General features: G+C 38.2%; 1 protein-coding gene across 1 annotated transcript; it reads left to right on the top strand.

The window, feature by feature from the left end:
• Positions 1–17,011: 17,011 nt before the first annotated feature.
• Positions 17,012–47,682, top strand: TBX18 (T-box transcription factor 18). The gene is made up of 8 exons (XM_081294406.1): positions 17,012–18,305; positions 19,411–19,615; positions 21,771–21,872; positions 25,098–25,269; positions 32,927–33,094; positions 36,026–36,090; positions 42,410–42,504; positions 44,723–47,682. The coding sequence occupies exons 1-8, from the start codon at positions 17,999–18,001 to the stop codon at positions 45,445–45,447; spliced, it is 1,839 nt and encodes a 612-aa protein (XP_081150532.1). The 5' UTR covers positions 17,012–17,998; the 3' UTR covers positions 45,448–47,682.
• Positions 47,683–72,089: the final 24,407 nt, after the last annotated feature.

The following is a 72,089-nucleotide window of genomic DNA, read 5'->3' as shown; positions in this document are numbered from 1 at the left end:
AGAGAGCAGTTTCCTAAATTTATAACAGAGACAAAGCCAGGTAGGTCATCAAACACACACACACACACACACACACACACACACACACACACACACACACCACTACATTCCCCCAGATTCCTTAGTAGAGGCATGGTGCTTTCGGGCTGACTTGTTGACAGAAACTAAACAGAAGTGTCACTTCTAGGCTGAGCTATCTTTCTCCATACACTGTCTTCACTTTACACAATAAACTGGAAACTAAGTTCCAAATGGCATAGCTACAAGAAGGAGTAGACCTCTGGCTCTCCAAGTCACCAATTGGAGGAGAGATGCCCAAAATAGTGCTTTGGCCCACTCACTAGCATTGGGTTATTCCATGGCTATTCAGGATTGTTTGACACTATCATTAGCAGTTATTTCAATAACTAATAAATAACTTTTGGAATGTGTATATTTTCTAAAATAAATGACTGGTACTTTTTATTTATAAGTGTATTATGGTACATTTGATAAGTATACCGTAAATAGATTGAGATGAATATGATCCAATTGAGTGCAAGGAAACCTAGCTGGTTTAAAAACCAGAGACCAGCCCCTCCATACATATGTGGGCACGTGGGGACTTTATACAGCTTTAAGGAGAAGTGCAAATGAGGTACCATTCTATATGTCTAGACCTACCAAATAGGGGACCTTTAGAAAGAATGGTCAGAGTACATTAGCTCACTGAAAAGGACGTTCACTGCTGTGTGGGGTAAGGCTTGGGAAAGGAGAAGCAGGAGTTCCATGGCAAGAGGAAAAAGCAAGTAAGCTAGAAACACATCAGCACTGTATACAAAGTGCAAGACCCAACCTGTTACCCAGGCCCTGCAGTAGGTAGTCAGGTTAAGCATGGAGAAATACCAGTAGCAGAAGCAACTTGGTGGCATTGAGCAGTAACTCCAGAATTACCAATTAAGCCCCTCTAATAAAAGGAGCTCCAGCTTAGGGTGGGCACTGAGTGAGGGGGCAGGACTGCAGTCCCAATGACCACACTGGTAGTGGAAGCCAGGAAGTGATGATTTGTGAGAACTTACTATATCCTATTCTCCAGGATTTTTCTAAAAAACAGTATACTGGTTCAACCCAAAGTCCTATCTGGAATCTTTTAAAGGAAAGGACTAAAGAGGCACACACTGTAACAGAGTATATCTGTATTCTTGCTCCTTCTTTTCACCATGGGAGACCTTTAAGGAATTGACTAACATAACTAAACAAATGGACCAAAAAAAATATGCCATAAGATAGGCGAGCCTCTCCAACAGCTTGGTAGATCCCAACTGTGGCTGCATCCCACACTGGAGTTAGGCAGACCCCCCCCCGCCCCCCCCCCCACACACATACACACTTACCCTTATGAGGTGGGAAAAATTCTTGCTCCATGTTCCTTTCTTCTGTTATCATAAAGCCTAGTCCTTTTCTGTCATATTCTGTGTATTAGCTAAGGAAAGGAGCTAGATCTTTGTTCTGGATGATTTGAACTGTAGTCACTTACAAACACACAGATGATAACGTGTCCTCCAGCTGACATAGAGACATGACTGAGAAGGAGCATATGCATACTTGTTCCTTTAAAGTTTAGCAGTCTCTGGAAGACAATGGCAGAACCTTAGCCTTCTCTCTTTTTATACAAAATTAGAGGATGTTATGAATAAAGGTCAAATTTTATTCATTCAAAAATATTTATTGGGAAGTTAATGTAGCTCAATTGTAGACCACTTTCTTAGCATGTATAAATCACTGGGTTCTACCCACAGCAACACCAAAAAAGGTACTGAGTACAATGGTACAAAACCCTGGGCTAGTTTTTTGGGGAACACTGATGTAGAGACCTTCCTTGAACTCATAGAGCTTATGTGTAACATAAGAGAACATAATACATTGCTTATAATAATTTTAATACAAGTTCCGAGTGTTATGTGCCTAAAAGAGGAAGAAATAAAATGCCACAAGAAGATATTAGATTTTAAATGTTCTTACCACAAGATACTATGTATGTGAGGTAATGTACATATTAAAGCTTGGTTTAGCCATTCTATAATGTACACATATATCAGAACATCATGTTGTACACCATAAATACAAGTTTTACTTGTCAATTTAAAAACATGACAGGAGGGTTAATTCAGAGAAAGACAAGGTTACTTTAGCTGGAAAATGGATTTAGGATCATAAAATGTTGCTGCAACATGTTGATGTTAATCAACATGGGTTAATCCATTTGATGAATTAATAATGTGAATGGACTACTGAATGGTAACTATAGGCAGGTAGGGTGTAGCTGGAGGAAGTAGGTTACCGTGTGTGTGTGCCCTTGGTGATTATATATTATCCCTGGTATCTATCTCTCTCTCTCTCTCTCTCTCTCTCTCTCTCTCTCTCTCTCTCTCTCTCTTTCTCTCTCTCTCCCAACCCCATCTCTCTTTCCTTCTCCTTCCTGGATGCCATGAGTTGAACACCTTTCCTCCATCAACCCTCCACCATGATATTATACCCATACCTTAGGTCCAGGGAAATGGAGTCAGCTAACCATGGACTGAATCTCTGAAATTGTGATCCCAAAATACTATTCCTTCTCAAAGCTGTTCTTGTCAGATGTTCTGACCACAGTGAAAAAGAGCTGACTAACACATATATTATGAGGTTCCTGACCAAAAGAAGCTTATCATCTAGTAGAATAGGTAACTATACATATATATACTTCTTTGTATTTGTCTTAAGACATGACTAAATAGGGACTTAGACACACTGGATTGTTATTTAACCCTATTAACCACAAGTTTTAGCAGGAGCATAAGGGTGAGAGTTTGGTATATGCTGAGCAGGTGTAAAGATAGAAGAAGGAAGAGGAACAAAAGGGAAAAAAAATTTCCAGAGTTAAAATTTCTGGGTAGTCTTTTTTTTTTTAAAGAGAGAGGGGGGGGGAGAGAGAGAGAGAGAGAGAGAGAGAGAGAGAGAGAGAGAGAGAATTTATTCATTTATTTTTTATTCTAGTTCTCGGCGGACACAACATCTTTGTATGTGGTGCTGAGGATCGAACCCGGGCCGCACGCACGCCAGGCGAGCGCGCTACTGCTTGAGCCACATCCCCAGCCCCTCTGGGTAGTCTTAGGTGGTGAGTCCAGGATAGAGAATTTGGTTCTAACATAGCTCTTAGGTCTTAGAAAGTACCCAATTTAAAAGCTCTACTCAGGAAGAGGGAGAGTGATGGAAGATAAGGGAAAGGAGTATGTTACTCTGTGTGTGTGTGTGTGTGTGTGTGTGAGTGTGTGTGTGTGTGTGTGTGTGTGTGTGTCTTTTCTCTAAATCAGCAATAATGAGGAAAATAATAACTTCCTGTAGTGTCTGTAGTGGCTTTCAAAGCCTTAGCGCTACTTTCTCCCTCCAAATATTCAGATAGTCTACACCCTTTTGGAACATATTCACGCAGCAACTTATCCCAAATATCAAGGCAATCCAGGCAGCTGCCCCCAACCCTGTGCCTAAGAGTGAGGCTACTACACAGAGCCATAGGTGGGTGTGCAGTCTCAAGGCCTAGCCCACTTCAACTTTTGCTTTTTCAAGTGGTAGAATCCATCTCATCAACATCCACTTATCTCTCCCAGAAACCAATCCCACTCTCTAACCACTATGGGCAAGTAGAGAAGGTAGAGGATCAGAAATCTTGCTCATCTTACTTTACTGACAGATTTTGGAATCCAAGTTGTGGCATTTTTAATTGTCTGGAGACACAAAAATAGAAGTGCCTTTGAATACTGTGCGACTGTGGAAAGAAGGATGGAAACTAACATTTGTGGTATAATGATGACAATAAAAGCAGCAATAATAGTCTAATGCTTATAAAAAGTGTCTTAGGTATCAGGCCCTGGAATATCCTTTCTTTAAACCAGTGGAATAGATTGATATATTATCTCTATTTTACAGAGAAAATTGGATCTCACAGAAAATCACAGTCAATGGAAGGAAGGAAGGAAAAAAAGGAAAGGGGATTCAAGAAAAATAGAAGAGAGATCAATGGAATAGAAAGAGGGACGGGAAAAGGAAAGAATGGTGGAATTAATCTAACCTAACATTACTACGTGCATATATGAATATACCACAGTGAATCTCACCTTCATGCATATCCACAGGGCTCTAATTGAAACAAAAGCTATAAATAAATAGCAGAAGAAACAATAGAGTAAAGAAACAGGGAAAGGAAAGGGGTAGAACTAGGGCATACTAGAGAGTGAATTACAGCAATTTATGTATTCCATGTTTGCATAATTTGCTCTAATTCAATCCCCAGTGTATTCCATGTTTGTATAGTTGTGTTAAAATGAACCCTAATAACATGTAGAACTAAAAGGAACTTTAAAAAAGAACAGAAAATAAAAACCCCAAAACCCAGCATGGTATGGGTATTAAAATAAACATGAAGGCCAATGGAACAGAATTTAAAAAAAAACACCACAGAGATAAATCCACATACCTATAGCCATATGATATTTGACAAAGGCGCCAAAAATATAGCTTGGAGAAAAGATAGCCTTTTTAACAAATGGTTCTGGGAAACATGGACAATTGTGTATAGAAAAATGAAATTAGACCCCTCTCTCTCATTCTGCACAAAACTCAAATCAAAATGGATCAAAGACTTAGGAATTAGAGAAGAAACTTTACAACTGCTAGAAGAAAACAGGGTCAATACTCCATCATATAGGTGGGGACACTGACTTCCTTAACAAGACCCCTAAAGTGCAAGAAATAAACCCAAGAATCAATAAGTGGGATGTCATCAAACTAAAAAGCTTCTGCACAGCAAAGTGAACAGGAGTGTAAAGAGATAATATACAGAATGGGAGAAAAATCTTTGCCACCTGCTCCTACAATAGGTGATTAATATCCAGGGTAATATACAAAGAACCCCAAAATTGTAACACCCCCCAAAAAAATCAGTGAATAAGCAAAAGAACTAAACAGAAATCTCTCAAAAGAAGAAACACAAATGGCTAAGAAATGCATGAAAAATGTTCAAAATCTCTAGAAAAAAAGGGAAATGCAAATCAAAACTACACTATGATTTATGTTACTTCAGCCAGAATGGCAATGATCAAGAATATGAACAAAAATAAATGCTGGAGAGGTCGTAGGGGAAATAAAGGTACACTTTACATGGTTGGTGGGGCTGCAGACTAGTACAACCACGTTGGAAAGTAGTATGGAGATTCCTCAAAAACTAGTAATGGAACCACAATACAACCCAGCTATCTCACTCTTTGGTATTTTCCCAAAAGATCTAAAACAGGCATACTACAGTCACATCAATGTTCTCAGCAGTACAATTCATAATAGCTATATTATGGATTCAGCCCAGATGCCCATCAATAAATGAACAGATCAAGAAATTGTGTATATATGTGTGTGTATACATATGTGTGTACACACATGCATGTGTGTATATATATATATAATTTATATGTATAAATTATAATTATATAAATGGAGTTCTACTTAGCCATGAAAAAGAATGAAATTATGGCATTTTCTGGTAAATGAATAGAAATGGAGAATATCCTGCCAAGCGAAACTAGACAAACTCATAAACTCAAAAATTAAATGATTTCTCTGATATGTAGAAGCTGGAGTGCAATAAAAGAAAGGGGAGAGAAGGATAGGATAACATAAAGAATCAAATATAATCAAATATAAATTAGTCAATATATATACAATCAAATATAAAACAATAGGCAAACAAAAGGAAGTCTAGTAGAGTAGAGGAGAATAGCATAAGGGAGCGAAGACAGGAGAGAAAGGGGGAGGGAAAAGCAGGGGATCATGAATGGAAATGGATTTTCATACACGTATGAGTATGTCGGGATGAACCCAACTACCAACTACTATGCACTACCATAAAGCTCTAATTAAAGAATAAAAAAAAGGAAGGAAGATAGAAAGGAAAGAAAGAATAGAAAATAAAAGAAAAGGGGGTCTCAGAGAGAAAAGGATGAAGTGCTTTGCCAAGGGATATAGCAGAAGCCTAAATGCAGAATCCAGCATTGAATACAGGTCTGTCTAACTTCAAAGTTCTTTCTAGAAAGGGGCCTGACTATATTTAGTCGCTTTACCCCATATACAACAAAGGAAAAAATAGACCACGAACAGTATCTATGTGTGTCCACTGAGACAGGGACAGCTGATCTCTCAGTTGGAGCAGCATGTAAAACATGCCACTGTTGATGCTGCTAATATCATCATCACCTTAGAGAATATATTGCTTATTTTAAGGAACTGATATGATGTCTCCTTGTGTTTGAGGAGGATCTTGTTTTACTTTTTACTCTTATTGCTAGGGAACTCAGAGGCAAATTTAAAGTTCCTCTTTAATAACTGTCTAGTGTCCTCCATGCATATCACAATTCTTATTTTTTCTCATCTTGACCCTGGATTGTGATTTCAGTTTTAACCAGTCCCAAGCTTTTACTCATCATTACTGTGTTTATTATATGTGGTCTCACAAGGGTTTTCAAAACCTTAGTGGGATAAAGTAAGGTATGCATGACATTAAAAAAATAATAATTTACCTGAGTAGGGCTTTCATCTGTTGCATCATACAGATTCTTTAGGACTTTGAATTGTACTGCTAAAAAAAAAAATCTGCAGAAAAATCAAGACACCATCTGGCTGCCTTTGGAAAGGCAGAGGTAATTCAGGTCTTTGATCTGCTCTGCACATGGATTGGGAGAGGGGGAGAGGACCAAATCTCCCTGACACAGACAATAGTTTGCTTTATTAAACAAGTGTCTTGTATTACACACAGAGAGTATGCATTATGTGGATGCACACGAAAAAATTATGATGAAAAGTCGATACTGAGCATACTGAGTACTTCGGGTTTTGAAACATTAACATCACAGCTGTTTCTAATAATTTTTCTCTAAATGCAAGCTTATTTCCACAACATGTACTAATATAACTGTAACTGCCCCAAAATGTTTCATTTTTTAAAAAAGAAATCTTAGAAATAACTGTGCAACCCAGAGTCCATAACTATTTTGGGTCACCCTCCTATATACCGGTTACTTTTCATTTTTTTTTAAGTCAGCTTTCATTCAAGATTGGGCAGTTTGAAAGAGTTGACCTAGTTGTTAACTTGTGAAATGTGCCTTTCAAAAAAAAAAAAAAAACTCACTAATCAGAGAAGTCAAAAAAGGTTATTAGATGAAATGTCCTGGGATTGTAAATGGAAATGACAATAAAATAGAAGTTCATTCCCCTTTTGCTATCTGGGGAGATAACTGTTACAGGTCGTGGGAACTTCACTAGGAAGTATCCCTTAGCTAGCCCAGGGTTTGGAGGTACTTAAGTCTTGATTGGTTAGTGAGTTCCATTAAAACTCTGGAGTTAACATTCACTCAATTGCAAAGAACACATATATTAACATTACTTTCGGGTTCCTTCTTCTAATTACCTTTTTATTTTCAAATGTCTTTTCTCCATCCATGTGGATGTTTCTTTTTCCAAATGGCATTATAATTTTGTAAAGTGTTGGGAGAATCTCTCTCTGTGGAAGTTTGACCGCAGCTAGTGACTTCTCTAGATTTGTTCTCCCAAGAAGGCAACGTACACCCCTTGTCTTTTAACCTAGGTTCGAGCATAGCTTATTCCCAGGTTCTGGGGTCTCCCAAAGCTGCCAGTGACAGCCAAAAGGAGAGGTCAGCTTGCAACCTGGAATTGGGAGCCTGGAAGAGACTGGGTGTGCTTGCAGTCTACACCAGGAAAGGCTGCTCCGCCCCAAGCCAGCTCCGGGCAGTGCTGCTAACGGTCCCCAGAGGGCGCCAAGTGTCCCGACCCGGTGCCCCGGTGGTGCCTACTCGCTCGCAGCAATGGGGCGGCGGAGCTCAACAAAATCTAACTACCCACGAGCCCCCTTCTGCGGAAGTGTAGCAAACCCTGAATTCCACCTCCACCCAAATCTGAGACGGCTGTGAAGAGCCACACCGAGGGAGAGTTGACCGTCCCTCTGCACCGCCTCTCTTTCCCCATTGGAATATATTATTCTGCCACCACCCAGCGAGGCCAGCCAGGCAAGGATTATTATCCGGGCTGTAACGCCGAGGTTAAGGCCGGGTCGTGGTTAGGGTCAGGAAACAAACGCATGCGGAATCGCGTCACGGGCTAAGCGCTGTCCACCTCCCCCGCTTTCGAATCCTCCAGAGCCTAGCGGGCGAAAGGCCAAGGCTCAGGCCGAGGCCGGAGGCCCGAGGCTCGAGGGTATTCGGGTTTCCGCCTGTGAGGAAAAGCGAAGGGCGACCCGGCTGGCTAGGTCCGCGAAGGCCCGGGAACGCCGAGCCGGGCGTGAGTGGGGTGCGCGCACCGCGGAGCGCCGACGCCACAAAGAAGGCCCAAGCTGCCCAGGACGCGGCCACCAACCAAAGCTCGGCAGCCAACGCGGTGAACACCCAATTCCCAGGAGCTGCAGGCAGGAAAGTAGGAGCTGTGCCGCCTGGGACTAGAGCTCTTTATGGAGGGGCTTAAGTTTTCACTAAACGTTGATCTGAAACTCTTTTTAAAAATGAATTTTTAATTTAAGTAGCTAGAAGACAGTAATAGCCCGGTCTCCCACATTCCATTGCCTCTTGGCGCTTTGCAGTAACAGATTCACAGCCTAAGGCGAATTAACGCGCGCACGCACACAAACGCGCCGCTCTCTGTACCCCGCATTTCGGTCGCCTCTCAGGCTGGGATGCCTGCGAGGCCCGAGACCCAGTTCGGGTGATGGTGAGGTCTGATAGGTTCGACTGTTGCTGAGGGTTTTGATGAACATAATTAGCTCCCGGAAAGGCAAGTGGCGCGCGGCAGCCCAGTCTGCGCGTACTGCTCAGCCCACTCCGGGAGAAGCAGGCGCCGCACAGGAGCCCGCACTAATCTCCAAACCCTCGGCGGGCTCTGAACCGCAGTGGGCTGATAGACCCTTTCAAGACAGACTCTCTGAGAGATGATGTATTTATTCTTCCCACTTACTGTGCACTTAGCACCAATAGGGGCTGTTCTTTGCATTTATCAACAGAAACCCGCGGCTCCGCGGCCCCCAACTCCTTGTGGCGTCCGAGCTCCGCGCCGCAGGCTCAGGCTCGGAATCTTGGGCCTGGGCTCTCAAACTGGTGGCGAGCGCCAGCGGACACTGGTCGCGACTAACCTCCTGCCGGGCCTGACGCACACACAGCCCCGCCCCGAGGGACCGCGTCTAGCCACTTCGATCCCAGAAAGGGAGCGCGGGTTCGTGTGAGCCAGATGCCAGAATCCCGCAGATGCGCTAGGAAGTAAATACGCCTGAGGGTTCCGGACTCCAAGCGGCTATGCCCGCGGAGGAGAACTTCCCAGGAAGCCTTCCCTGATTTTCCATAAGAAAAGTAATTATTAATGGCTGAGAGGAATTTCCCTTTCAAGTGACTTGTGCAATCAGAGGAACTCCTCTGGGATCCGGAGAGAGTCGTGGAGTCGGGGATTTTTACTCCTTAAACACTTTCCCCAAATTTACCTCCCAAGTCCTCTTTGATTTCTCTTTCTCTCTCTTTTCTCTCTCTCTCTCTCTCTCTCTCTCTCTCTCTCTCTCTCTCTCACACACACACACACACACACACACACACACACACACACACACCAATGGGGAATTCATGATGATAGATGAATTAGGGGATCACTTAGGCGTGTCCTTGCATTTCTCCCCCAACAAGTTCCTTTCCCAGATGATTCGATCCCTGCTGGAACCCCCGCAGCGAAGCCCTACTCGCTCCGCCTGGAAGAGTCCAGCGGCTGCATCCCGCGCCGCTCCCACGCCGCCGCGACTCTGATTTATGCTCCAACGGCTCGCGAGAACCCCAATGCTTTGGCTGGGTTAATTTTTGTCATTGTTCCTCATCACAGTGAGATAGTTGAAGTTTGAGGCCAGTTTTATTTATCACACTGAACATTTGAAATACAGTCAGACATAAAAATAACTGACTCCGGGTCTCTGGCGCAATATTGGAGCCGTCGGGGAATAATTTGGCTAACTGACTTGGACGTTTTACCTTCTAAACAGAAATGCAACTCTCAGTCAAACTGTAAATCATATTGTCTTCAGCAATAAAAAAAAAGTACCAACACCAGAAAGAAAGGAAACAAAAATGAAAGAAAACGCAGATATTGGACCAAAGCAATACAAACTTCGGAAAGCCAGACTAAATTTTAATTTCACGTGTGGAATCTCGTCAGAAATGTGAATTCTTGAATGTTTTACAGATGGGATCCACCTCTTGGATTCTAGGGTGCCCCTGGAAATGACTGGCTTAAAAAACCTTTCTGTGGTCGTTATTAAATCAAATCAAATGCTAGTTTAAAATATTAATAAAACTCAACTAAGCGTGCTCTCTACTGAAGGCAGTTTGGGGTCCCTCTCTAGAACTAATTATAAATGCAAATGAGACGCTGAATGGCCTGGGCAGGGCAAGGTGGGGATTCAGGAAGAGACTCCAAACTTTGTAAAGAAGGAAGTGGGGAAATTTCCCTGTCCAGTTTTCCATAGATGGATGGAAAGGAATCTGATAGTTTGCACTTCAGGGATTCCTCCCATCTCTCTGGGAGCCCATAATATTAAATACTCGATTTCTTACCGACTCACATAAGAAGTGATCAAAAGCCTGGCCAAGAGGACCCCTCAGCAAGGCAGAAACTGGAAAAGAACAGAAAACCTATACAGACAACCACTCTGCCACTGATCACAGAAGAGACCCCCAAAACCAATCAAACAAAACTTGTGCCTGGGAAGGGCGCATCTGCTATTATTTTGTATTATTTCTCCTCTCCAGCAAATTTCATTCCAGCGCAACAGAGCAGAGACCAGTCTGGACATTTCCCTTCCCTTCCAATACAGAAATCTAAGGATTTTTTTTTTTTTTTAATGGTAACCCAGAGCTACCTAACCTGTAGACAACTGCCCCACTTTTAGACTAAAGGAATATATATTTGTTTAAACTCATTTTTTGTCCAAGAACATTCACTATAACCACATTTCTCCAAATATACTGCAAGGAGAGCAGATATGACTCTTAAAATGCACATAATTAAATTTAAATTTAAAGACAACACAGGGGTTCAGGTAGAAAAACAGGGATTTTTTTAAAAGCAGCTTTGAAGGCATAAGGGAAGATATTTTGGCAGTAGGCAGTACTTAGTATCTACTAATAAACTGAATCTGTCATCTAAATTATTGCAATCAAAATGTGGCTTCAAAAACATTAAATGAAACAAGATTAAAACTAATATTATGATGGGAAAAATGGTTGACAAGAAGTCGGGTTTTTTTTCCTCAAGAACAATTTGAATCATTACAGTTTTGAAATTTGCATGGTCCAGTTTTTAATCTGGTGGTTTTAATGTAGGTCCCAAGTTGGCTTTGCTCAAGTTGATATCTCTGTTTCTTCACAGCTCAATAAATGCAGCTTGCTCTACTGAAGGGCGCCTCCTGTATTGTGAGTAATCCTTTGCCAATAGATGACCTGATGTCCTTTTCAGTATAACCAGCTGGGAAATAAAAGAAAAATATTTGCCCTTCTGCCTATTTCTTTGTATTTGTTGGAGTTTTTCTTTATTTCTAATATATGGATATGAGGTTTTTTTTAGAATCAAAGATTACAAATATCTCAAAAAAACATATATTTCAAAAAGTAAGTTTACAGATGTAATACATACTGTGAACCCTATTAAAATGCGTTTACAATGCTGACTTAAAGAAAGAAATTTATAACTTTCATATGTACCTTCCCTGTGCAATAGGCAACTGCCATATGTTTCCGACTTCCATAATTCAGTTTTCCTGGACATCTGTAGCAGGTAGTGAGTGCTTCTTAAAGTACATTTTATGTAATTTGAGAAGGAACCGCACCAAAGACTAAAGGTGAACGTGAGAACGTTAACGTTTTTCTAGAAATGCTAGTTATTCTAAATTTACTTTACCTACTATGCATGGCTTGAAGTAGTTTTTTTCTCCCCTTTCCTTTGTGTGACATAATTTGGAAGTACAGTTTTGTATATGCTGAGATTCTTTTCAAGCAATGTTTCCAGAACATATACAGTTTTTGATAGAGTTCATCTTGTTACTACCACTCTTTAGCCTTTTGCTCAAAGAGACTCATGGCTTTTTGCTGAAACCCCGCTTTGGAAATATTTTCTAATGTGATGCTTTATTTGAGACAAAATTTAAGGTTTTATATTGAAAAGGCAAAAACCCTATTCTCTTCCAATTTTTAGCTACCTGAATTGTTCATAATCCACTTCTTAAAGGAAAGAAGAGTATGCACAATTGAAAGTGAAAACAAAAACAAGTTATGTAGAAAAGTTATTGATGGCTTCTATTCAAATTTTTGCCATGGGTTAAAATCCAGAATCCATTGCCTATGCTGATACTAGTTCTCAATAGCTTACTTCTTTTTGCACAATTCTATTGCTAGCTTTAAATTACTTTGTTTAAAGTCCTGTCATTCAGCTGAAATCAAAATGCCTCATCTGTCAGAACAAAAATATGAATAAATTTCAGACACATTCTTCATTGTTTATAGTTTTAACAGATGATATGAATGTGCACAAAATTTTCATTGCTTAAGAACTGTAGTAACTACCAATGTAAAATCCAGAAACAGGGCCCAATTTACAACCAATTGAAGGTGGGCTAATTTTTATGAAAAGTTAAACACCAAAGCCCAACAGGGTGACATAAGCCTGTCATCCCAGGTAATTGGGAGGTTCAGGTGGAGGACTGAGGCAGGAGGAAAGCTTGACCTCAGGAGTTCAAGGGAAACATAGTGAGATGTAAATACCAAAGACAGTGACTCTTGAGCAGGGCCATTTTCAATTCATTTTGCTAAACTGGCAAACTCAAGGTAATCTTTGTTTATAGGGAAAATAGCATTACATATCTAATTCAAAGAATATGAAGCTGCATATTTTGAACATTACTTTAAACATGATTTTACATAGATTATTTAAATACTCATTAATTAGAGAATATTATTTAGTTTTTCCTTCATTGTCTCAGTTTATGTCCAAATCTATTTGTTGCAATATTGATATTAGCAACATCCAATCACCCATCTTCAGGTATTCATTCACACCTCTGTGTTAATTTCATTACTTCCTTCAAGCCATCTTACATTTGGATCAGGTTTGAGATAGATAAAAGTGTGGCCTTCTGGAACATTTCTGTTATTGACCCCTTAACCTGTGATGTTGTGGGAAGAGTGTGAGTCCACGAACATGGAAGAGAAGGCGGCCGATTCTTTCAGTATGTTCTGGAGGTAGAACAGATATTGTTGGAAATTGAACACGAGGGGAAGCTCACTCATCCAGCGCATGGAATTTTCTTCCGCACACATTGCAGGTTCATTACTTCCTCACTTCCCTTGATGCGATCAGTTAGAAGCCTCCTTCCTCCCTTTATCTTTCCTTTCTGCAAACTGGAGAACCTGGGGATGAGGCAAGAAGGAGTGAAGCCCAGCTTACCCTCCGAGGAGAAGTACACTTTCATTTGTTCTCCCGAAATGACTCACTTCCCCTGAGATCCAGCCAGAAATGATAAATGATTTGAAAAATCATTAGAAGAGAAACTCTATGCCCCCCCCCCCCCCGACCGAGTCTGAGTTTGAGGAGCCCTGATAGAGTTCTTTCACTGACTGCGCGGGTTCTTTGATTAGCGGGCCTCAGTCTCCGTCGATTGTTGGCAGAGAAGGTGACTGTGGACGATCTGTGAATACTTCTGCGTGCGAGTCCGCGACCTCACAGAGCAGAGAGGAATTGCGGCTCTGGATCTCTTTCTCCTCCAATCCTGGATTTACAGCTGCAGCTCCAGACCAGGCAAGGAGGAGGTTCGCGAGGGTGCAGTCATCAAATCCCGGCCTCCTGAATTTACTCCCGTAGCCCTTGTAAACTTATACTGGTTATAACTTATTATTTTCATTAACTCGGATTAGAGGGAGGAGCAAGAAGAGTAGGTACAAGGAAGGAAGAAAGGTAGGGGTAGCGAGGGCGGAGAGAGGGAGCCCTAATTTAGGTAAGCGGCGTTGTGATCAGAGCGATATCTGTTATTTAGGTCCCCAATTAAGATATGTCTCCTTCCCAAATTACAAAGTAACACAGCCAAGTACCCTCGTTGGTGGTTGGATTCAGCCATTACTCACCGACTCCCCCTCCTATTTCTGTATTTCTCTCGTTCAGTTCAGTTAGTCTTTTAGCTAATAATAAAAGTCTTTTTATGTGTGGGAAGGAAATCTGGATTCAGTTTGGAAACTCTGGGACCACCAGTTGCACCCCGAGTTCAGAGGCCAAGAACACACTGTCCTAATGACAGGACTGGTCGTCTCCCTGTATGAGGTCTCGGTTCCGGGGAAATCAAACGTAAGAGTAAAACCTCTTACAGTGATTGTCAAATATAAGAGAAAAAAAAAAAGAAGAAGAAAAAAATCTAGAGAATGAAGTTCTGCTGTGTGGGGCTTTTACCTATGGAACTTAAAAATAAACACTTGTTTATAAATACAACTATCTTATAAATCAGGTAAGATGAAGTAGCAAACTACACACGCATACATCAAGTATACAAAGTTGTGTATAGTGTGTACTGAGGGATCTGATTTTTTTTAAGAATCTTTCTTAACTGTCCATTTTTAAACTGCACCAAGAAAAATAGAACGGATGTATTGTATATGGACACACAAGGATCTTTGCCCCTCCCTTTCTCTCCAGGTCCCTGAGATGGACCCATTCCTGAGGTGACTTTTTTTTTTTTTTTTTTAACAGAATCCAGCTGGTCTTTCCTGCAAGAGGCCTGTTTCAGTTTTAAAACTTTCTTTAATGTAGCTCCCACTTGAAAAAGACATTTTCCCCCTAAAGTGTCAGGCGGACACCTTCCCGCATACATAGATCCTCTCCCACGTTTATATACGTGCAGGTGCACGTGCGCACGTACACATGCATACACGGACACGTGCACACCGGCGCACTCACACGCACACTGGCACATTCACATTCAAAAGCGAACGTTTCCTCCCACCAGTACGCGTCTTGCTCCCACTTTGATTACTCAAAAGCGCCAGGGTCTAATTCTGTCCCAGCTGGAGCACGCCCTAAGTTTGGGAAAAGGCCTTGTTAGCACGACGGCTTCGCCATCGTTTTGAAATCCGTAACTCCCCCCAGCCAATTTGGGGTGCTTTCTTCCTGTGCCCAGGAGAGGTTCTTTGCCCCTTCTTTAGGAACCGAGGTAAAGGTGAGCTGCAGTCTGCCACTCACGGCTCCACCCGGTCAGGGGCAGCTGGTCCAGCTCAGTTTGGGAATTTGAGCCTGGATTCACTTAAGTCCGGGGAAGCAAGCGGTGGTGAGGCCCTATTGCTAAGGTTCCCCAAGCCATGCGTGGGTGGGATTAAGGGAGCTAGAATTTTTGTCCTTCCAGGGCGACCCTCGCACCTTAGGAGTATTTCTTAGTGCTTGGACGCAGTTTCGGTGAGCAAGGCTTTCCAGCTTGTTTGTTATGTGGACATTAAGTACCAGATTTCTGCGAGGTTTGGGATTTGCCCCTGTAGTTGCTCCAGGAGAAAAAGGGAGAGAAGTGGAGGAGGAAAAGAGGACTTTTTATCCGGAGAGCTCCGTGCAGGCCCCATGTAAACTTCTTACATCAGTTTAAACTGCAGGGCATAGGGACTTGCGTCTGGAAACCGCGTTTGTCCCTGGCGATTTCTGGGAACCAGCAGCTCCTTCTCCTCCAGCTGCTGGACCGGAGTAGGCGCTTAGGTTTCAGCAACTCCACCTCTGGACCTCAATGCCCCCAAGCTCGACTAGGAGAAGAAACAGTAGCTCTTCCTCAGGGTCACAGAGAGCCTGGTTTTGGAGGGGGCTCCTGTTCTCACTGTCAACTGAAAGTGACTTCAGGCTCCCTAGCCCCCAGATGCCTAAAGAGTAACCTCCGGCCACATCTGCCACCCCTCCCCCCTTCCCAGTCCAAGCTCTCCCGGCCGCCTCTTAGCTCTCTTTCATTACTTCTTGGCCTCCACCAAACTTCAGAAACAGTGTTTGCACTTAATTTTTTAAGGACATAATATTGTCCTGGGACACCGCTTGAGTTTGGGTCCCTCTTCGTCTCCAAACCAGTGACCAAGATTTTCTTTTGAAATGCAAAACAGACCCATCCCGTTGATGACGTTTCTTAAGCATTTGAAGTGGCCTTGTCCCCAAGGATATTAGGGAGTCCTTTATGATCTTGAGACAGCCAGGCTCGCCAGGGCGGCCTGCACGTGCCTCCGGGCACCACCTGCTAGGTTTCTGCTCCTCCCCTGCTGTCCAGTCTTGAAGAAACCACTAGTTACCGAGCTACATGCAGCAAAAAGATTGGTCCCAATGTCGAAGCTATTTCCAAAAGCTACTCTCCTGATCGCTTATAGAGAAGTCAGAAAAAAATAGGGCAGTTAATGTTGCGGGGGTTTAATTGGACAAGAGAGAAAAAAACAAAACGATTATTAATTGTGTGTTTTATACCAAAGGGCAATATACGTCTTGAATTTTATTCTAAGATTTATGTTTACACAAAACACGTTTTTTGTTGATCTTAAAAGTTGAGTTGAAACTACAAAACAAACGGTACATACATATTTGTCATTCAACTGAAAAGTCCTATTTTCTCTTGAGTTTATTTTAAGGAAACAAGTTGACCCTTAAAAAAATTAAGAAAAGTGGCACTTTTTAGATCAGGAAGAATATAAAGTTAAGTCACAGAGAAAGTTTTTCAAGCGGCAATCGAGTTTTAAAATTTATTTTATTTGTGAAGTTTTAAAGGGTTTAAAGGTTAAATTTATAATATAAACACATACAGAATTAAAATTCAATGACCTATTTTAAAATAAGTATCAAAAGAACAAGGGGTCTACAAAAAAGGGGGGATGATTTTCCTGGTAATTTATATGGGCGACTGAGTGATAGATAATGTAACATTGTATTCCTAAATGTAGGTGATTTAAGTATTTTAGAACCTGTCACCAATAAGAAAAATCCACGGAGTAAAATTTGAACCTAATGCTATGCTCTGCACAGAGCCGGCGCTACTAAACGCGGGAATTTTCAAATGAGAAACGACCGACTGGTGGCTGTGAATTCTCTCTACCTCCCCAAATTTTCCGAGTTGTAGCAACATAAAGTCATAAGAATGTGGGACCGGGAATTAAGACTCCTGTAAAGATTCTAGATATGCTAACTTGTGGTTTTCTCAGTTTAAAGACAGAAGACTCCGCCTTTCCAGGCCCTGGCGAGAAAAGCTGGAGATTACAGGCCTGGACAAGGCTTGTGGGAGGCAGCCAGAACCATAGGGTTCAGCCAACGCTAGGCTGGCACATCCAAGCCAGATGGCGGCGCTTTTCACTCCACGTTTTTTGCTACCATGTAAGGAAGTGGGCGCGGGCAGAGCGGAGTCGGTGCCTCCCGATTGGCTATCTGTCTCGGGGATTGACAGGTTCCTAGGCTCCGCCTCCACTGCTTTATTGACACTAATGAGCAAGTTCTTCCCACCGCTCTCCTGCCTGGAAGTGCTGACAGATCAAGGCAACAAATTTCAATTACAATCCCTAATTTGTGTCCGCAGAGTGTTTTTTTACCCATGTTAGCCCTTTCTGGCGCATCAGTCGAGGCAGATCTTGGAGCAGCAGGAGGAGGTGGAGGGGGTGGGAGCGAAGGAGTGCATCAGTGAGAGAGCGGGAGAAAGACTGAGGGAAGGAAACTTGGCGGTCTCGTCGCTGGTTCCTCGGATCCCAACACCAGCGAGAAAGAGGAAACGACAAATTTCTTTTTGCCCGCGGCAGGGAAGGGGACAGATACCGAAGACCCCCCAAGAACTGTTCCGTTTTTGGTGTGGCAAGGAGAGCGAGTGTGTGCGTGTGCCCGCGTGAGTGTATATGAAAGAGGGGCGGGCGGGCACCGGGCGGAGGGGATGGCGGAGAAGCGAAGGGGCTCGCCGTGCAGTATGCTAAGTCTCAAGGCGCACGCCTTCTCTGTGGAGGCGCTGATCGGCGCCGAGAAGCAGCAACAGCTTCAAAAGAAGCGGCGAAGGCTGGGCGCGGAAGAGGCGGCAGGGCCCGCGGACGACGGAGGCTGCAGCCGTGGAGGTGGCGCGGGCGAAAAGAGCTCCTCAGAGGGAGATGAAAGCGCTGCGCACCCACCGCCAGCTGGAGCGGCGTCCGGGCCAGCCCGGAGCAGCACAGACTTGGAGCCGAGCTGTGCGTCCCGAGGAGCTGCTGGTGAGTCGGCCCCTTCCAGCCCAACTTCTTTCCGGCGCGTCTCTTCCCAGGTCCCGCCCGCCCGCAAGGCGGCGGCGAACCTGAACTGAGAATCTGTCGGTGTGTGTGCGCGCGGGGTCCTTAATTCAGCCAGGGGCGCCTTGGCCTTGGGTGTCAGATACAAGGCTCCTTCACAACCTGGCCACCCTAGATAAGGTTAAAATGCAGCTTCCAGCCTCGCCCAGCAAGCTGCCGCCGCCCACTCGGCGAGTCCAGCACCGACAGCCGCGGCTGTTTGCCGAGCGCGGAGATGCCAATTCGTGCTTTTCTCTGCTGCCTCCCTTGGGGTTCCAGCCAATGGGTGCTCCTTTTTCTTTCCTAAGTTTTAAAAGCCTAGGGCGGGGGGAGGGTAGAGCGACAGCATAACCCCCCCGAAACCGGAACGAATGTCCTAAACCGTTGGTTTAAACCAGGAAGAGGGCGGCGTATTTGCAAAAGTGGTTTCCCCGGGGGTAGTTGAGCGGTTCCCTTCCCTATCCGTCTGGATTCTCTTGCCAAGGCCGACGGCGATCGCTCGATTGCTTTTTGCGCTCTTCTCGCCGCTTTGCTGCTGGGCTTGAAGCGCTAAGCGTCCGGGAGCGGGGTCTGAAAAGGTTCCTGGAAGATGCCTCAGGCCGAGCCCAAAGCGAGACACCTCAGAAGCCTGTCGCGAAGGGAGGCCCCCGCATTCGCGACTTGGGGCGGGGGCGCCTGGCGCTTTGGCGGCAAGCGCTTCGAGGAGCGGGTTCCGTAGGAGGCTGCCTTCGGACTGTACCCCGGGACTTGTGTCAGACCGTCGGGCGTGTGTCCTACACCCTGCGGCAGCGCGAAAACTTTTGGGGCCTTGGCCTTGCAAAGCCCCTCCCCGGGGTTCTGGATTTGTGGGTCTGGAGGGCCGAGCGCCCCGCCGGGGCTGAGAGGCACGTCTATAGATGGGACAGTTCGCTCGGTGTCCCCGAAGGCACTTGAAGCTTCCCCTTTTCCCTCAGTACTTTTCTTCTCAACCACCCACCGAGGGGTCCCTCTTTCCGAGCGGCTTCCCCTCGGGGAGCCCTCACCGGTCCTTTCTCTGCCCTTTGCTGTCCAGGCGGCTGTGAGGACGGCTTTCTGCCGGGCGCTTCCCCGCTGGCGTCCCCAGGAGGCTCCCCAAAAGGGTCCCCTGCGCCTGTCCTGGCCCGGCCAGGGACCCCGCTGCCCTCTCCCCAGGCGCCGAGGGTAGATCTGCAAGGAGCAGAACTCTGGAAGCGCTTTCACGAGATTGGCACCGAGATGATCATCACCAAGGCGGGCAGGTAAGGGGCGAGCTGCAGCGGACGCCCCCACCGACCCGGACGGTGGCTTCACCCAGTCCTCGCCCGGGTACGGAGAAGGGCCTGCAGCGCGGCGGGAGCTCTGGGTCGCCTTTTCAGACAGATGCGACAAAGGCCCAACCATAGTTCACTTTTGAGGCTGACTTTCCTATTTATCACCAAAAGCAGTCGGTGAAGGGCTCAGCCCGGCCGCCCACTTGTTAGTGCCAGGAGAAAAGTGTTGTCGCCGCTAATGCCTCAACTATCGCGGCTGATGTTCCTCACGCAGGGCCGTTAGAGATTCGAGGTCATATTTACGTCGAACCAGGTATTTATTTAGGCTCCAGTTAACAGTTCTGGAAACAGGGAGTACATTCTTCTCCTTCCTCTTTTAAAAAGTTTTAAAAACCGTTTACTCTTTAGCAGACTATGATCTGCCATTTCAGATTTGAAACTTCCAGGTTGGTTCTTTCTCAGATTTCCTGGCACTGAGAACATGATGTATTGTGCTCTTTTGTTATTAGAATAGGATGAAAAATCCCTGAAATTATACAGTAATATATATTCAATCATGTATAGCTGTAAGAATAATTACCCTGATTTTTAAAAATCCTTTTTGTAAATCTACAGATATGGGGTTAAATTTTTTTTCCTAAAGTCCAACACATAGCCTTAATTTTCAGAAGAAAAATAAAAATCTGTAAGAAATTATCTTTTTTAAATATGAAATTTTCATATCCATCAGTAAAATAAATGGATTTGTTGGCTAGATCGTATTATTTGGAAGGCGGATGAAGAGATATTTGATATTCACATTTAAAATTTTCAGTTCATTTAGTGCAATGAAATCTATTAATGATATGTTCCTTAAAAGGAACTATAAAAGCACACACAACTCTTTCAGGGAGTACACATGGTAAAAACCTGGATAACATAAAAGTATCTGAACTTATTAGAAATTACAAAAACATATTTTATTGAATCCATATGCTACCTTCTACATTTTCACAGAGCTTTTATTAATGATCCAAATTCAGTTTTCAACAACACAAAGCAACAGTTGTCTTATAAAGGATGTAGTTAAAGACCTTTACTCTTTATCTTACAGGTGCACTGAAATAACACTAAAACAGTCTGCATATTAAACTGTTCTCATGCTTAGTTAGGAATAATGGACTTTCCTTTCTCTGAAAGTGGTCTTTACTAGCATTATTGTTTTAGAAAAAAAAATTGGTAAATAACTACTAAAATTTGTTATAAAGCTAAATTAGCCAAAATTAGATTAATTGAAAGTCCTAGATGTAAATCAAAGATGAATTTTTAAAAAGGAATTTCTGTATTTTTAAAAAATATGTAAAATAAAATTTGCTGTTCTATTTCCTGCTGCTGTGCCCTTTTCAAAGGATAGGTACCTTTTGATATATATCTCTGGGAAGCCAAGAGAAATGGGGATTTCATTTGTTTTAATTAGTGAAGGGTTGAGTAAGATTGGTTAACATAGAAAGCAGTTTTAAGGTGTGATGGGGGAAGGAATTATTTGGTAAATATACATTGTGTTTAGTTTCTGCTTTCAATAAAGAAGTTTTACTATAGCTTTCAAATTTAGAGTAACTTTTGCACTTCACCTCTACCATGCTGCAGACAGGAAGTCCTGTCTCAATAAAGAACATATTGTTTGGTTATAGCATGGCACATTGGCTCCTTGTGGTTTTTTATAACCCCCTTTAAAATTTCACATTATAATATATTTTATCACTTTCAGAAATTTGGAATTTCTATTTCTACCATTTGGTCCATTTTATTATTTGTATTATTAAAGTAAATATGCTTACTGTCTTTGTTTTAAGAAGTGAAGTGCTTGCTTTCTTTAGTGCCATCACTCCCTCAGTGTAGGAGTAGTTCTTTTATTTTTAGCTCTGTTGACATTTTAATAAACATGGAGCACATGCACACAGGGTGCAAAAATTACGTTTTGAAACCTTAGTTTAAATATGTTCTATGTTCTGACACTTTGAATTGCATTACCGTAAGGAAAGCTATGAATTTGACTGCATTAAAAATAGAGATTAGAGAAGATATTTTGCTTTAATCATTTCTCCATTCTTAATCACAAACAAAAACAAAACCCAATCTACTTTCTCCTTTCCCTTTTAAATAGACGCATGTTTCCAGCAATGAGAGTGAAGATCTCTGGATTAGATCCTCACCAACAATACTATATTGCCATGGATATTGTGCCAGTGGACAACAAAAGATACAGGTACAGTGATTGGATACATGACAATAAGAAAAATTGTAGGACTTTGTAGACTAGTGCCTGTTTCATTTGTGACTACTATGAACATTGTTTCTAGATCCATAGTCCATTGTCCATGGATTTCAGCAGCCCAGATGATGTCTTCTCTTTCAGGAAAATGTGGAAACTGAATTTTTGTTTTGTTTTTAATAGATACAGAAATGTCTTCAAACATTGAAGACTTTTAATAGGGGCCCATATGGTATTGCTAAACAAAATATTTTTTATAAAACAGTTGATAAACTAAATGTATTTTTTACATTGATTCATGTTTCAGTTAGGATTCTGAGAGGAAATGTTAGGTAAAGTTTGTAGATACACATTATAAATTTTCTTGATTTTTTAAAAAATTGACGTTAATTTCCTTTATCTTTTTATATTCAAAATTATAAATGTTTATAGGCCTTTTCCATTTAATATGAGAAAATTATCTAAGATTTTCTATAAAAATGAAAAGTAAAATTTTTATAATTCATTTATATTAAGGCATCTCTAAAATGGCAATGAATTGTTACCTCTTGGACTTTTTTGGTTGGTAGTTAACAATTTTTAAAAACATTTATAATACTTTCATTTTGAAAGAGTACATTTATCTAGACATTAGGTAAACTTTGAAAAGATGTGTGTTCTTCAGTTTCAAACCAAATTTTGTTCTTTTTTTCTTTTGTAAGATAGTAAATCAGCTGTTTTTAATGGCAATGCTTTTTGTTTTTCTGAAGAGTTAAAAACACTAACATTTCAAAAAGGAAGTTTTGAGCATTGGAAGATTAGATAATGGATGCTGTTTAAATTTTGCTCCTCTTTGTTTCTTTTTAAATAGAGTGTTTAGTAAGTTTTAAAGTGAAATCAGATTTGTTTTTTCTCACTTAAAAATTTAGGGAGTTGTTTTTGCAGAATAGCTTTATGATGTCAAAAGTATATAGATTTCTGGGGTTTGGGGTTGTGGCTCAGTGGTAGAGTGCTTAGCTTGCACATGTGAGGCACTGAATTCAATTCTCAGCACCACATTAAAAAATAAATAAATAAAACAAAGGTATTGTGTCCATGTTGAAGTAAAACAAAAAAATTTTTAAAAATATACAGATTTCAATTTATATAATGGCATATATGAAATACTACAAAAATGGATAATAGGAAGTTTTATTCCAGTTTTGTGTATAAGTTGTATTTTATACATTTATTGACTTAATTTTAATTATTTAATTTTAACTTATTTTAATTTTAATTGATTTTAATTAAAATAATTCATTAGGAAGTTTTGCTTAAATTGTTGCATAACAGAAGCTAGAAAGCATAAAAGTTTATTCTTTAAATGTGCTTGATTTAAAACTCATATGCTAATTTGTGCTTTGTGCAGAGGGAGATAATCTAATTCTTAATGAGCTAGGAAATTATTCCTTTCTCTTTTAAGTTTGTGTCCTACCTATTTCTTCCTCCGAATCTCTTCCATATATTTTAGATGTTTTATTTTACTTAATTCATTCTTATCTAGTCTCTCACAGAAAGTATGTAAAATTTACATATTATTATGATGATGTTAGATTTTAAAAGATCCAACTGTAAAACATAAATTTGCTTTCACTTTTGTTGCTCCCTAAAAAGAAAGTTGTATTTAGCATATATATTTAAACTCTTTTATGAAGAATGTGTAACATGTAGCATTTATCCTCTTAATGACTATGAAGTCTTAAACTACGTGATATATATAATTTTGCAATATTTTGATAGAGCATATAACTCTATTTTGGTAGTAAGGTAGTCATATCTACAGTGCAGTGTTTGCTTGCATTTCTAAGATTTCCTCTTTGCTTTCAAACTTTTTCAGTAATACTAAAATTTTTTTCACTTATTCTTTGATGTCAAGGACTGGTGGTGTTTGGTCAAGTTAAAATGATTGCCCCTTATCACAATGTAAAACAAGTAATCACAAAATACCAGAATCAGAAACTTATTTATTAAAATAATGTACTAACTAAAGAAATGTTTTAAAAATTACTCATAATTTTTTGCTGATGCATTTTCCCAAGAAAAGGAATTAAATTATAGAAGGCATTGAGCTCAAAAGGGAATGAAATGTCACCCTACTTAAAACAAAGAGTCTCACCAGAGATGTGATGAAAATGTTTCCTGCTGTTTTTAAAAGCAATTTGTACATTACACAGGTAGAAATTTCTGAAACTATTTAGTTTCAGAAATTATTGCTATAAATTATATACCATATTTTAATACTCAAAGGTAACAAAAACATCTAGGACAATATCATTTTATACTCTTTCATCACTGACACACTAGTTTCTAATTTTTAATTTTTAAATTAATATTAATAAATTACTGTCTGAATATAGGTTTAAATTTTAAGATCTTATGTTTAACTTGAAACATTGTTATTTAAATGTATTCTTACTGAATCCTATATATTTGGTATGTATAATTAAACAGCATAGGACATTTTGTCTATTAGAAAAGTAACATTTATCGGTTATACCATCATTTTCAAAGTATTATTTACATCTTGATTAGTGGTATTTGGAAACTATTTGAAATAATTTTCTTACAAGAAAGAGAAATATCAGAGGTGAATCAAGGCCTACATTTAATATTATTTAAATTTAAAAAATTAAACTGAATACTTTATCCTAAATTTATAATGTCATAACATTAGAAAAAAATTCTAAATAACAGATAAGACTGTTTTCCTATAAAAATATGATAATTTCCTCTCACCTTTCTATTATCTATCCCACCAGATTGTACATAGCCTAAAATGGGAAATGATCTTTAAGGAAGTATGATACTTTAAGATAATTGTCAAATATTTTGAGGTTTACTAAAAGATGATGTTGACAACTTCATAGTTTCTTCATGTCAGATGAACAATGGAAAATATCACACTATAGATAGAATTTCTAATGTAAGTGTGATTCATTAGAATTAAGTTACTTGAGTTTATGGGGGTGATAGTGTGCATATTTTTCACTAAGCTCTTAATGTCCTACTTACTGTGAGTTGTCAATAGGCCCCTGAAACTTCAGAAAGTTTTTGAAAAGCACTTGAAGGCTTATTCTGGGTATAAAGAAGAAATAAATTTATTTTAGACATTAAGTGTGCACATTTGATCTGATACTGTTGAGCTGGAAATTCCAAGAAATAAATAGTCCATAATCTGAAAATCCTGTCTTTGCCTTGTAGGTATGTTTACCACAGCTCTAAATGGATGGTAGCAGGTAATGCTGACTCCCCTGTGCCACCCCGGGTGTATATTCATCCAGACTCACCTGCCTCCGGGGAGACTTGGATGAGACAAGTGATCAGCTTCGACAAGCTGAAGCTCACCAACAATGAACTGGATGACCAAGGCCATGTGAGTAGATGGCCTCTGTAATACACCACCATTGGATGGCATAGCCAAATCTATGCTGTGTTTGACTGAAGGAAATGGACACTTCTAAGATCACAATATTACTTTCCTGGTTGATCAGCATGTGCATAATCTGTCCAAAAATCAAGATTATATTTGCATCAGAGACTATGCTTTTGGTTTTGAAGTATAATATGAAACATATAATAGGTTAAAATTAGATACTGCATTTGTATTGGAGAGAAAAAACCCAAGGCAGAGACTTTTATTTTAGCCAAAATATTTGTGTGAATCTCAAGAGGTGCTAGTTATTATATTCTAAATATAAATACTACTTAAGAGTTGGGTAAATGAGGATAATGATTTATTGTATCCTGCCTGCAGTCACTTCTTTTCTCAACAGAGGCTCATTGCTTCTCAGTACTAGCCCAGGCTTTTGCTATTTGTGTGTCCCATCTGCAAGCTCCCAGTTGTTTTATAATGACATCTAATATGTCAAAATATGTTATAACAATAATTCCTTTTGTTCTTAAAACTGGTTAAACATGATATGTAAATTAAAGTTCAGCCATTTCAATAATACAGTCATTTTTAACACCTTATTAATTTTATGCAGCATGGTTCTTACGCAAGATTTCTATTTTATTATTTTAATAAATAAGTAACCCTGGATTTAAGCTGATTTCTGTTCAAAGTTAACATTTCTATTAGGTTTCCATTATTTGAGAATGTTTTGATTGATGCAGAACTGAAATGCCTTAAGGAACACATAATACATAAAAGGAACAGCAATGTGTTCATTTCTCAAAGGAGTAACATAAAGATTGCATATTTATGAGCAAACCTTTTAAAACAAAAATACAAACTCATAAATTATAATACAGTGATGACAGGATATGGTTTGCAAGTTGCTAGACAGTGTCTTAAACACTTTACCTTAATGAAAACCTTTGAGAACTAATTTCATTATAGTACATTTGCAGTGTCTAGATTTTTAGGACACATCTAGTAAAACCTCACATTGGTAGTGCTTTTGTTTATTAATTATTGCCTTTTATGATTTCAAACAGAATCAGAAAAAATAATATAAATTTCTTTTCTGAATCCAACTTCATGCCCTACATTTTAGTGCATTATTTTATTTTCCTTCTTTTTATTCTTTGTGATCATTTCTACAATCTAATATAGTCAAGTTGTAATGAATATTCTTCATTTCAGTTAAAAAAACATCAATTTCTTCTTTCTCATTGTGGGAGCTATTTGTGAAATGTTGGTATGTTGGTAGCATATTCATTGAGAGTTCCTTTTTAAATTTTTCTTTGTACAGGAAATTTTAGAAAAAATGTCACTTAGCATTAACTATTTTGGAAACTTAAAAGTACCTTACCCTTTTTGAGTTTTCCTAGTATAAGAATATATCTTCTGAAGTGATTATTGGATCCAAAAGCTATTTTACTGTCATATATAAAGTACAAAACTTCTAAAGTCAATAAATCCTTTTATAGTTCTGATTCTTTCAGTCCAAATTACTGGCTTTATATCCAATATCTAATGTATTTAATATTAGATGTAGATTTAGTGATTTATTATGACTTTTAATGTTGTAATTTTGTATTGGAGAGAAAGGACCCAACTTGAGTTAATGCTGTTTTAACATTCTTCAGAAAATACAATGCATATATGTGTATATGTATATATGTGTGTGTGTGTGTGTGTGTGTATACACACACATACATACAAAGAGTGCTACACATATACATATAGCTAAAGAGAGAGATTTAAATAATTGGGTCATGTGATTGTTGGGGAGCTAGCAAGTCTGAAATCTGTAGGGTAGGCTGGCAGGCTAAAGAGCCAGGGTGAGTTGGTATTGCACCTTGAATCTGAAGGTAGTCTTCTATCAGAATTTCCTTTTCCTCTGGGGACCTCAGTCTGTTTTCTTTTAAGGCCTTCAACTGATTGTATAAGGCCCACCCACATTATGGAGGATAATCTGCTATACTCTAAGTCTACAAATTTAAATGTTAATGTTTCCTAAAAAATACTTCCACAGAAACACGTAGACTGGTGTTTGACCAAATATCTGGGTACTGTGGCTAGATAAGTTGATACGAAAGTTAACTATCAATATAATTTATTTAAAACATAAAAAGACAGGTTACAAATTGAAATTCAGCTCTGTAAATCTAAATAATTGAAACATTTTACTATTAGAAAAATAAAACACAGCAGAAACAGGTAAAATTTAGAAAAGTGTATAATTTATTTGAGAAATTTTTTAAGACTGGGCAGGATGTACTAGTTTAATAAAAGAAGGTAGTTAATGTGTGTGGAGAGTAGGGAGAGAGCTATTTCTATGCAATTTGGAAGCAAGGAAACTGCCTTTGTAAAAATGTATATACCTGTCAGTTACACCAGAGGAGACTGTGTAAGGGAAAGTGCTCTTTTCCATTAATCATTTTAAAAACATTGAAAACTTTGTAAAATGTAGTAAAAGATACAAAGCTATGGTCTCTGCCTTTGGTGAGTTTCTAGCCTAAATGGGGAAGGAAGGGATCTTTTATACAGTTTATCAATCCTGCCAGCTCAGAGAAGTAGAGATCTGGCCTTGAGAAATTGGGTGGGCTTCCTGTAGAAAGGTGTCTGTTATGTTTACTTAAAGTGTGCACAACATTAAAAAATTAACTTTGGCACAGAGTATATTTCCATTTTGGATTCTCACTAAAGTTTCTTTCTAAATACTCCCTGGTATTTAGAAAGTTGAAAAGTCACTTTGGGAAAACTATGAATGTCGTATCTCATGTGGTCCTAGGTCTAGTCACAGCCTGTGAGAATCTGCAATGGCAGTGCATTAAATTAATAAAAATTCCAGACTTACATGGACTTCTCAAGTCACAATGCTGTACGCTTGCACATCCTTAGCAGAGTAGAACTGGGAACTGGGAGGATAAAAAATATAGGAAAGTAATTTAGCAAGTCACTGCTCATTTGAGTCCACAATTTTACTAGAAGTTATGGTACCTTCCTTTAGAATTAGATGTGGGTGCTGGGGAAGGCAGAAGCTAAGTGCCTCCTCTGTGTCATGAAAGGGACTATTGAATTAGAAAGTTTCACCTGAATGGTATGGCTGTCTTGGTAGACCCTGAGTCACATTCACCAACAGAACTAGGAAATAAATTCCTAATCTCTAATCTATCCTCATTTTGGGTCATTGATCCCTACCTGATCCTTGGAGAATCTTTAAGTTTTATACTGACTTTTATACAAAGCAAAATTCGTCCTTGGGCTATCCACGTGCAGATTGTTAGTATGCTTGGGTTGGTTAAATTCTAACTATGTGCGTGTTTCCCTGTCCACATGGATCTTGCCATCTGAAGGACAACATTTAGATAAGCATCTCCTGAAAAATTAGAAGACATTTAACAGGAAATGGTGCAATTTAAACCTCAGCAGAATTTGTACCCATCGTGCTGGGATGCTTTGGAAAAGTAGCCTGGCAAGACCAGGAAGTCATCTTCAGGGGCCTGTGGGAGGACTTATATTGCCAACTGCTAAGGACTCAGAGATACAGGTTCCCTCACTCACTATCTTCCTGTTTCCTCCTTGGGAATTGGGTGGTAAAGCAAGATATTCCAGGGGAGTTTACAAAGTTGGTGGGAGGAATTTGTAGTGACCTAGAGTGTGGTACAGCACTTTTGTTGTGATCATGGGAAAGTTACTTCACCCTTTGAGGCTTGGTTTTCTCATGGGTTATATTGGAATCAGATAACTTTGAGTGAATCAGGTGAGCTGATGTACATGAAAGTACTTATTTTTAAGGTACTTAAAAATTACTTATTTTATTTTGTCACGTATAAAACGAAAGTTAGGCATTCTTGCTATAGTTTGTGAGTCAGTTGTTATAGCTTTGTCCCCTATCATTTAAAGTCAGTTGGTACTTGGTATCACCAAAAATGCAGGGAGCCAGGTTTTTATTATCTGTTCCTTCTTGGTCTTTTGCTTGACTTATTCTAACATGGGAATTTAAGTCATCTGGAAAATTTCTAGTCAGCAGGGAGTTTCCCTATTCAGCTGTTCTGCAAGACTAAACGCAGCTGCCTGTCTGTCAAACCCCAGGCACTTTCAACTCATCAGATCAGAAATAAATAATATCACACTTCTTTTGACTCAAATTTAGTCTTTAAAGTAGAAGGCATGTATTAGCCTGTATAGGCGGAAGTGTTCTGCATTTATGGACAAAGGTTTGTGTGACTGTGCTAATAGGTAAGCCCCAAATCCTCTGTCTAAACAGAACAGAGAGCTTAGAACATGCACATCAGATGTAATTATTTGAGTTTCAGTGATGGACATTATCATTGTGGTTTCCTTTTTTATAAGCCCAGTGGTTCTCCTGGTTCTGCTTGTTCTACTTTATAAGCAAACTGAGATTGACCACTCATCATTATAATTTTGATAGCTCATTAAAAAGAAAATAATGCTATCTTATAAAGAAAAATTGAAACTTGTTTGGCATTCTCTAAAATAATTTCAGAAATACGCTGAATTCTTATAGATAATGTTGAAATTATATTATTTTGCTTGAATAATCTTCATATTGCTATTGACAATGGCTTCTTAACATGTAGACAGAGGCATACATTAGTCATTTCTATACCTTACCCTAATATACTGTACCTGAAGTCATTTTTGAATTGGTAAGAACATAAATTAATTAATTAAATGTGTATACCTACTTGGAGAAGTTTCCTTGAGTTATCAGAGCCCTCATAAAACAGGAACTTACTTTTCATTTTCTGGTGAACAGAAAACCCAAATAAACTTTTGTTTCCTTCATTCCAAGTCAGTTCATTTCAATCTTCAGAAATTGTGCATTTGTTTTTGTTCAATTAATGCAAAGTAGTTTTTCTTTTGATCTGTGATTTGTTTCTAAAAGCTATGATAATTCTCTCTGGGTTTTTATCAGAGCTGTTCTTTGCTTACCATAGGCATTTTGTTTCTTAGCTTGGAGAAAAGGAAGAATTTTCCCTCAAGCTCTTGTATTCCCCAAGATGTCAAGTATGTATGGATTTCCTAAAGAGAGAAATTAGTTTATGTTCGTATTTGAAAGTGTTTTAAGGTAAAAATTTATAATAAATAATTTGGGCAAAGGACCAGGACAGTTATAGCATGAATTTTTCAGGTGATGACCTGTTGGGGCTGAGTTTACTACCTCTGTAGGCTGAGAACCATCATTGTGCTTCCCTTGTTGGGCCTGGCCCAGTCCTGATGCCTGCTCACACAATGTTAAATTCATAAGGAATGCAGGCAGACATAGTGTTGAGATCAAGCTGTGGGTCACGGGAGTGGCTTCCAGATTCAGCCCTGAGGATTCAGAAGTCTCTTGCTTCTGTAGGCTTTAGCTTCATCATCTATAAGCTGGAGTATTAATGGTAGTTTTTTCCAGACTTGGAAATGTTAAATGTAATGTCACATAGAACCCTACATCTAAAGAAGGGAAGGGCCATGGCCCTAATTAGAAGGCAGAAAGCAGACCTCAGTTTACCTGTCATCTGCTTTTCTCTCCCAGCATTTTTGAAAAAAATACTTAATGCAAGATACCTTTCAACCTTCTGAGATATTGGGCTTCCCAGGATATAAACTTAGATTTTAGTTATAACTTTTAAAATTAAGATCGTTGATCATAAACTGCTAGGAATAATATACTGAGGAAATGAGACAAAAAATTCATTTTTACTGAAAATCTGTTTAGGATATACTGATCATTGGAATCATCAGAATTCAATGTTGTTTCTGTGGTTTTCATGCTTTTTACCTGACTTATAGCAGGACATACCTTTTATTTTATTATCTAGTACAGATATATACACAGCCAGTGGAAACTGTTTTTCTGTATTTATCCTTACTATAAGCAACACACTTTATTTTTTACTGTATTTTATAATTTTATTTATTTAAAAAAATTTCTGGCTGTAACCCTTTTAATTGATTACGTGAGCCCTAATAGGTCATGAAATTCTGCCCTTTTCTTATACCTGGAAAGAATTTTCAGAAGTTATGGATTCCTGTGTGTCCCCAGATGAGGATGAGAGCTCTTGTCCACTATGCCTTTTTCTTTTATTCAATCTGCCTCTCTAAGAGGCATACCTAATCAGCCAGATTTTTAGAGCTGCTATCTGGGCATTTCTTCCACTAGCAGAAAAACTTGAGAGTAAAACAAAATAAAGCAACAACAAACCTCTGACTACACTGTTAGTTATTACCAGAAAGTTAAAGACATCCTTTTGCAATTGCAAACACACTCTTGAGGTATAGGTGTAGTTTTGTTTGAGCTGATCAAAGATTTTGAATTTGGCTTATTAAATTTTGAATTTTGCCCACATCCTGAAAAAACATGAGGCAGGTCAATTGCTGTGTTCCCATAAGGTTTTTTTCCCCTCCAAATTTGTAAATATCCCCAAACCTAAATTCAAATCTACAGCTCAGGAAAGATATAATAGATTGTTAACTAAACTCATGTATGAGTATCTGAATATAGAATCCCAGCAGCAAATAGAAAATCTCACTTGATGAGAATTTTTTTCTCACTCAATCCTCCTCCAGCCTTCAAAGCATAAAACTTATAAAGGAGAAAGAATTCACCCACAATCTCATCATCCAGAGGTGATCACTATTCATATCTTTGTATGGGTCATTGTTACTATATTTTGATTTGGTTGTGACAAGTTTGTAACTGATTGTGGTACTATTATCATTTTAAGATTAACTAGGAAATATTTAATCACAAAATGAGATGTTTCATAACAGTATGAGTAACAGCTGAATACTACTGGATTCCATGGTGTGAATTTTCGTTTCCCTAACTAACTTACTTACGTTGGGAATATAAGTGGTTTATAGTTTTTCCACTGTTACAAATTATGTAATGCACATCTTTGTACATGTAAAACTTTTCTGAATTTGGAATACATCCTTAGCATAAATTCTCAGAGTGGAATGATTGGTTAGAAGGTAATTGAACCACATTGTGGATTCCTACAACAGAGTCTAAGAGGGCCAGCTTTTCCATTCTCAAGAGTCTAAGTTTTGAAGACGCCTTATGATAGAGATACAGGTTCTTCTGGCAATCCAGAGACTTTGTGAGCTACACACAAAGCAGATGCTAAGATGTCTTTAAAGTTGCTTAGCTCTTGAGCAAACATGTGTAGTCACAGATGAAGGAAAAGTTTACTCTGAAGAAGACTTTTTGTATAAATACTTATTTTTAGTTTTTTTTATGGTTCATGCAATTTAAATAATCATTTCAATCTAATTTTTAGTTTTATTGGTTTATTGGTCTTATTTATAATTTGTATCATTATAAATATAATTCTTATGAGTTTATACTTGTATTTTAAGCAACAGTCAATTTAATGTTGATTTCCCATGATTATACTTAGGGTTTCACTAAAATAATGATTTGGTTTTATATTTTTATGAACAGTTTACAAATAACTTCCTAACCCTCCCTCTTCTGTTTGACATATTTTATTAAAGTCATTTCTTCATCCTTGGAAATGTTAATTTCCAGCAAGACTTTATTATATGTATTACATATTGAATTTTAGTGTCAAGATTTGTCAGAGGTTTCTGATTATATTTGGATCTTCTTTCCTTGGTGTAGATCATTCTTCATTCTATGCACAAATACCAGCCACGGGTTCACGTGATTCGAAAAGACTGTGGAGATGATCTTTCTCCCATCAAGCCTGTTCCATCTGGGGAGGGAGTGAAGGCTTTCTCCTTTCCAGAGACAGTCTTTACAACGGTCACTGCCTATCAGAATCAGCAGGTATTGTTTTTAGCTGGCATCTTTTTAGAATGTTTCAATAGATGGTATATTGGTATATCTAAACGTCATGAATCATCATACAATTTTTGCCATATATAACATGCAAAGCATATGTATGCATATTTATAACAACAATACTTTATCCATGATTTCCCCAAGTATGGCTTCTCCCATGAGGACTTCTTTAGATGATAGGAGATGAACATGTAAAATATGAACAGAGAATTGTAACTGCCAGCCATGAAAATATTTCAGAAGCATTTATCCTGTACATTCATTTTTGTGTATTTACAAAAAGGGCTTTTTCCTTTCAAACTATGTTTTATGGGTGATAAAGAGTGATTTAAGTATAATAGTCTGAAAGATTAGCCATTATGAGGTAGTCTTTTCATAAAGTTTGAAATAATTTGAGAAGTAAAATATTTCTTTTCTATATTAGTAAACACGAGACTGTGTTTGCTTGAGTCAAGAAAGTAGAATTAAATCAAAGGCAAAAGCTTAGTACATGTAATTCCAGCCAGTTCGCATAAGAAATGATTATGTAATAGCTGATATGGCCTGGAGGAGATATTTTTTTCTTTTAAATTTCAGTGGTCAGCCAAATTATTTTGGGTTTTCACTTCTCCTTACCTATGTATATATTTCAGTAAAAATTTAAGGATTTTTAAATTCTGTTGTGGTAACCACTGTTTTAAAACTTCTTAGGAGATGTAAGTCCCCCCATGTGTTCTTCAGAACTGAGGGGCTAAACACTCTTATCCTGTGGCAACACCAGTCCCTCAGCCAAAGCCAGCCTGTTCCTCACACTCACATTTCCATTCTGTCATATACCCCTTTACATAGAAACATGAAATGTAACCTTTAGAAGGTCTAGATTAGGATTATCTTTTCAAATTAGGATGATCTTTTCAAAATTTTAGGGTTGGGAAATGACTTTCTCAGGGGAAGTCAGTGCATGAGGAGAAAATAGCAAAGCTTTAGTATACTTTTAACTACTCTGATTCATAGTCCCTATCCCTGTCTCTCTCTTACACACAAATTACCTGTGCTTTATGTGTTATTTTCTCCCACTCTCTGGTAGAGTAAGTTTAATATAGTAGGCTTTAGGCACGTTAGTGACTAATACCAACTAGCAAACATTGACAAGTTGATTAGGAGACTGGAAAAATTGGAAGGGAAATTGGTAACAATAACATGCAATTGCATTCACTTTTTAATGTCCCAGCTCCTAGTTTTAAGAACTTATGGAAATTGGTTTAACTTATTAGAACTAATAAAAATAAAACAAAGAACCTGTGCAAAATTGGTAAGCAGATTCACCCAGTTATTAACAGCATGAGCTCTGCATTTTGGTTTCCTAGTCCATTTCTACTGGCTAATAACTATATGACTTTGGGAAAGTTACTTGTAAAATGTCACTTCAAAAGAAAACAAAATTGGGATAATAGCTATGCATAAGCTGTTATGATAATTAAATGATTGGTATGAATAAAACTTCATATACCCATACATAGTCTGCATTCAATAAATGTGGTAATGTTAGTAATAAAAATAATAGTAATTGTGACATATTTCTATTTAGACAAACACAATTATATAAATATGTACTCTTTTTAGTAATAATATTTTAAATGTTTAAATTATTTAGTGCTATTTAAACATTACTGAAATGAACAGAGAATTGAACTGTAATGATCTGTGAAGACAAATACCCTTCACTGATAGATTGGAAGACATGGTGAATTAATTAACAAACTCTTTCATATGTCCGTTATAATATAGTTCTATCCACATATCAAGACAATGTCATATGGAGCACATGTGTCTTAAGTGTTGCATGGCTGATTAGAGGATGGCTGAGAGCATGCACCGGCAGTCTAGGAGAACTGTAGAGGTCTTTTTTTTTTTTTTTTTTTTTTTTTTTTTTTGCTATAGTGTTATCCAACAAAGTTCATCCTCAGCCAAGATGGATACAATCAGAAATATATTATTTAACTTTGTAGATTTCTTAAGCCAATGAATTTAGAGTGCAAAGCATGGTGTACTTCTAAAAGATAGACTATAAATTCCTTTGGGCAAAGTACAGATATGGTAAGAAATAGATGGGATGTTATTTATTAGGGTCAAATTTAGGATGGCAAAAGTAAAATAAAAATAAATTTAATTGAGATGATTAGAACATTTGTAAATCCCCCTTCCTCCTAAATCTTGTGGTATTAGTGGGCAAGATTATAAGACAACAAATTGGAACTCCAGGTAAAATTACATTTTCATTTATTTCTACTACATGTATAAGATTTAATCTCATTAGAATCTTCAAGTAGTGGTTACCTCTGGTTCACTGTAGTGCTGGGATCAAGTTAGGATTCTAAAAATAAAATAAGAAAAGAATAAAATGTTCAGATGAGTGCTAGAAAGGAAAGGAGAGACAAACAAAAATACAGAGGCAGAACATTAAAGGAGTGTGGGTGTTACCTAATTCTGAAGAAGACTGTGGAAGAGCTTTATAACATTTTAAGAATATGAATGGCTGATAAATGGATGTTAGATATTATTTCCCATTACCTCTATTGCAAGAGAAACAATTAAACCACATCACAAAGTTCAAGGGAATAGCTTCAGTTTCTAGAGGATTTTCAAACAAAGGGCAAATTATCACCAGATGATTCAAGATCTTCTTTCCTAAGAATATTAAAAGCAAAGCAAACTTTAATCTATGGAGTTTGAAAAGGAGTGAGAAAGTATCTTCTTCATAGCATATGAATGTTCTGGATGATTTCCGAATTTTTTTTTTTAACTTTACTGCTAAAATATTAAAATATGTGGTGAATGGAAAAAGGAGCACAGTAGAATTCTCTATCAAGTTAACCTTTGAATAATTTGTAGTTCTGCAATTATTTATGTGTTTTATAACTTTATTTCACTCTGCAGATTACTCGCCTTAAGATAGATAGGAATCCATTTGCCAAAGGCTTCCGAGACTCTGGGCGAAACAGGTAAGTGCTAGTGAAAAACCCTTCTGATTGTAATAAAATATATTTGATATTTTATTGTGGATTTTCTTTTACGAACTAAATGTTTAAATTTACTCATAGGGTATTGAAATAATTTCCGATGATAATTTAAATTGATCAATACTGTTGTACGTTGGATGCACCTTTGGAGTGTGATGGTGTGGGCTGCCTTAAGTGAATTTTCATGCATGATTCTGGTGTGAAGATGAAAGCTCTAAGTGGTTCATTGCATGTTGCTTCTTAAGAGGCCTTGAAGCAGTCTACCTTTATAGGCCAGGGCCCTTGATATCCCAAGTAAATGCCCTTTCTGCCTCTGCTATTGGTTTAGAATTTCCTTAGTGATGACACAACTGTTTGTTGATTCTGTCTAGTGAGTATGATTGGGTCTCTTATTATCTCAGATTTAAAACTGGAATATGAAACTCCTTCCTGTTGCCAAGAGAGCTGATGTTCTTTAGTTCCCAAATTTGTCTTGGTTCTGCTAACAGTCACATAGTTTATTTTTTCTGTGTTGTGTTTATGGTGTTTATACTAAGTGAGAGAGCTACAATAATGAATTCCATTCTGGTACTCTTATGAAAAATCAGATTATCTAGCCTGTATGCCAAGAGTTTTAAATTTATTGATATGATTCTATTCCAATACAGTTCAGTGCAACATTTTCTAAAATAACTTTTAGTTACAGAGATTAATAGTAGACTAATGTTCTACAAAGCCCTTTTCTGGGTAAGACTTTGACTTACATGTTTTCAAAAGTCTCTTGTATTTAACTGGGCACAGTAGCACACACCTGTAATCCCAGTGGCTCAGGAGGCTAAGGCAGGAGGATCTTGAGTTCAGAGCCAGTCTCAGCAACAGCAAGGTGCTGAGCAACTCAGTGAGACAGGGTCTACATAAAATATACAAAATAGGGTTAGGGATGTGGCTCAGTGGTCGAGTGCCCCTGAGTTCAAACCCCAGTATCCCTCCCCTCCAAAGTATCTTGTTTTTAAAAAGAAATAAATGAACATTTTAAAAATCACTTTACTTCCCAAATCATTATAATACTACTTGAAAACTTAGTATTAATTTGGTCTGTCTACACAAAGTCAAAATCCTCATTTATTTTGGAGACAATTTCATTTGAAATTTTAGAAAGAAAACCATTAGGTTGAGAGTTTTAGTTCTTTCATTTGATTGATTGGGCAAGGTAGGCAACAGAGACCTTTTCTCAGAATACACTAAATTGCTTACAGTGACTTGATGTCATCTTCATATGTAATGGCGTCATTTAAATACCATGCAATGTAAGGACTAAAATGCAATTAAAATTCAGCAAGAGTAGAATAACTTTCTGCAGGTGGATCAATAGGACTGACCAATAAGAGGCTTCCCTCTGAAATTCATCACCTTGTGGGTAGGTTTGCAGCTATACCTAATGCACAACAAGTTGTCTCCTATATTGAAATTATGTCTTTTTAAAAAATTTATTTTTATTTAAAAAATGTTTTTGTGGGACTGGAGTTTGAACCCAGGGATACTTTAACAGTGAGCTACAACCTCAGTCCTTTTTATTTTTTAGTTTGAGGCAGAGTCTTACTAAATTGCCTGAGCTAGCCTCAAACTTGTGATCCTTCTGCCTCAGCCTTCTGAGTCACTGGGATTATTTGACTTTGTGTCTTTTTAGATGTCTGTTTCAATGTGGAGAAAATGTTTGGTTGGCTTTTGCTAGGTTACAATAGCTTCTTATTAACTTGCTTTTCAGATGAATTTCTGAAAACTGAATGCAGATTCAACCATAATTTAGTAATCTAAGATCATATAGTGAGGTGGCTAAAGGGAACCTTTGGGGTAAAGTAACTCCTCTACCTTGATAAATGCTTTGATGGAATCTTCTTGTGACTGTGTTTATATCAGATTAGTATTTACTCACTTCAAAATCTTGCACTGGTTTCAGGGATTTTTTTTTTAAGTAGAAGAGGAATTTATTAAAATTTATTTGAACTGAAAGAGGACTGCAGTGAGGCTTTGAATGTGTATATGCCAGAAACCATGTCCAAGCTATTGATTGTTCCAGGGAAGACTTCACTTGCTACCAACACTGGAGATTTCACTGCTTATACCCTGTCAGTTCACTTATGAGGTCAAATTAAACAATATTCTTAAAGTATATTTTATATAGATAATAACAATGAATGAACCTTTTACAAGTAGAAGTGAGATGATGTATATGACAACTTTTCAGGAAATATACTAGATATGCCAACATAATGAAAAGACATTTGTTTATTTAAATATAGTCAGTAAAAAAAATTAGTAGTACTGGGGAAAATAAACTACTAAGCTGTTTGGTATGGTGAGGTCAAAATGCTAGGTTTTGATATTTCCTTTCCTTTGGCTGTTTCGGGAATGTGTAGGCATGGCATCCAATGGTGCTTGCTATTATTTTTTCCTGACTGTAATAAAACTTTTAATGTTTTTAATGGACATACAGAAAACAATGAATTATGCTTGAACTGTTTTTAAAATTTTTTAAAATTGAAATTCCTTTTTTGCTTCAAATGTTTTAACAGTATTTTTATAGGTGAAGTATATGATCTCTGAGTTTTTGCTAGTGAAATAAGGTTGCAACTTTTTTTCTCTTGGAATTATCTCTTTTATCAAAGCTGAACTCTTCATGGGTCACTTCCTAATATTAAATATCTATAAATCAATATTCTACATTTAAAAATTTGATATTAACATATTTGAGTCATAAGTACCAAAGATGCAAATATTAAAGAGAATTTTGTCAGCTTTAAATATTTATAACTTATGTATTATTTTCCTTTAGAAAAAAGAACCTAAGTTATATGTAGGAAAGTATAGTGATTTTAAGGGGTATGGAGGACTGCAATATTTTAAAATTTATTTTGAAAAGTTTTTATTAGTATATTATTATTTACATAATAGTGGGGTCCATTTTGACATAATTTTTAAATTTGTCGAGAAGAAAGTTCAAGAGAAAAAAATCAAAATAGTCCTTTATTACCCCGGTACTATTGTGCAGTTATTTTTTAAAAAAAAACAAATTTCTATTTTAATTTTTTCACATACATAAAATAAACAAATTGAACAGAACAAGAAATAAACGTGAAATTATGATTGTTTAAACTTTATAAAACAATTTTCTTTAATTAAAAATTATCCTTTCCTGGCTATTTATGACTCCACAGCCTATTTTATAGGAATCAGTAGCTTTGGCCCTTAAAAGCTCTCCTGCAAGACATTTGCTATGTGAGAGCGAATTTATGTGCTGAGAATAGTTTCATTCTTCAGTTAGGCCTTAGGTTTGACCCTATAAAATTTTTTACTCAGGAAGGTACAAAAATTTCTTCTCTTTAAATACCTCAGGAAAAACATAACCATTTTACTAAATAAACTTGGCCATTTGATAGCATAAATTAGGGCAGTGATAAAATGTGGAAGTTGTTCAAAGGCACCTTGTATAAATTATCGCCTTGGCTACTCTCCTGCAGGAGGTGCCTTTCATCTTTTCTTTAACTAGATGGGAAAAGTCTCCATTACTGGAGAAAATGAAGGCTTTTTAACAAAAGTCCAGATTCAGCTAATAAATATTTTATAACTGTTTCCTGCAAAATATCTGAAATCCTTTCTGGAACTTGCAGTGTGAAACAGCAGCCTCAGGAAAAATATCAATAGCTCCAAATCAGATCACTTGTAGACATATCACCTTCAGAGCATCTCTTTAAAGCTTGGGGTTATATATTTGTGATACTTAATAACTTTTGCCAAAAATTTGGTTTATATATTTGAAGCATAGTTGGCTTTATACTGTTAAAGAAAATAATGCAGTGGTACACATCTCTATAGTGAATAAAGTTCTAAGTCCAGTGAATGCTACTTTATTATCTTAGTAAACTCCCACAAGACTGTTTTTTAACACTTTGGTATCTTTAATATTGAAAACCACCATTATCAAAATTCATCTATGTGATAATAAAAGGCAATTTTAAAAATAAAGCTGTGTCCTAATGTTCATTTGCATTTAAAAAATATTTTTTTCCTGGAACATCATAAAAATTTAGTATTGGTTTGCACTAAATATAGAGTAGTCAGCTAAATAGCACCCAGTATTTGTTACTCCAGTATTAATACAACTCACTACTTGGGGGTCTGAGATTGAGTAGGCTTGCAAAACTGCCCAGAAACGAATACTTTAATGGACAAAAAAGTGCTACTGAGTTGCATGATCTTAAATTTTACTTGTATTTTGGCCACAAATGTGATGTTTGATTTGGAAAAGATAACTTAGAATAACACAACTTTAGAGCTAGAAAAGGGTTTCAGAGCTTTCATAACCTAATTCTCACTTTGTAGGAAGCTGAAATCCAGAGAGGTTAAGAAATTGACTTAAGGTCACACAATTAGTTTTAGTGACTTGCAGTCAAGCCCATTTCTTCTGATCCCAATCTAGTGTTCTTACCATTAAATGATAGTTTCTGTGGCACATTATTATGTTAGAAGCCAGAATCTGTTCTTCTTTCCTAAGTAGTCCAGATAGAACAAGTGCAGTTCCCTCGGTGTCCTGCTCTTCCTTTGGTAGCCCGTTCATATTATATCTGTAGGGCTGGGGATGCCTTTTTGAGATGCTCTGAGAACAGTGTTCCCCTGAGCCTACAACTGAAGAGATGAGTCAGGTTCCTGAGTATACTCAGGAGATGTGTTCATGCATGCACATATGCTACCCCTCCACCCATGCATAACTGTTTTTTTGTTATTAAAATGGGATAGGTGTGCTTTTCATTGAGTTGGGACAGAAATAAATAGATCAGTGGAGACTATATCTGCACATTCTAAGGAAGCAAATTCTGCATGTAAAACATTGGTCCAGAAGGAGTAGTAGTGTGAAATGGTTTTATCTGCACAAGTCACTTTTGCTAATTGGAGAGGTTTTACCCTATAGGTAAAGGTGATGTGACTCTTGGTGGTCTTTTCCTTTAGTCTTAGTCCATAGTTCATGATTTGAGGGTACAGGGAATCCAGAGGAGGTAGCACCTGAGTTGTAGTTATCAAGCATATCTGACAATCACAAGAGATGTCTGAGTAGTATTTGATACCTCAGGAAGCAAGGAATTTCCTACAGTAGAGGTATAGGTTTCATAAAAGCACACTATTATCTTTTTTGGTGGGCTGGTGGCATTGGGGTTTGAACTCAAGGGCACTTGACCACTGAGCCACATCTCCAACCCTATTTTGTATTTTATTTAGTGACAGAGTCTCACTGAGTTACTTAGCATCTCGCTTTTGCTGAGGCAGGCTTTGAACTCACGATCCCCCTGCCTCAGCCTCTTAAGCTGCTGATTACAAGTGTGTGCCACTGTGACCAGAATAATGTTATATTGATTAACAAATTGCTTAGGACTGAGGAGGTTGAGGGATGAATTATAAGGTCTTAGCTCTTTTGAAAATGGCTAATTGAGTAAAGGGCCTCAATCCCACCTCATGTAAGGAAGGAAAAACTGAATCACTTATGGAAGGAGGCAATTTATGCACATATTTAATTGTTGGTGTTTTAAAATACATTCATGTTATATAAATAGTCCATAACCAACTTTTTCTGTCTCTTTAAGTGTCTATTCATTAAGTATGGGTATTGAGGCTTTAAAGTATTCTGTGATAGTGGTACTAACTTCATATAGTGGATATCCCTTTGAGATCATCTTCCTGCTCTCCTGCACCTTGCTGGGTGAGGACGGGAGGAGTCAGTGCTGCCCTCTTCTGGTGGTTCCATTTCTGAAAGGAGAGTCCAGCCCGGTTCATGGTGGAGATGGTGCCCCTGGCTGAAGTTGGTTTTCTTTGGAAGAACACTCCTTTGAGATGGCTGCTGAGGCACTGAATGATGGACAAAATGCCTCTTTAGAAAAGATTTTTTTTTTTTACCAGAACTCTTTTGTGGAAACACCCTTTTCATAGAGGGAAAAGCCCTATCACTGGGAGAAGGTGTATTCCAGATTGCAGCCATGCCTTGGATTCAGAACAGTAAGGATGGACTCTCTTCACCTCAGCCCCTTGGCCCAAAGGGGTATCTTTTCTTCCCCCACATTGGCTAGGCTTTGGTTCCCAGGAACATTAACAACATTTTGGGTGATTTTCCCTCTCCCAGGTATTTCTTTCTGACCATGGCAAGCTCCTAACCTGCGAGTATGGGGTGTTCTATCAATTCTGGTCTTATTTTCCAAAATACTCATTACTGATGAAATCTCCTAACTAGACTTCATTTGTCCCACCATCCCACCCTAATCCTGATCCTGTTGTTTAGGATGGGTTTGGAAGCCTTGGTGGAATCGTATGCATTCTGGAGACCCTCACTGCGGACCCTCACCTTTGAAGATATTCCTGGAATTCCCAAGCAAGGTAACTCACAAAGTTTCCTGGGCTATAGCTGCAGCCATTTCCTGTCTGAAAGCTCAGGTGCTAAAAAATGCACAATTATTTCAAATATGATGGTGACCTCATCACCAACAGGTCTAGAGTTCATATCTTTTCCATATGGTATGGGGATGGGTCAGAAAAAAATGGTTGTTGTGGTTATAGATTAAATCTTGGATTTTTAGGCTGTTTATTTATGTTATTTTTTTTTTTATTTTTTATTTTTTTTATTTATTTTTTTTTATTGATTATTTAAAGCATTACATAGCTCATGATATATCATCTTTCATACATTAGACTCAAATTGTGTTTTGAACTCCCATTTTCACCCCAAATACAGATTGCAGAATCACATCTGTTACATATTCACATTTTTACATAATGCCATATTAGTGTCTGTTGTATTCTGCTACCTTTCCTAACCCCTACTATCCCCCCTCCCCTCCCATTTATTTATGTTATTACCTTTATCTGACTCTTAAATTTTTTATTAATGTTGGAGGTGGACTTGTGGGTTCTAAGGCCCGTTACTCTCCACAAGACATTGCTGATGCTGTTTCCAGTCCACCTTTTCTTGCCAGGTTCTTTCTTCCTTTAGTGTAAGTGACTCCAGGAAGGGTTCTCTTTATTGAGATGATGATGAGAAAGTTGGGTACATTCAGGCAGATTTCCTTGGGCTCATCGCTGAATATTTCCCACAAGTCTGGGGCTTGCACTTTCTTTGAGAAGATGACACTTTCTCTTTGGTCTGTTCACTAGGTAGGACTATCAGCTCACTGCTGTAGGCAGGCTTTTAACCACCTTCCAGTGAGAATTTCACCTGCTGGGTTTTAAATTATTACTGAACATATTGGGCTTTTAGATTATTTTGGGAAGCTATGTGAGACACTGGCACTATAACAATGAAGGTTTTACACCCTGTCTAGCCCTTGGGATTTTCTTCTCCCTTTAAATTCTGTCAAATTTGCAAACATCAGGTTTACCACCACATCCAGAGAGGGAGGGTCAGCCACCATCACCACCACTGAATGCAGGATAACTACCCTCTCTAAGTTTCACAGGACTGTTTATTTGCTGGACTTCTACTCTTGTGTTAGCATGTGATTCACCAACCTATTTTCTGGTTGGAAGTGAAGTTTTTGAGGGGCTAGACTATTGCTTTACGAAGTGGCCAAGACTTGCCTTGTATAGTCATTGATGCACATAGTATTTCAGTGAGAATCTACAGATATGCTTGAGCAGGGTATGGACTTGGTTCAGCTCTTTGCTTGGAGTCATGGCTGTTACTTTGTAAGAAAATATATTGATCCAAAGCAAACTTTGCTGAAAGAAAGGCTGAAATATAGGTAAAAATGTAGTGTTGTTACACTGTTGGAACAAGATATATGATAGAGATTGATGCTGTATAAAGTTGCTGATAAATTCAGTTATTTGTAATATTTGTTATACTAAGAAATCTTTTGAGAAAGCTTATTAAGGGACAAATTATGAAAATTCTGTATGGCAGTATCCTTCTCTTTCTGCAATACAAAAACATATCTTTCCCTAGGGAAATAATTTGTCTTAAAAATATTGAGATACTAGGTGCCATGGTACGCACCTGTAATCCCAGTGGCTTGGGAGGCTGAGTCAGGAGGATCATGAGTTCAAAGCCAGCCTCAGCAACTTAGTAAGGCCCTAAGCAACTCAATGAGACCCTGTAAATAAAATAGAAAAAAGGACTGGGAATGTGGTTGAGTGGGTGAGTGCCCTTGAGTTCAATCCTCAGGACCAAAAAAAAAAAAAAAAAACAAAGAAAAATATTGAGAGATACTGGACATGGTGGTGTGTACCTATAATCCAGTGACTCAAGAGGCTAAGGCAGGAGGGTTTCAAATTCAAGACCAGACCCAGTAATTTAGTGATACCCTGTCTCAAAATAAAAAATAAAAGACTTGGGGATGTAGCTCATTGGTAGAATACCCTTGGGTTCAGTCCCCACTACTGGGGGGTGGGGAACACATTGAGAGGATTTGTGTGCAGATTGTTTCACTATGAATTCAATGAGGTTCTAAATTCCTTGAAAGCTGATAAATCATAAGTTCCTTCTCATCCTTTTAGCCCTTGCCACCCCTTATAACAAGCCATTTCTATCATGTATTTAACAAATTAAAAGAAAAAGATGGCTACGGGATCATTCTTTATATTTCAACTTCTTTTATAGGCAATGCAAGTTCCTCCTCCTTACTGCAAAGTACTGGGAATGGTGTTCCTGCCACCCACCCTCACCTTTTGTCTGGCTCCTCTTGTTCCTCTCCTGCCTTCCATCTGGGGCCCAACACCAGCCAGCTATGCAGTCTGGCCCCAGCTGACTATTCTGCCTGTGCCCGCTCAGGCCTCACCCTCAACCGATACAGCACATCCCTGGCCGAGACCTACAACAGGCTCACCAACCAAACCAGCGAGACATTCGCGTCGCCCAGGACTCCCTCCTATGTAGGTGTGAGCAGCAGCACCTCAGTGAACATGTCCATGGGAGGCACTGATGGAGACACCTTCAGCTGCCCACAGACCAGCTTGTCCATGCAGATTTCAGGAATGTCCCCTCAGCTCCAGTACATCATGCCTTCACCCTCCAGCAATGCCTTTGCTACTAACCAGACCCACCAGGGTTCATATAACACTTTCAGGTTACACAGTCCCTGTGCCTTATATGGATATAACTTCTCCACATCCCCCAAACTGGCTGCCAGTCCTGAGAAAATTGTTTCTTCCCAAGGAAGTTTCTTGGGGTCCTCACCAAGTGGGACCATGACTGATCGACAGATGTTGCCCCCTGTGGAAGGAGTGCACCTGCTTAGCAGTGGGGGTCAGCAGAGTTTCTTTGACTCTAGGACCCTAGGAAGCTTAACTCTGTCATCATCTCAAGTGTCTGCACATATGGTCTGATGAAGTCTTTAAGTTAAATCCATTTGAATCTGTCTAATGTATTTTTTATCTTCTTTTTCTTTTCTTTTTTAAAGCAATATGGAAAGTAACTATCTGTAACTTGTAAAATATGCATATAATAGAATATTAAGTTTCCCTGAGGTTTTTCACTTTCTCATGGTGAGACTGTAATTATCTATAGTGTATGTGGATACTGTATATACATAGCATGTGGCATATTTAAGCCCCTTTTATATCCTCCTGTTCACCCAGTTGCTGAGTATTGGCATTCATACAGTATGTTTAATGAAAATTCTCAGACTTTTTAAAAACCAAAATGGTAAACTTAAAACTTGGCAGTGATACTAACCAGATGAAGATTTGTAACTTAATTTATCAGAAAAATGTTCTGAACAATTTCAAAATTGAGTGTTGATAACCAGCAGTAACCATTATATAGAGTCTTATGATTTCTGTTATTCTTAAACATAGTGGGAGAATCTAAAATGCAAAAGCCAGTTGAAGTATTAGTATTAGTTCTGAGGTATTTGTAATTATGAAGGATTAGCTTTTACATTCCAGCTTATTCTTATTTGCCACAGATATTATATGACCTCAGGTCTATAAAATTTATAACTCATATAATTTTTATTTTTTGATGGAAGGTGGAGGAGGATTGTGATTTGTTTTTCACTTTCCATTGGTCATACAAGAGGTACTTACTCATCTGCAGAGAATAAATTTCTAGTATTTAACATTTTTTTGATCATCTTATTTACTTTATCAAATAGACCATTGAAAACTGTTCTGTAAACATTTTTAAATTCTAGTATTCACCAGGGAAAGAATATATGATATGAGTGGCAGCAAAAAGAAAATAAATCCACCTCACATTCTTTGATTCCAATGAGAAACGTTTATATTTCTAAATCTTGAGGAATAGTTTTATCAATTATCCCTTAGATTTTTTTTTTGTTGTTGTTGCTTGGTTTTTCATTTAAGATATTTTTTTATATCTTGCTTTGAGCATCCTGACCCATGGTTTATGAGTAAGGAAAAGACATTTATGCTACTTATTTATGTCTTACAACTCTTGCAAATTGGAACTCCCCCTTTCCTTCCTTAACCATATCCCTCTGTCTTGAGTTTTTCAAAACAGGCAGGTCTTAGGCCTTTATGGTGTTAAAGCTGCAAGGAATTTTCAGAGGGTTATCTGACAATCTGTCTTGTGGGTGTTGTAGTCAAAAGTTAAACCCATTACCAAAAAGGCCCTCTTGAAGGACTAAGGAGGAAGATACTAATTATGATAAAGGAACTATAAAACTTTTAACCTCAATAGCATTTTTAGCCTTGGAAGTAAACAAATGAAAGCAGCAGTACTTTTTTTTAAAGCCCCTAAATAATGTATACATGGTTTAAGAGTTCAAAACAACATTTCTTGAACAGTTTCTTGGGATAAAAAATATTTATGAGGTAAATAGAAAAGGCTAAGAATGCATGATAAAATGCATTAACCTTCTGCTGAGAAACTAAAATGATGTATCTGACTGACTTATTCATTACACATCATATATATGACAAGCAAAAAGAGCGTTTCCTTTCATTGCTTAATCAAATGGCTGTAACTCATCTTTAGTTTAATGTGTGGAGGGGATATAACTCCTGATTTGCTTCTTTAAAATAGCACCAATGTTAGATATTTAGGGGAACTTAGTGTTTGAACAGAATTTGCACAGGGTTTGACTCTGTTTATAGATACTGACAAATTTCTTCATGGATTCTGTAAGCAGTTCATCAAATTAATATTGATTTTAAATTTCAAATTATCATTAAAGGGCATGAACTATTTGTAATAAGTAGACCTATACAATAAGCTTTTCCTGTGTACAATAGTAATATCAGGACAAATACTTGGAAAAAGGCTTTAATAATGAGTTTATCCCAGCCTTAGTGCTTTGTGTAATTGAAGGAGAATATTTTTCCATTTTGAAAAACATAGAAAGTAATGCTTTATACCCATATGTATTAGTAAGTAGAGCATTTTCCTTTTTTCTATCGGTAATTTGAGATGACACCACAATATGAGTAGAATTTTTAAATAATTTTTGGTAAAATTTATCGATTTTGTACAAATGCTATTTCCATTAGATTTTACTGTAAATATTAATTACCATGTTATGTCAAAGACTAACCTTTTATTGTTATATTAAATGAAATACATACATTGATAATTATAAGTACATATCTGTATTTTATTAAAAAATGCTTAACAAATTATATTAAAGTGTGTTATTAAATCCTTTTATGATTTTGGAGGACAGTCATTTTAAGTCTCTATGAATATTTTCTCAAGAATAAGCACACATGTGTATATCTCAAACACAGAGTCTGTAACTCTCAATAACAAAGCAGGGGGAAGTGGTCTGCTGCTCATTTTTCATGTGTTAAATATAATTTCTTGGTGTGTTGACCATGTCATTGAAGGTGAAGGCCCTGACAAATGTTGAACACATGAAAATTTGGACATGAGAGGAGGAGGTTGGAGCGGTATGTTTTGTTTCAGGTCCAGGAAAAAAGGCCAGGATTCAAGAATGGGCTGCCTGCACGACTGACTGGTGATGACAGATGACTTCTGGGCCCCTTGACTGGAAAACATTCCAAGGGACATCGTGATGGGATGAGGTTGCTGCTATCAAGACCAGTCACATTCTGAAAATTAACACTTGTTTCCATACAGGCTCCCTCCCTGAGGTCAACAGCTTTTCACAAGTGGGGCACCCAGTTGCTGACCCTTGATTTCTGGAATGTAAGGGGTCAGGAGATCTTTGGTTCCCAGAGAAGACACCGTGTAGCCTATATATATGGAAGGATTACACTCACTCTTTACATTAATTAATGAAATTTTGAGAAAAAGAAACCTCACTTTTAAAATGTAAAGAGCTCTTTATTGCTACCAAGATTTAACCTATCAGTACTCACAACCTTAGTGGGAAATAACCAGCAGCTGGAGATTTAATTAGGAGAAAAAGAAGAGTAGGTTTTGTAGCAGACCAATTCTGGGGAGATTTGGAAGGGAAGAAGGTGCAAGAAGAGGAATCACTAACTAAACTATAGGTTTCTAGTGCAGAGCCATCAAAAATAACTATGGTGAACTTGGTAAATGCTACACTGATGCTCTGTCCAGTTAGAGAGGATTGTAAAGAATTCTTTATTCCAAAGTGGAGTAGTGTTGGGTTTCCTCATAGGGAATTTATTGGCTTATCTACATGGATATTTTCCTAAGCGATCTGTTAGGAATTAAATAATTTTATTAAATTATTACCAAATGTTTTAATCTCATTGATCATCTTTTTTTCAAAAATAAGTGCTCAGAGAAGTTGAGAGTGAGGTTAAATATGTGAGCAGTTAAGCAGATGGACCAGATTATAGCATTCCAGGAGCTCAAAGTTTAAAAATTAGTGTCAGTATAGGAACAAACAAATAATGTACATTCAAATACAAAGCATCTGACAGGTGTTGAACTTAGTATCTTTCTGCATGCTGATAAGTTTTCAGGTAAGTTTCTTTTTGTGGAATTTTGGTGTGGTGAAAATATCATTGCCTTGGGAATATGGAAACTGATTTGAAACCATGGATTTCTCAATCATGGTTTTGGGCAAACATTAGCATTTTTAGTCTCAGTTTTCTTATGTATGAAAGGAGTAGCTCAGAGGAGAATCTTTACTATTCCTTCTAGTTTCAAATTCATATGAACTTCATGTGTTAGAATATAAACCTATTTGTCTTTGGATACACACACACACTCACACACATATATTTACAAAGAATGAAACAATACCAGGATTATTTTCAATTTATAAGATTACTTGGAGTTATTTAGAATTATATTTATTCAGTTATAATGTATAGGATAAATTTTAGTATTTTTATATTTGAAGGAAGCTATAGTTAGTAATGTGTTTGCTACTTTATAGTGAACACAAAAAGATTGATAAAATTTCCTTTTCATAATGCTGTTAATTGCATGAAGTAAATTATATCATTATGCAATAAGTACGACAATCTAGTAAAATATCTAGAGATCATTCCAAGTCCATTCAAAACACATTTAAATCCCTGAGAAAACACTTCAGTATGTATTTTTGAAGGGCTTTACTCATGCTGAGACTCAGATACAATAATACGAAGCAGTTTATTAATGTGTGATTCACTAAGTTTATACAAGACTAGATCAACATAGACATTCTACATCCATGTTTTGAATCATAGTACTCTGGTTACTAGAATAAGTCAATAATAAGGCCAAGATATTTTTCTAGATTTATTGTGATATAACTGACATATCACAGTATCAGACAATTCACATACTTCAAGTGAACAATTTTAAGGTTTTTAGTACATCTGCAGTTGTACAGCCATCACCATAATTTTAGAACATTTTCATTACCCTTCAGAAAACTTTATGCCCATTGACAATCATGCCTTTTGCCTTCCCCTACTTTCTTACCCCCAAGTCCCAGGCAAGCACTAATCCACTGTCTTTATATAGTTGATTATTCTGGACATGTCATGTAAAATGATTTATGCAATATGTGGCTCTTTTGTGATGATCTTCTTCCACTGAGCATTATGTTTTCAAGGTTTTTCCATCTTGTGACATATATCAATATTTCATTTTATTTTAATGCTGAGTATATCCATAGTGCATCACAATTTATTTATTTACCATTTGAAGAACTTATTCATTGTTTCTACTTTTTAGCTATTATGAATAACGCTGCTATAACATTTATGCACATCCTATTGTGTGGATATGTGCTTTCATTTCTCTTGGGTGTATATCTAGGGGTGGAATTGTAGGGTGCTCAGATAATCTTTTGAGGGACTGCAGGTTGTCTTCCAAAGAAGGTACATCATTTCACATTCTTACCAGCAATGGAGGTTTCTGATTTCCCCATATTCTCATTGAAAGTTTTTATTACCAGTTTTTTTATTACAGTCAACCTAGTGATCATGTAGTAATATTTTACCAAAGTCTTGATTTGCATTTCCCTAATTTATAATGTTGAATCTTTTTTTGTGTGTGCTTTATTGGCATTTGTTTGTCTTTGCAGAAATGTCTATTCAGATCCTTTACACTTTTTAAAATTTGGTTGTTTGCTTATTTTTGATATTTAAGATTTCTTTTGTGTATTCTAAATACTTGTCTCTAATCATATATAATTGAAAATATCATCTCTCATTCTGTGGACTTTTAGCTTTCCTGATGATGTCCTCTGCAGCACAAAATGTCTTAATTTTTGAGGAGGTCCAATTTATCTATTTTTTTGTTGCTTGTGCTTTTGATGTGAGAGCCAAGATATTTGGATGAACTCTTTTAATCTGCCATTTCCTATTTGTAGTAGTGCTAGTGACAGAAATGCATTTAAAGTGCTTTTTATATAAATTTACTACTATTGGATAAATTATCTTTCCTCCCAAAACACCTGAAATATTCCTGGGGAAATAGTTATTTTTTCACTGTCTTAAGGAGAAGATAAAAGGATCTTAGGTCTTCATGAACTTTTTATTACTGTAGAAAATAGTTAGTACTTTTAATATTTATTCAATCAGTTTTATATTTGTTAAGGATAGACTATTTGCCTGACATTATTTTAGACACTTGGGATATAGCAGAAAACAACACTGCTGGTGTTTCCAAATGCCTTCAAAAGTTGAAATGCTGTTTGCTGAAGAAAAAACAAAACTTCATTTGCAATATATCACAGTTGGCCAGGAAAAAATGTTGCCTCTTGGCTTTTCTATGAGTTGATGCCTTCCACCTTATTGGGATGTTACATATCCCAGGCAGTGGTTGCTTGTGTGTTAAGGAGCAACAAGGATACATAATCCCCTTATTCTGAGTATTTTGTGTGTGCGTGATTTTCTTTGGAAAGCCTAACATCATTTAAAATTTTTTTTCCCCCAATTTAGATCTACTTACAGAATTATAAAAAGATGTTTCTGTATTATTAGCAGTAAAGAAAACCTTGCTTGTTTAGAGTATTGGACACCTCCCCCTCTCTGTTTTCTTAAAGGTATTTGATGAAATGGATTGATGAAACAGATTGCAGATTCTTTTGTCTTAATTTGCCTAGTCTAATTTCAAGGCGAAATTAGTTGAACCATATGTAAATGGAAGCTTTCACTTTACAACAATAAAGACAATCTTAAGAGGCATTTCTATCAAAGAATGTTACAAAGCCAGTAGTCACCGCCTTAGGGAAGGCTGGCAAACCCCTTATATACTTCTGTGTTATTTTTCTGAGCTTGATGATCTTGATGTATGGGAAGGAGAGGAACTAAAAATTATCTATGTGTAAATATTTGCAGTCCACTACTCAGTTTTACCTTGGGGATACTGAAATGGCAGGAAGACAAAAACATAAAAATTTGGTCTTGAAGGTCCTTAGCGATCAGATAGAAAAGAAAAGTATGAACATGCATATGACCTCCAGAGGTAGCCATTTTGATCCGTCTGTAAGCTTAGAAGAAGATATTCAGCAAATTAAGTAACAGTCCCCTTGAGAGTCCCCATGAAGCATTTTCAAGCATCCTTGTGTTTCCACACTTCTCCCTCAGTCCTCAATGTCCTTCCCCACCTACTTTGTTATTTTCAAGGACTTACTCAAGGATTTGTTTCCTCAGTGAAATCTTTCCCAATTTCTATTCCCCTCATTAACCTTTCCACAGGAGAAATAAACTCTGCCTCTGTATGAACGATGCATCTGTCATAACTTCAGTGCAAGGGGTGTGAGTGACATCCTGGGTTCCTTAATTACATATGTTAGTTTATTTACATGAAGTCCAGTCATTCAGTCATCTTGCAATTAGCATTTGTTGAGCACTTCCCATGTGGCAGATTCCATTGTTGGAGATGTGATGATGAGAAACAAAATGCTCCTTTGGAGGAACTCAGGGCCTCATCAAAGGATGACCTACGTAATTCATAATGGTCAATGTGGTAAGTGTTCAAAGTACGGTTGCCAAGAGTGGTGGTGACATCAGAGAATGTACCTTGGGTTGTGTGAGAGATAGAAAGGATCAAGGAGGGTTGTGGAGATGAAAGATCATCTGATGAAGGCCAGAGAAAGGGAGTGGAGAGTATTTCAGAAAATCACCGTCTAATAGAACTTTCTGCATGGTGTAAATAGTCTCTCTGCACTGGCCAGTATGATAACCACTAGTCCAACTAGCTATTGAGCACTTGAAATGTAACTAGCTTGAGGATCTGAGTTTTAAATTTTATTTAATGCTAATTAATTAAAATTTTACTACATGTGGATAGTGGCAACCAGGTTGGACAGTGAAGCTCTAGAAATTCTGCAAGGAAGAAAATAGCAGATGTTCTGAGAAAAGTATGGACAATGGGCAGTGGGGATATTAGCTCCCTTGATGCACAATTCACCCACTAAGTGGCTGATTCTTCCACAGGGTGATTCTAAGTAGGCGATAACTCTGTGACTCTAGTAAAATTGAAGAATATTACATGATTCTGCCAGGCTACTCCTTCATAATAAATAAGTTTACTGAGCACCTTTGCAGTTCTTTTCTCCACGCAGTTGGTCTTGTCACCCAATAACAATGACCAGGTCTCGTATTTTTCCTTTCTATCAGACGGAGGCCAAAAACATCCCTTCTGGGCATTGTATTTTGTAATCTCCTTTGACAGGGTTTGTTTTGGGAAGAGCAGCTATTAATTCTGAACTGGGAAACTGTTGATAGGGTTTGTGATTCCCTTCTGGTGAGGAGATGCTCATGCTCATGCCCTCCCTTCCCCTTTCTTCTCATCTTCTTCTCTCTCTGCTAACAGCTCCCACTGTCAATTCACTGGAGAGAAGCTTGTCTGCTGTCACTAAATCCTCTTCCCTTGTGAAGCCAAACCAATCATTTACTTGTGAATGTGATTTTTTTCACTTGCTTTACCCTCATAGAGTACATTAAGAAGACAATTCCTCCCAAGGAAAGATGGAAAAAAAGTTAATGCAGAATTTTCCTCATATGAGGTATAAAAAATAACTAGAGTTGATATAGCATTTTATAGCACAGAGCACATATTTGCAAACATCATATCATTTAGTCTTTCCAATTATCCTGTGAGACATTTTTGTCCACACTTTATGAAAGAGGAAGTTGAGGATTGGAGAAGCACAAGACTTGCACCCAATCACTCAGCAACCCAGTGACAAGCTGAGGTGCTTGTCATGCCCAATATGGCGTCCAACAACATGAAAGGGAGGAAATTAGAACACTGGTGCTGATTAATTAAATGATTCTGACAGACAAAGGAGGGAAAAAGAAGAGAAGAGAAAAGAAAAGAAGAGAGGGATGGGGAGGATCCTTGCTGACTTCTTTTCCTTTGGTGAAGATCCAAGATACATTGGAGGAAACCTTTGCTCTGAGAAAAATCGTGCAGATGACTATGGACCTAGCAGCTGGTTTCCTCTTAGGGGTGAAGTTTATGTCAGGGACAGCAGTTGGATGATAGTAACAGTCATCACAATTTCTCTTCTTGTCACCTGTTTGAGGTGAACATCATCCAACATGAATGGGCAACTGAGGAATTCAGAGCTGGGACAGACCAGTGGGCAATTTTTATTAAAAGTTTACTATTGGGGAATGGAAAGAGAAACTGTTCACTTTATCTTGCGATGAAACTCGTTCCCCTGGAGATAGATATATGTGCAAAACTTCAAAATGCCCTGGGAAGTTATTTCCAATACTGAGATCTTCAGAATAGACTCCCCACCCCCAAATCTTTTAAAAAGAGGAGCAAATGACCAAGAAAGAGAAGAATAACAAACTTATTTCTTAAAGGTAAAATTTACCTTATGCCAAAGTTCGTTGATCTTATAGCTGAATTGGCTCAAGCAAAGTCCCAGCAGCTTGAAATTAAAATCTTATGATTATTGACAACATTGACTAAGATTCTTATAACATGAATTATGACTCCACAGGCAACGTTACATATTTTAATTCCCAAACAAGGAAGATATTACTCAGTTCAATTTTATAAAAGGACAGATCCAGAGCTATCCAGCCGTAAAAGAGCAAAGTCAGGATTTGAACTCAAGTCCATCTGATCCCACAATTGTTTTCACAAATATCACTGTATTGCAAAACACTGTTCTATGTAATAAAAGAAAAGATGGATAAATTGGGCTTCATTAAATTAAAAGCCTTTTGCACATCAGTGGATAATACCAATAGAGTGGAAAAGCACACCAAAGAATGGGAGAAAATGTTTACAAATTATATATCTAATATGGGATTAATACCCAGAATATATGAAGAATTCATATAGCTCAATAACAATAAAAATGATTAAACAGCAGAATAGATATATCTCCAAAGAAGATATACAACTGACAAATAAGCCCATGAATAGATGCTCACAGCACTAATAATGAGGAAATTGCAGATCAAAGTAACAATAAGGTGCCACTTCACACCCACTAGAATGGCTATTATAAAAAAATAACAAGTATTAGCAAGGATGTGGAGAAATTTAAACCATGTGCTTTGCTATTGTCATGTTAAATGATACTATGGAAAACAGTTTGGTGATTCCTTGAAAAATGATAAATAGAATTCCCATGTCATCTAGTAATATCATTTCTGAGTATATACCCAAAGGAATTGAAAGCAGAGACTCAAACAGATATTTGTATATCCATGTTCATAGCAGCATTGATTCAAAATAGCCAAAAACAAAATGGAAGCAAACAACTCAAAAGTCCTTCATTGGGTGAATGGATAATCAAAAAGTGTTAAATAAAAATATCAATGTTATTCAGCTTTAAAAATGAATAAGATTCTGGTATATGTTACAATATGGATGAAATTTGAAAATATTATACCTGTTACCACTGATCTGCATCATTAGGCTTATTCAGATTTTAAGCCAACACAAAAGGACAAATGAATCCATGATGACACTTACATGAGGTACCTAAAGTTGTCAAATTCATAGAGACAGGAAGTAGAATGGTGGTTGTCAGGGGCTGGAAGGAGAGGGAAATGGGCAGTAAGCATTTACAGGTACAGACTTTCAGTTTGGGAAGAGGAGAAAGTTCTGGAGATGGATGATGGTGATGTTTACATATCAATGTTGAATGTATGGGACCCCAAAGGACTGTACTCTTGAAATGGTTTAAAATTGAGTTTTATGTGACATATATTGTACCTACAAACATTTTTAAAAACATAATGCCAATATGTTCAAATTACTATACTAATTCTAGAAAGAGAAACTTAACATAATTCTCATGGTTTTCAGAAAATAAATACCTTGGTTATTTGTCCATTCATATTCTCTCTCTCTCTCTCTCTCTCTCTCTCTCTCTCTCTATATATATATATATATATATATATATATACACACACACACACACACACACACACACACACACACACATATATAATTATAGTTATTATTATTATTTGTACCAGGGATTGAACTGAAGGGTGCTTAACCACCGAGTGAGATCCCCAGGCCATTTTTTTTTTAATTTAGAGACACAGTCTCACTAGGTTGCTTTAAAAACCTCTCTAAATTGCTGTGTTTGGCATCAAACCTGCAAACCTGCCTTAGTCTTCTGAGCCTCTTGGGATTACAGGTATGTGCCACCATGCCTGGCCATTCTCTCAATCTTTAACAAATATTTATTGAATATCCATTATGAATCAGGCATGATTCTGGACTTCATAATATACTGGTAATCAAGGCACAGAACTTCTCTGAATCAAATAAAATGTAAAATCTATTAGAGAAAACATACATCAATCATATAATAAACACGTATAAAATTGTCTCAGTGAGTTTTCCCCATGGGAAGGGCTTCAGCAGTGCTATGAGAGCAATTGATAGGAGGATGTGATTGAAGGAAGGACACAACCTTGATTCTAAACAGACTCTTGAATGTGTACATGTGGGTACTGGACAACTGTACTGCTGCCCCTAACACATTATGAGTATCAGTAGTTCCCAAGCCCAAATGCAAGCCAAGTATATTTATGATACTGTTTTACCAACAAAGGATGAGAAACTTCCTATGTGACTACCAAAGTTTGTTATTGGAAACACAAGCCTGATATACAAATGAGCTCAGTATACAGACAACTGGTATGTGTTTGATTTTTCACCTGTTAAACATTTGATTCTCCTGTCAGTCAAAACAATCTATTAACATTATTTAGTAAATCTCTGCAGTTGTTTCTTTTAGATGTTAAGAAATGAAGGAGGGTAGATCACTTGATTTTATTTTTGAAAATTTTATCATTTCTTTAATTGAATGTTGTTCACCTGTAAAACACCCAATGATTCTTATTTATTTATTGTGGTGCTGAACAGTGAATCCAGGACTTCGTGTATGCTGGGCAAGCATTCTACCACTGAGCTGCATCATTAGGCTTATTCAGATTTTAAACAATCATTTGAAAAAGTGAAAGAGGAGGTACAAAAATTTTATCCAAGCATCTAGAAGATAGAATGGGGGACAACTTATACTCACAAAAAGATAAGGAAGTCCTGTATGAATTTATCATTGTAGCCCAAAATAAACTGAGGGGACAAGCTAGCTCTTATCATATGTTTAAGCATTTACTTACATATTGAATTTTTTTTGGAATATAAGATGTGTCATCGTTTTTTAAACTGCTTATAAAGAAAACATATGCCAATTAAATTTGATACAAAGTTTTATCCATATTCCCATTCAATACATAATCAGTCACACCAGTCTCTTGTTGCTTTGAAATCCTTCTGTCTTCCGTGGAATTATTTGGCATATCCTTTTACACATTACTCAAACAGTCTATAAATTGGCTATTTTTCTTATTTGACCTCATAAAGTATTTGGTTGTTGTTTTGTGAGAAAATGTGGAATTGATGTGATTCCTTCAATGATAACTATTTGCTCTACTAATGTTAAATCAGTGCCTCATATTTCTCTTTTGATTCCTTTTTATGTGCATAATAACCTTTGATTCTCAACACTATATCCTAATGTAACCTTCTTAAGGACATTTTATTTGACAAACTCGACTCATGTTGTAACAATAGTGCAAAGAACTCAGTTAAAATCGACCCAGTATGCTGCCTGCTCTATAATAACTGTGAGATGCCATCAACTCTTAAAATACATTTCTGTTTGGAAGATTTTTAAATGTAAAAAAATTAATCACATACCCTCAGACCTTTGAAATATAGTTATTTAACATATTTTATAGAATACTCATGGAAATGCATGTATGATTGAAAGTTAAATGGAAATGAAATTAATATGGCATCCGATCTCATACTCTCCCTCCTCTGTCTCCCAATTTCTTCAAGACTTTTCTTTCCTAAGAAAGTGGTGCTCTTCCTCAGATAGAGCCCTAATATCCAGAATGTACAAAGAACTCAAAAAATTAAACAATAAGATAACAAACAACCCAATCAACAGATGGGCCAAGGACCTGAGCAGACACTTCTCAGAGGAGGACATACAATCAATCAACAAGTACATGAAAAAATGCTCACCATCTCTAGCAATCAGAGAAATGCAAATCAAAACAACCCTAAGATACCATCTCACTCCAGTAAGATTGGCAGCCATTATAAAGTCAAACAACAAGAAGTGTTGGCGGGGATGTGGGGAAAAGGGTACACTTGTACACTGCTGGTGGGACTGCAAAATGGTGAGGCCAATTTGGAAAGCAGTATGGAGATTCCTGGGAAAGCTGGGAATGGATCCACCATTTGACCCAGCTATCGCCCTTCTCGGACTATTCCCTGAGGACCTTAAAAGAGCACACTATAGGGATATGGCCACATCAATGATTATAGCGGCACAATTCACAATAGCTAGACTGTGGAACCAACCTAGATGCCCTTCAATAGATGAATGGATTAAAAAAATGTGGCATCTATACACAATGGAGTATTATGCAGCACTAAGAAATGACAAAATCATAGAATTTGCAGGGAAATGGATGGCATTAGAGCGGTTATGCTAAGTGAAGCTAGCCAAGCCCTAAAAAACAAATGCCAAATGTCTTATTTGATATAAAGAGAGCAACTAAGAACAGAACAGGAAGGAAGAGCATGAGGAAAAGACTAATAGTAAACAAAGATGAATGGGGGGAGAGAAAGGGAGAGAGAAGGGAAAGCATATGGAAATGGTAGGAGACCTTCAATGATACACAAAATTATAAGAGGTTATGAGGGGCAAGGGGGAGGGGGGAAAAAGGGGAGAGAATTGAACAACAGCAGAGGAGGTAGAGAGGGAAGATGGGAGAGGAGGGGAGGGGAGGGGGGATAGTAGGGGATAGGAAAGGTAGCAGAATACAACAGTCACTAATATGCCATTATGTAATAATGTGAATATGTAACAGTTGTGATTCTGCAATCCGTATTTGGGGTAAAAATGGGAGTTCAAAACCCAATTGAGTCTAATGTATGAAAGATGATATACCATGAGCTCTGTAATGTTTTGAACAATCAATAAAAAAAAAAAAAAGAAAGTGGTGCTCTTGCAAATACCTTTGAGGTGTTGTCACATACTTAAACCTGTTGTCCTGAATCTTGACTAACTCAGTGAGAGACATCTCCAGTAAATGCTGAGCAGCATTTTTTCCTGATCTCTGGACACTTGGCAGAAGCATTGATGACAGTTGCAAGAACACGATGCACAGCAGTATTCTTTACAGCAATTTAATCTGTGTCATCAAATCCCCAGAAACCATGATTAATAGCAGCACTTGAGTTTGTTCTCAAGTTGTATATTTGGAAGTAGTGAACTTTGATCTATGGTCTCACTTTAAAGAATCATTTTGACACAAACTATTCCTGTAATCCTTCCATTTTGTTAAGCTCCACACTAGTACCATGGAGGGGGACATTTAGTGCTATGGCTGTTAGCCGTGTGTTTATTATACCATGTTAAGCACTTTGATAAGGGGAGGGGAACATTTCTTATCCAGGCATTGAGTAGTCAGTGATGCAGAGCAATCTCATCAATGGAAGATTGTTAGTGTAGGGTTCCTGAAGATCAGATTTGATTAGGAACATGAAATATAAAATTAAACCTATGGATAATTATGAGCCCATAGTCTCAGATAAGATCAATTTTCTTTCATGTAGTCAGCTGGTCTAAATAAGTACTTTCTCATTTCTTTTTCTTTTCTATTCTTCATCATCTGCATTTTAGTATACAAAGCACTCTTTCTATTTGCCTTATACTTTTCTTTCTACATTATAGTTGCCCAACAGAAATATAAAATAAGCCACATATGTAATTTAAAATTTTCTTTTTTTAAATTGCTTTTATTTTTTAAATACATGACAGCAGAATGCATCACAATTCTTATTACACATATAGAACACAATTTTTCATATCTCTGTTTGTATATAAAATATGCTCACACCAATTCATGTCTTCATACATGTAAAGCTGCTTTTTCCTTTTTTTTTTTGATAGAATGCTAGAATTCAATCTATATTAAGAAAAATCTGGATTACAGAGGTAACTTTCATCCTCTTAAATCAATAACTTATCATTATTTTTTTTGTTGGTCGTGCAAAACATTACATAGTTCTTGATATATCATATTTCACAGTTTGATTCAAGTGGGTTATGAACTCCCATTTTTACCCCGTATACAGATTGCTGAATCACATCATTTACACTTCCATTGATCTACACATTGCCATTCTAGTGTCTGTTGTATTCTGCTGCCTTTCCTATCCTCTACTATCCCCCCTCCCCTCCTATCCCCTCCCCTCTTCTCTCTCTACACCCTCTACTGTAAATCATTTCTTCCACTTGTATTATTCTTCCCTTACCCCTCACTTCCTCTTGTATGTAATTTTGTATAACCCTGAGGATCACCTTCCATTTCCATACAATTTCCCTTCTTTCTCCCTTTCGCTCCCACCTCTCATCCCTGTTTAATGTTAATCTTCTTCTCATGCTCTTCGTCCCTACTCTGTCCTTAGTTACTTCGTTATATCAAAGCAGACATTTGGCATTTGTTTTTTAGGGATTGGCTAGCTTCACTTAGCATAATCTGCTCTAATGCCATCCATTTCCCTCCAAATTCTATGACTTTGTCATTTTTTAATGCAGAGTAATACTCCATTGTGTATAAATGCCACATTTTTTTATCCATTCGTCTATTGAAGGGCATCTAGGTTGGTTCCACAATCTTGCTATCGTGAATTGTGCTGCTATGAACATTGATGTAGCAGTGTCCCTGTAGCATGCTCTTATTAGGTCTTTAGGGAATAGACCGAGAAGGGGAATAGCTGGGTCAAATGGTGGTTCCATTCCCAGCTTTCCAAGAAATCTCCATACTGCTTTCCAAATTGGCTGCACCGATTTGCAGTCCCACCAACAATGAACAAGTGTACCCTTTTCCCCACATCCTCACCAACACTTGTTGTTTAACTTCGTAATGGCTGCCAACCTTACTGGAGTGAGATGGTATCTTAGGGTGGTTTTGATTTGCATTTCTCTGACTGCTAGCGATGGTGAGCATTTTTTCATGTACTTGTTGATTGATTGTATGTCCTCCTCTGAGAAGTGTCTGTTCAGGTCCTTGGCCCATCTGTTGATTGGGTTATTTGTTATCTTATTGTCTAATTTTTTGAGTTCTTTGTATATTCTGGATATTAGGGCTCTATCTGAAGTGTGAGGAGTAAAGATTTGTTCCCAGGATGTAGGCTCCCTATTTACCTCTCTTATTGTTTCTTTTGCTGAGAAAAAACTTTTTAGTTTGAGTAAGTCCCATTTGTTGATTCTAGTTATTAACTCTTGTGCTATGGGTGTCCTATTGAGGAATTTGGAGCCCGACCCCACAGTATGTAGATCATAGCCTACTTTTTCTTCTATCAGACGCAGAGTCTCTGATTTGATATCAAGCTCCTTGATCCATTTTGAGTTAACTTTTGTGCATGGCGAGAGAAAGGGATTCAGTTTCATTTTGATGCATATGGATTTCAATTTTTCCCAGCACCATTTGTGGAAGATGCTATCCTTCCTCCATTGCATGCTTTTAGCCCCTTTATCAAATATAAGATAGTTGTAGTTTTGTAGATTGGTCACTGTGTCCTCTATGTTATACCATTGGTCCACCCGCCTGTTTTGGTACCAGTATCATGTTTTTGTTACTATTGCTCTGTAGTATAGTTTGAAGTCTGGTATCACTATACCGCCTGATTCACACTTCCTGCTTAGCATTGTTTTTGCTATTCTGGGTCTTTTGTTTTTCCATATGAATTTCATGATTGCTTTCTCTATTTCTACAAGAAATGCCATTGGGATTTTGATTGGCATTGCATTGAACTTATAGAGAACTTTTGGTAATATTGCCATTTTGATGATGTTAGTTCTGCCTATCCATGAACAGGGTATATTTTTCCATCTTCTAAGATCTTCTTCTATATCTCTCTTTAGGGTTATGTAGTTTTCATTGTATAAGTCTTTCACCTCTTTTGTTGGGTTGATTCCCAAGTATTTTATTCTTTTTGAGGATATTGTGAATGGAGTAGTTGTCCTCATTTCCATTACAGAGGATTTGTCGCTGATATACAGGAATGCCTTTGATTTATGCGTGTTGATTTTATATCCTGCCACTTTGCTCAATTCATTTATTAGCTCTAATAGTTTCTTTGTAGACCCTTTTGGGTCTGTTAGGTATAGAATCATGTCATCTGCAAATAGTGATAATTTAAGTTCTTCTTTTCCTATTTTTATGCCTTTAATTTCTTTCCTCTGTCTAATTGCTCTGGCCAGTGTTTCGAGGACTATGTTGAACAGAAGTGGTGAGAGAGGGCTTCCCTGTCTTGTTCCAGATTTTAGAGGGAATGCCTTCAATTTTTCTCCATTCAGAATGATGCTAGACTGTGGCTTAGCATAGATTGCTTTTACTATGTTGAGGTATGATCCTGTTATCCCTAATTTTTCTAGAGTTTTGAACATAAAGGGATGCTGTACTTTGTTGAATGCTTTTTCCACATCATCTATCGAGATGATCATATGGTTCTTATTTTTAAGTCTATTGATGTGGTGAATAACATTTATTGATTTCCGTATATTGAACCAGCCTTGCATCCCAGGGATGAATCCTACTTGATCATGGTGTACAATTTTTTTGATATGTTTTTGAATCCGATTCGCCAGAATTTTATTGAGGATTTTTGCATCTAGGTTCATTAGAGATATTGGTCTGTAGTTTTCTTTCTTTGAAGTGTCTTTGTCTGGTTTAGGCATCAGGGTGATGTTGGCCTCGTAGAATGAATTTGGAAGTTCTCCCTCTTTTTCTATTTCCTGAAATAGCTTGAAAAGTATTCGTATTAGTTCCTCTTTAAAGGTTTTGTAAAACTCTGCTGTATACCCATCCGGTCCTGGGCTTTTCTTAGTTGGTAATCTTTTGATGGTTTCTTCTATTTCCTCAATTGATATTGGTCTGCTTAGGTTGCTATATCCTCCTGTCTCAATCTGGGCAGATCATATGACTTAAGAAATTTATCGATGCCTTCACTATCTTCTATTTTATTGGAGTATAAGGATTCAAAATAATTTCTGATTATCTTCTGTATTTCTGAAATGTCTGTTGTGATATTGCTTTTTTCATCCCATATGCTAGTAATTTGAGTTCTCTCTCTTCTTCTCTTCCTTAGCATGGCTAAGGGTCTGTCGATCTTATTTATTTTTTCAAAGAACCAACTTTTAGTTTTGTCAATTTTTTCAATTGTTTCTTTTGTTAAGATTTCATTAATTTCAGCTCTGATTTTAATTATTTCTTGCCTTCTACTTCTTTTGCTGTTGTTTTGCTCTTCTTTTTCTAGGATTTTGAGATGAAGTATGAGATCATTTATTTGTTGGTTTTTTCTTTTTTTATGGAATGAACTCCAAGCAATGAATTTTCCTCTTAGAACTGCTTTCAATGTGTCCCATAGATTCCGATATGTTGTGTCTGAGTTTTCACTCAACTCTAAGAATTTTTTAATTTCCTCCTTGATGTCTTCAAAAACCCATTGATCATTCAGTAACCTATTGTTCATTCTCCAAGTGATGCACGATTTTTCCTTCCTTCTTTTATCGTTCATTTTCAGTTTCATTCCATTATGATCAGATAAGATGCATGGTATTATCTCTACTCCTTTATATCGTCTAAGAGTTGCCCTGTGACATAATATATGATCTATTTTTGAGAAGGATCCATGTGCTGCTGAGAAAAAAAGTGTAACTGCTTGATGTTGGGTGGTATATTCTATATATGTCAATTAAGTCTAGGTTGTTAATTGTGTTATTGAGTTCTATAGTTTCCTTATTCAACTTTTGTTTGGAAGATCTGTCCAGTGGTGAGAGAGGTGTGTTGAAGTCTCCCATGATTATTGTATGGTGGTCTATTAGACTCTTGAACTTGAGAAGAGTTTGCTTGATAAACATAGCTGCTCCATTGTTTGGGGTATATATGTTTATGATTGTTATGTCTTGTTGGTGTATGGTTCCCTTGAGCAGTATGTAGTGTCCCTCTTTATCCCTTTTGATTAACTTTGGCTTGAAATCTATTTTATTTGATATGAGTATGGACACTCCTGCTTGTTTCCGCAGTCCATATGAGTGATATGATTTTTCCCAACCTTTCACCTTCAGTCTATGTATATCTTTTCCTATCAAATGCGTCTCCTGTAGGCAGCATATTGTTGGGTCTTGTTTTGTGATCCATTCAACTAGACTGTGTCTCTTAATTGGTGAGTTTAAGCCATTAATATTTAGGGTTATTATTGAAATATGGTTTGTTCTTCCAGCCATATTTGTTTATTAATGTTACTAAACCTGATTTGTTTTTTTCTTTGATTATTTTCCCCCCTTTATTGTCCTACCTCCCTCTGTTGGTTTTCATTGTTATTTTCCATTTCCTCTTCCTGTAATGTTTTGCCAAGAATTTTTTGAAGAGATGGTTTTCTAGCTGTAAATTCTTTCAACTTTTGTTTATCGTGGAAGGTTTTAATTTCATCTTATATCCTGAAGCTTAATTTCGCTGTATACATGATTCTTGGCTGGAACCCATTTTCTTTCAGTGTTTGAAATATGTTATTCCAGGATCTTCTAGCTTTCAGAGTCTGTGTTCAAAGATCAGCTGTTATCCTGATTGGTTTACCCCTAAATGTAATCTGCTTCCTTTCTCTTGTAGCTTTTAAAATTCTCTCCTTATTCTGTATTTTGGGCATCTTCATTATAATGTGTCTAGGTGTGGATCTCTTATGATTTTGCACATTTGGCGCCCTGTAGGCTTCTAGGATTTGGGATTCTGTCTCATTCTTCAAGTCTGGGAAGTTTTCTCGTATTATTTCATTGAATACATTGTTTATTCCTTTGGTTTGGAGCTCTGTGCCTTCCTGTATCCCAATGACTCTTAAGTTTGGTCTCTTTATGTTATCCCATATCTCTTGGATGTTCTGCTCATGGTTTCTTAACTGTCTTGCTGAGCTGTCTATGTTCTTTTCAAGTTGAAATACTTTGTCTTCATTGTCTGATGTTCTATCTTCTAAGTGTTCTACTCTGCTGGTAGTATTCTCAATTGAGTTTTTAAGTTGGTTTATTGCTTCCTGCATTTCTAGGATTTCTATTTGTTTGTTTTTTATTACCTCTATCTCCCTGTATAATTGATCCTTTGCTTCTTGGATTTGTTTATGTAATTCCTTGTCAAAGTGATCTTTCATTGTCTGATTTTGCTGTCTCATGTCTTCCTTGAGACTCCAGATCATCTGAAGCATGTATATCCTGAATTCTTTATCTGACATTCCATCTGTTGCAGCTATTACCTCTTCTAAAGTTGAGTTGACCTGCATTGCTTGTGGTCCTTTCTTGCCTTTTCTTTTCATACTACTCGTGTTTCTTTCTGCTTGGTAAAACTGTTGTGTTTTTGAAATTTCCCCCCTATTTATTTATATTGGTCTTGTATAGTTGAAAAATCTCCCTTCCAGAGCGGGTAGTGGCTCTGCTCCTCCTCCAATTGGGGTGATCTGTTTAGTACGCTGGCGGGCCGCTAGGCCTGCTCTGCCGGTCGGTCGCAGGTCTGCCCACCCTGCGGGCGCGGGTGGCAGCTCTGCTCTGGCCCCACACCAATTGTGGTGATGTGACTACCACGCCCACCGGTCGTTGGGCCTGATCCGGATGCGGGCGGCGGCTCTGCTCGGCCCCTACTCCAATTGGTGTGACGTGTCTACCAAGCTGGCAGGCTTCTGGGCCTGTTTTGCCGGTGTGTCGCAGGTCTGCCTACCTTGCGGGCTCGGGCAGCAGCTCTGCTTGGCCCCCACTCCAATGGGGCTACCTGACTGCCACTCCGGCGGGTCGCTGGGCCTTTTCCGGACACGGGCAGCGGCTCTGCTCCGCCTCCACTCCAACCAGTGTGACGTGTCTGTCTCGCCGGCCGGCCGCTGGGCCCGTTCCACCTGTGGGCCGCCAGACTGCCTACCTTGCGAGCTTGGGCGGTGGCTCTGCTCGGCCCCCACTCCAAATGGGGCGACTTGACTGCAACACTGGTGGGTCGCTGGGCCTTTTCCGGGCACAGGCAGTGGCCCCGCTCAGCCCCCACTCCAATCGGTGAGATGTGTCCACCATGCTGGCAGGCCACCGGGCCTGTCCCGCCAGTGGGTCGCAGGTCTGCCTACCTTGCCGGCTCGGGCGGCGGCTCTGCTCGGCCCCTACTCCAAATGGGGTGACTTGACTACCACACCATCGGGTCGCTGGACCTGATCCAGGCGTGGGCGGCTGCTATCTTCGGCCCCAGCTGCAATTGGGGTGACGTGATACCACACCGGCGGGTCACTTGGCCTGTTCTGGGCGCAGGCGGCAGTTCCACTCTGCCCCTCTGGCCCCCACAGCACCCCAGCAGGACCCGGACCTAGAAGCAGTTTCCGCGGGATCCCCAGCTCAGGGCCAAAGCAGCTCCGGGAGCCAGAACCTGGCCGCCCCGAGCTCGGTGCACGCTCTGCTGGGAGCGGGCTCCAAGAAGCAGACTCCGCGGGTTCCCCCAGCCCTGGGCCAAAACAGTCCCGGGAGCCAGAACCCGGCTGCTCCAAGAAGCAGTCTCCATGGGTTCCCCAGCCCTGGACCAAAGCATCTCCGGGAACCAGAACCCGGCTGCTCAGAGCTCAGAGCACACTCTGCTAGGGGCGAGCTCCAAGAAGCCGTCTCCACGGGTTCTCTAGTCCTGAGCCTGAGCTATCTGTCTGCGAGATGTAGGCAAATAACAGCCTGAAATCACCTGTTCCGTAGCTGAATGAGCTGAGATCAGTAGAAAACAGGGATGATTACATCAGCTCTCCAAGATGGCGGCCGCTGGCCTCCTCTGTGGACTGACCGGTGTGGAGAACCAAACTGGACCGCTTCCCTCCTCCGTCTCAAACCCAGAACTAAGCACTGAGCGCAGCCATTCCACTGCTGGCAGAAGCCCACAGAATCCGCAGCGCTGCACCTCCTCGCTGCCACCTCTCCGCTTCCCAGCGTGTGCCGCAGACTCCGGCCTCGGGGCAATCCGCCGAACAAGCCGTGCGACCCTCCGTGCGGAGAAATCGCCCGAGACTGAGCCCCCGCTGCTGATGCTCACGCGATAAAAATCCCTCCACTAGATTCTGGAGCACCTCAATTTCGCTGGAAATTCCCAACAAGACAGCCTTCAGCTGTTTTAACTCGTCATTCTCCCACACAGTGACACGGCACACGGGGGTGATGCACTCCCTTCGCCGCCATCTTCCCTTCCCTGTAATTTAAAATTTTCTAGTGGCCACATTAAAAAAGAGACAGATAAAATTAATTTTAATAATCTAACCCAGTGTATCCTCAAATGGTTTCAACGTGTAATTAATATAAAACTTATTAATGAGAGATTTTACATGCTTTTGCTTTCTGTACTAAGGCTTTGAACTCCAGTGTCTACTTTATACTAATAGAACATTTCATTTTGGATACTGAATTTTCTATAGCCTTTCCAAAACAATAAAGTTATGTCAAGTAGAAAAATATTTTACATTATTTCTGTTTTTAAAATTTAACTTTATTAAAACTATGTAAAATTAAGACTGTAATCTGCATTACACTAGCCACATTTCAAGTGTAATTACAGTAGCCACATGTGTTTAGTGGCTACCATATTGGAGGGCATAGTTCTCAAGTATCAGTGTGAAAAATGGTTCTATAATTTGGGAACTTAATCTCATTATATTAAACATTTTTATCATATGCAGTCTTATTCCTATATTATTAGAAAATTGAGAAGTGTGAACCCTGGGATCCCAAGAGTCTTTATGTATCTTAGAACTTTTAGTTCTTCTGTTTAGAATATAAGGACTGAAAAGAGAAACACATAGAAGTGGAATATGTTATCCTTGGGCTTCCTGTAAAAGTGGTAGACATTGTTATGAATGAGTTAGCCTTATGTTAACATATGAATGTGAAATTCTTAAAGTCATAGAATAGGACTGACAGTACTAGGTCTTTTGTAAGTATTACCTTCCTTTTCTTCTTTCACTATATCTATCATAGTAGTCAAAGAGTACTTAACCAGTAAAACAAAAATGAAAACGAAACAAGCCTACTTATCTTTATAGGTAGCTAATGGTGGTAGCTCAATAGGGTTCTCCTATAAAAACAACCTTTGGATCATTTTTGAAGAACAGAGAATTTTTTTAATATTCTATAAAATTATTTTTGGCTTATAATATGTATTAGATCTACCTAATATGCTAGAGTTACATATATTTTGTAAAGAAGACATAGTTGAGACTGGTTTAGAATTTATTTACCAAAGAATAGAGGTGTTGGAGAAGTGGAGTGGGGCAGATGGTGTGGAAACAAGTAAAATCTCTCAGAACTCTGTGGGAACTTGTAGGCTGACTAGTGGAGCAGTTCCTAGTGTAGCTAGATCGCTATTGCTTGGTCCCTGGAGACTAGAGCTTTGTTCCCAGTCTGAGTCTTCTCAGGATGTCCTGTCTTTCGTTTCTCCCTCTGCCACATGGTTTTAGATGCAATCCAGGCTTTCTGAGGGGGCACCATGCCAAGTCTTCTAGGCTGGGGGACAAGATAGCAACTTTGGGTGGAAATATGCCTGGCCTGTGTGATGCAATGGTTAATTACTGGTGTTCAAAATACTAAACTATCATCAGCTGTAGCAGTTATAGGAACTGTGGCTCCATGGAGAACATTGAAGTAATGGAAATCCAATAAAAAGTAAAGTTGAGTTGGCTTAGATAAGGGGGAAAAGGGAAATATCAAAGAGGAGGTTGAACTTGTCTGTTTAGTTGACCTACCATAAACTTAAAGAAAAATCTGCTGGGTCCCAACACCATCTTTCATCCTGAAGTGAAAATAGGTTGGATAGAGAAGATTATCACTGCAGAATCTAGAGACCATGGTCTGTTTCTGTTATTACTGAGTGTATAAAAAGAACACTGCTATTCCCAAAGTGACTCATTTATGGGCTTCCATATCGGGATGGTTCTCTAAGTTCATAAAGCATGTGAACATAAACTGTCCCACCAAATAATTGTCACTTTTAGAGACCAAATCAAATGCAATACCTCATGAAGATTATGATCATATAAAAGTTATTTTTAATTTCTTTTGCTCTGTTGGCTTATTTATTTATTTATTTTTTTTTTTGGACACACAGAACTTTGGTCATTGACATTGTGAAAACAAATTTTTATTCCTCAAACACTTTGGAATTTGGTCTTCATTTTAACTCCGATATGTGCAAGTCAGTGTTCTTAAAGAAAAAACAGACTGGGTTTTCTTTAATCAGTCCTACTTATTTCCTATCAGAAATGAGGACTATGCAGTGTTAGATGCTGTTGAGTATATGTGACTTGAAATCAAGAAAGGAAAAGATCTGGAAAGTTTCTCTCTCTTCTCCTCACTGCCTTAGGCTAATTTTTTCCTTCATACTCTTCCTTAAATCTGGTCTTAGGTTGTGACTTGACTGAGGGCTTGAGTAAAAAAGGGCTCTTTCACATGTTGCCTCTGTGGGGTTTGCAGGTATGGGAGGGAAGAGAAAGAGAGAGGGAAGGAGAAAGAGAGAGGTCAGGGGATTGGGGAGAGAATGATCCAAGGAGGTGGTGCCACTTGAAAACAGGGCAGTAATGATAACTACAACTGCTCTTATTGGGAATTTACTATCTTCAGGAACTCTTAAACTCCCCCTGTACTTTTATGTCATATTAGCCACATTCCAGTGCTAGGAGGTATTACCCTCATTTTACACTTGATGAAACTAAGATCCAATAAGATTAAATAATTTTCCAAAGTCACATAGCTTATGAATTTTCAAGCCAAGTCTCTCATACTGGGTCTGCTTTATTGAAGGTGTGTAAATGTTAGGCAATAATCAGTGAGAGTTTGAAAATCCCATCCCCTGGCCCTGGGCCTTTCCTCTGATTGGCACCTTCCTCTGCTTAGTCTCAGCCATACTCCTGTGCTTCTTTTTTCTTTTCTTAATTCGCATGTATCACATGCTGTTGAATTCTGCTCCTCATTGTGTTTTGGGAGTGGAACTGTCCAAGCCCTGTAATATGTAAAACACTTGAAAGGAAAAAAGGACTTTTAATTGATTAAAACACACACAAACAAAGTTGGAGAAAGAAGGGAATCAGAAAATCCAGAACAGAGTTTGGCCAAGTGAAGGTGGAGAAGAGAAGGATGAAGAAATGAAAGAGGGAAATTTTGGTCTTCTTATCTGATATCTTCAGTTCTGAAATATCACCTGTCATTTCAGAAAAGTGGAGGATGGGAAAGATAGTTTTAACAGCAAATACTGATAGAGGGCTTTCTCTGTGTCAAGTACAATTCTAAATGAATCATGTGCATTAGCACATTTACTTTTAACAAGTCTCTATATGAGGTTCTATTATTCTTACTCCCATCTTATAGATGTAGGCACTGGGTAACAGACATTAAATAACACATCCAAAGTCATATGCAGCAAAGTCAAGATTCACACCCAAGAGTTCTGGCTCCAGAAGGCAGGCTCCTTGTCACCCTGCAGTCCTACCACCTGCACTGTGTTGTAGACCTTCAGGGTTCCAAAGCATTTCAGTAGTAAGTGGGAGCCCCTGGAGCTGGTGTTCTGCCAGCTGAGATTTGCAGATCTTCTCTTTGTCTGGGAGTCTTTCAGGTGTATATCACATACACAGTAGTTTCATGGTAATATGTGTTCAGAGAAGAAATGTTCTAGAAAGGGAATAGGGAACAAGTATTTTTGAACACTGATGTTAAGAATGGATATCAGCAATGGATATTCCTAATTCTCAGTTATAAGACATAATCTCTTCACTTCCTCCCAATACACACACACACACACACACACATAAACACATGCATGCAAGCACATACACATACACACATTTACTCACAATTTACTTTCAAACTGGTGTATTACCCAAAAAACAACTGTATCCCTTGAGAGTTCCTTGGTGGAAAGAATCAGGGTAATTTTTATAGATTGATGGGATGTGTTTCTTATTTTACATCCTCTGCAGGGATGGCCTGTTCATATCCTGGCACAACCCTGCAGAGCTAGCAGAATGGACAGAAAATGACTGTCCATGAGTGTCTTCCAATTCCCCAGCTGAGTGGGGCCCTCCACAGTGACCAAGGATAAAATACACAAGTCAAAACACATGAACCCTTGAGTACAGCCTGTGTCTTTCCCCACAGCTTTGTAAAATCAAAGTTTGAGACACCACAGGAGCTCTTTTAAAATGTCCCGGCCAGCTTGCTGCAGCCCAGATGTTGTTCCAGTCAGTGCGCTGCAAGCTCCAATCATCGCATGACTTCAGCCGCTTGTCTGCAGACCCTCTCGCCTCCACTGGCACTGCTCATAGATGGTGCAGATGCCACAACTCATTTCTTTGAAGTCAGTGTGTTTTTTAAAAAAACACACTTTTCGACAGATTTGGTCCAACTTCTCATTATATACGCTGATCTGTTGGAACATCTGTCACTGTGTGGCTCCGGCCCCCATCCTCCACCTAAGTATAATAACTTGACATTAATAAATAATGAGGCAGTGGTGAGTTTAACACATACATTATGAGGCATTGAGGCTAAAATGGCAGACTTTCATCTTTCAGGAAGATGGAAAGCCTAGATTAAGCAAACAAGAGAAACACAGCTAGGGCCCAGATAAAAACTTTCAACTATTGCTCACACACACACACACAAAATTATAATGTACCTAGCATAATTGACTGTCTTTTTATTATAAATTTGACACAAGGTCAATTGGAAAGGCTGAGGCTTCATAGCTGGAGACATATTAACATAGCATAATTTCCATTCTACACCCTCCAGGTTACCACTTCTCTAAAAGCACTCTTCTGTCTAGAGAAAGTATTTTCTTAGCAGAAATAACTATTGTAATTCAGTCCCATGTTGACCTCCATAAAAAATGAGCGCCATAGTGGTGTTATGCACTTAGGTAACACCAACACATGAGAATCTCAGTGGTACTGTGAATTTTGGCTTGCTCATTATTCTTCTGTGGGGTTTATCTTATGTACCTGCTATGTGAACAGTCCTGGGCATATGCTAGAGAATGTTCTTTGTACAAATAGGAAAGAAGACAGAATCTGG

The sequence above is a fragment of the Spermophilus citellus genome (genome assembly GCF_964194105.1).
Source record: "Spermophilus citellus genome assembly, chromosome: 5".
In the NCBI taxonomy this organism is placed as follows: Eukaryota; Metazoa; Chordata; class Mammalia; order Rodentia; family Sciuridae; genus Spermophilus; species Spermophilus citellus.
The sequence above is the reverse complement of the archived record's forward strand: the minus strand, read 5'-3'. Positions and strand labels throughout refer to the sequence as shown.

Bases quoted from the DNA above. Each gene is read 5' to 3' on its own strand.
- TBX18 (XM_081294406.1), top strand. From the start codon at position 17,999: ATGGCGGAGAAGCGAAGGGGCTCGCCGTGCAGTATGCTAAGTCTCAAG. The intron at 25,270-32,926 runs GTGAGTAGATGG...TCCTTGGTGTAG, and splicing joins AACTGGATGACCAAGGCCAT to ATCATTCTTCATTCTATGCA. The intron at 33,095-36,025 runs GTATTGTTTTTA...TTCACTCTGCAG, and splicing joins CTGCCTATCAGAATCAGCAG to ATTACTCGCCTTAAGATAGA.